The 71,859-nt window shown below is 49.1% G+C and overlaps 1 long non-coding RNA gene across 1 annotated transcript; it reads right to left on the bottom strand.

The window, feature by feature from the left end:
- Positions 1-25,890: 25,890 nt before the first annotated feature.
- On the bottom strand, positions 25,891-45,773 carry LOC311525742. The gene is made up of 3 exons (XR_014712853.1): positions 45,691-45,773; positions 39,919-40,002; positions 25,891-27,171 (listed from the first exon to the last, which is right to left on the bottom strand). It is a non-coding gene; the product is annotated as an uncharacterized lncRNA (long non-coding RNA).
- Positions 45,774-71,859: the final 26,086 nt, after the last annotated feature.

The raw sequence follows: 71,859 nt of genomic DNA, 5'->3' as shown, positions 1-71,859 counted from the left end.
CAAATTCAGTACTTTAAGAGCCGTTGATGGCCTGAGCAGAGATGAAGGAGACTGAAGTCAAGTGTTTTTCTCCCCTCTTTATAATTCAATTTCTTGTGCTAGAAACATCCTTGCTGAGTCTTGGTGACAAACAGTCACTTCTGTGGACTTGAGGTTTGAACCGTTCTTGTGATGTAATGCAAATTTCTTGTTCATGCCTCCCTCCTGCCAGAGAATGGTCGCTCACCTACGTGATAGTTCACTTGACTTTGTTGATACCTGACTCGGGTGCCAGTGTGTCTCTGTCTCTGAAAAACTGCTTTGAGCCTGTTTTTCTAACTTGGAATGTATCACAGCAATGTTATACAGTCAAATTGTATAACTTCACACACGATGTTGGTACGCACTCTGTACCAGGACAATAATGTTAAGCAGATGATGAGTTTTCAAATGATCCCTCACAAGGCATACTTTGTACAAAGTTTGTCATAATTCTGTAAAAGTGGGGAACATATTGGTATAGACTGTCACACTTTGCTTTGCCCAGACGGCTCAGAGACCTCTTGTGTAGTTACCATGGTGCAGTTTACAGTGCTTCACTCCATCACCTTCTGCATACTGACACAATCACAGCTTTTACAATGTCCTCCAGTTGTACTACCCCTTCTCCAAAGGTGGGGGAAGAAAATTGTGTCTCTTCCTGGACAGTGCCCTTTTGTCAGGCCTGACTAGCCATTCTCTCTGTTCCGCTTCTTCCTCTTGCACTTCCTCCCTGTGTTCTTTTAGCCAGTCTCCTTGGGAATGGGCGAATTAGCTCAGTAGCTGCCCAGCCCCAACCCGATTGGCTCATCAGGAATGCTTCTCCTTAATCGGGCTCTTCCTGGGGCCCTAGTTGGTTAAACCGTGACCAGCGAGCTGGGTCAGCTGCTGATTCCCTGCACTTTGTCACACCCTCACTCTCTGCTGGCCTTGAACTGAGTCAGCCTCTCTCGCTAAGATCATTAGTATAGCAGCTGAGTACAGCACAATTTGTTAGTCTCTAAGGTGCCACAAGTCCTCCTTTTCTTTTTACGGATACAGACTAACATGGCTGCTACTCTGAAACTTTAACATAGTTAGCCTCACAACACCCTGTAAGGTAGGGCCGCGCTATTCTCCCCTTTGGGGAACCGAGACACTCAAGCCCAGATCCACAAAGGCACTTTTGGTTGCTAAACCCCAGACGTAGGCCTCTAAGCCCTGGTCTACACTAGGACTTTAGGTCGAATTTAGCAGCGTTAAATCGATGTAAACCTGCACCCGTCCACACAATGAAGCCCTTTATTTCGACTTAAAGGGCTCTTAAAATCGATTTCCTTACTCCACCCCTGACAAGTGGATTAGCGCTTAAATCGACGTTGTCGGCTCGAATTTGGGGTACTGTGGACACAATTCGATGGTATTGGCCTCCGGGAGCTATCCCAGAGTGCTCCATTATGACCGCTCTGGACAGCACTCTCAACTCAGATGCACTGGCCAGGTAGACAGGAAAAGAACCGCGAACTTTTGAATCTCATTTCCTGTTTGGCCAGCATGGCAAGCTGCAGGTGACCATGCAGAGCTCATCAGCACAGGTGACCATGATGGAGTCCCAGAATCGCAAAAGAGCTCCAGCATGGACTGAACGGGAGGTACGGGATCTGATCGCTGTTTGGGGAGAGGAATCCGTGCTATCAGAACTCCGTTCCAGTTTTCGAAATGCCAAAACCTTTGTGAAAATCTCCCAGGGCATGAAGGACAGAGGCCATAACAGGGACCCAAAGCAGTGCCGCGTGAAACTGAAGGAGCTGAGGCAAGCCTACCAGAAAACCAGAGAGGCGAACAGCCGCTCTGGGTCAGAGCCCCAAACATGCCGCTTCTATGATGAGCTGCATGCCATTTTAGGGGGTTCAGCCACCACTACCCCAGCCGTGTTGTTTGACTCCTTCAATGGAGATGGAGGCAATACGGAAGCAGGTTTTGGGGACGAGGAAGATAGCTCACAGCAAGCAAGCGGAGAAACCGGTTTTCCCGACAGCCAGGAACTGTTTCTCACCCTAGACCTGGAGCCAGTACCCCCCGAACCCACCCAAGGCTGCCTCCTGGACCCAGCAGGCGGAGAAGGGACCTCTGGTGAGTGTACCTTTTAAAATACTATACATGGTTTAAAAGCAAGCATGTGAAAGGATTACTTTGCCCTGGCATTTGCGGTTCTCCTAGATGTAGTCCTAAAGCCTTTGCAAAAGGTTTCTGGGGAGGGCAGCCTTATTGCGTCCTTCATGGTAGGACACTTTACCACTCCAGGCCAGTAACACGTACTCGGGAATCATTGTAGAACAAAGCATTGCAGTGTATGTTTGCTGGCATTCAAACAACATCCGTTCTTTATCTCTCTGTGTTATCCTCAGGAGAGTGAGATATAATTCATGGTCACCTGGTTGAAATAGAGTGCTTTTCTTCAGGGACACTCAGAGGAGCCCGTTCCTGCTGGGCTGTTTGCCTGTGGCTAAACAGAAATGTTCCCCGCTGTTAGCCACAGGGAGGGGGGAAGGTTGAGGGGGTAGTCACGCGGTGGGAGGAGGCAAAATGCGACCTTGTAACGAAAGCACATGTGCTATGTATGTAATGTTAACAGCAAGGTTTACCCTGAAAGAGTGTAGCCACTGTTTTATAAAATGTGTCTTTTTAAATACCGCTGTCCCTTTTTTTTTCTCCACCAGCTGCATGTGTTTCAATGATCACAGGATCTTCTCCTTCCCAGAGGCTAGTGAAGCTTAGAAAGAAAAAAAAACGCACTCGCGATGAAATGTTCTCCGAGCTCATGCTGTCCTCCCACACTGACAGAGCACAGACGAATGCGTGGAGGCAAATAATGTCAGAGTGCAGGAAAGCACAAAATGACCGGGAGGAGAGGTGGCGGGCTGAAGAGAGTAAGTGGCGGGCTGAAGACAGGGCTGAAGCTCAAATGTGGCGGCAGCGTGATGAGAGGAGGCAGGATTCAATGCTGAGGCTCCTGCAGGACCAAACCAGTATGCTCCAGTGTATGGTTGAGCTGCAGCAAAGGCAGCTGGAGCACAGACTGCCACTGCTGCCCCTCTGTAACCAACCGCCCTCCTCCCCAAGTTCCATAGCCTCCACACCCAGACGCCCAAGAACGCGGTGGGGGGGCCTCCGGCCAACCAGCCACTCCACCACAGAGGATTGCCCAAAAAAAAGAAGGCTGTCATTCAATAAATTTTAAAGTTGTAAACTTTTAAAGTGCTGTGCTTAAAGTGCTATGTGGCATTTTCCTTCCCTCCTCCACCACCCCTCCTGGGCTACCTTGGTAGTCATCCCCCTATTTGTGTGATGAATGAATAAAGAATGCATGAATGTGAAGCAACAATGACTTTATTGCCTCTGCAAGAGGTGATTGAAGGGAGGAGGGGCGGGTGGTTAGCTTACAGGGAAGTAGAGTGAACCAAGGGGCGGGGGGTTTCATCAAGGAGAAACAAACAGAACTTTCACACTGTAGCCTGGCCAGTCATGAAACTGGTTTTCAAAGCTTCTCTGATGCGTACCGCGCCCTCCTGTGCTCTTCTAACCGCCCTGGTGTCTGGCTGCGCGTAACCAGCAGCTAGGCGATTTGCCTCAACCTCCCACCCCGCCATAAACGTCTCCCCCTTACTCTCACAGATATTGTGGAGCACACAGCAAGTAGTACTAACAGTGGGAATATTGGTTTCGCTGAGGTCTAAGCGAGTCAGTAAACTGCACCAGCGCGCCTTTAAACGTCCAAATGCACATTCTACCACCATTCTGCACTTGCTCAGCCTGTAGTTGAACAGCTCCTGACTACTGTCCAGGCTGCCTGTGTACAGCTTCATGAGCCATGGCATTAAGGGGTAGGCTGGGTCCCCAAGGATACATATAGGCATTTCAACATCCCCAACAGTTATTTTCTGGTCTGGGAATAAAGTCCCTTCCTGCAGCTTTTGAAACAGACCAGAGTTCCTGAAGATGCGAGCGTCATGCACCTTTCCCGGCCATCCCACGTTGATGTTGGTGAAACGTCCCTTGTGATCCACCAGAGCTTGCAGCACTATCGAAAAGTACCCCTTGCGGTTTATGTACTCGGCGGCTTGGTGCTCCGGTGCCAAGATAGGGATATGGGTTCCGTCTATAGCCCCACCACAGTTAGGGAATCCCATTGCAGCAAAGCCATCCACTATGACCTGCACATTTCCCAGGGTCACTACCCTTGATATCAGCAGATCTTTGATTGCGTGAGCTACTTGCATCACAGCAGCCCCCACAGTAGATTTGCCCACTCCAAATTGATTCCCAACTGACCGGTAGCTGTCTGGCGTTGCAAGCTTCCACAGGGCTATCGCCACTCGCTTCTCAACTGTGAGGGCTGCTCTCATCTTGGTATTCATGTGCCTCAGGGCAGGGGAAAGCAAGTCACAAAGTTCCATGAAAGTGCCCTCACGCATGCGAAAGTTTTGCAGCCACTGGGAATCGTCCCAGACCTGCAACACTATGCGGTCCCACCAGTCTGTGCTTGTTTCCCGAGCCCAGAATCGGCGTTCCACAGCATGAACCTGCCCGATTAGCACCATGATGCATGCATTGGCAGGGCCCATGCTTTCAGAGAAATCTGTGTCCATGTCCTGATCACTCACGTGACCGCGCTGACGTCGCCTCCTCGCCCGGTATCGCTTTGCCAGGTTCTGGTGCTGCATATACTGCTGGATAATGCGTGTGGTGTTTAATGTGCTCCTAATTGCCAAAGTGAGCTGAGCAGCCTCCATGCTTGCCTTGGTATGGCGTCCGCACAGAAAAAAGGCGCGGAACGATTGTCTGCCATTGCTCTGACGGAGGGAGGGGCAACTGACGACACGGCTTACAGGGTTGGCTTCAGGGAGCTAAAATCAACAAAGGGGGTGGCTGTACATCAAGGAGTATTTCAGGCAGGACTTCACGGAGGGTTCCAATAAGAAATGGTGCACCTAAGTTATCGTTCTTATTGGAACAAGGAGGTTAGCCTGGCCTCTGATTGATACATGGCTAGATTTACCTCGCTGCACCTTCTCTGTGAGTGACTGCAGTGTGACCTAGAGGAATGAGTCCCCTAGACAGGGGAGGAGGCAAATGAGTACAAAACAAATCTGGTCTATTTCTTGTTTTGACCCACTCCATCTATCTTTTACATCTTTGGCTGGCAGCAGACGGTGCAGACAGACTGCATGCCATCCACATCTCATGGCTGCTCGGCAGAAGATGGTACAGTACGACTGCTAGCAGTCCATATCGCCTGCCTGCTCACCATAAGACGGTTCAATAGGACTGACTGCAGGAGTAAAGAGAATGACCTGGTCAAGTCACTCCAAATTTAGTCCCTGCGCCCATGTCTGCCCAGGCGCTCCCAGCCGACGTGGCCAGGAGCACCTCAGACATGATGATGACGGCTACCAGTCGTACTGTACCGTCTGCTGCCACAAGGCAAGGGGTTGCTGCTACTGTGTAGCAATGCCGTACTGTGTCTGCCAGCACCCAGGAGACATAGGGTGACGGTTACCTGAGCGGGCTCCATGCTTGCCGTGGTATGGCGTCTGCACAGGTAACTCAGGAATAAAGGCGCGAAATGATTGTCTGCCCTTGCTTTCACGGAGGGAGGGAGGGAACGGGGGCCTGACTATATGTACCCAGAACCACCCGCGACAATGTTTTAGCCCCATCAGGCATTGGGATCTCAACCCAGAATTCCAATGGGCAGCGGAGACTGCGGGAACTGTGGGATAGCTACCCACAGTGCAACGCTCTGGAAGTCGACTCTAGCCTTGGTACTGTGGAAGCGCTCCGCTGAGTTAATGCACTTAATGCACTTAGAGCATTTTCTGTGGGGACACACACACTCGAATATATAAAACCGATTTCTAAAAAACCGACTTCTATAAATTCGACCTTATTCTGTAGTGTAGACATACCCTAAGGGCACATCTCCACTGCAAGTAACCCCAGGAGGCAGTGAATTGCTGAACCTGGTCAATTGACTTGGGCTCGTGCAGTGGTGATAAAAATATCAGGGTGGATATTGCATCTCGGGCTCTGAAATCCAGCGGGGGGGGAGGGGCGGAGGGGGAGTCTCAGAGACTGGGCTCCGGCCCAGGTGGGACTGTCTACACTGCTAGTTTTAGTCCCATAGCATGAGCCTCATGAGCCCAGGCCAGTTGACCCAGGCCTTGAGATTTGCTGCTGCAGGTTTTTTTGGTTTGCAGCGTAGAAGCTCCACAAAACTGCTCTCAAACCCTGTAGGCACTTAAGTGCCTGAGTTTTCAGGGTATAAGTTTCCTAGGTGCTTATGTTTCAGGCTTTGAGCATGCTCACTGCTGCTTCCTGGCAAGCCCTGGCTGGGATGATTTAGTTGGTGTTGGTCCTGCATTGAGCAGAGAGTTGGACTAGATGATCTCCTGAGGTCTCTTCCAACCCTAATATTCTATGATTCCCTCCGGATGTCTGGATGCCTATCACCTGCTTAAGCCCCAGAGTGATCCGCAAACTGTGGAAGACAGGCGTTTGGCCACCTAACTCACATGGGGAGCCCAATTCACTAGGCGGCCTCTGAGCATGCTGGCTGGACTGGTTCCCATTCAAAATCCAGCCAGAGGTGGCAATGGTGCCCACTTTATACCCTGGATCCCAGTGGTCAGAGCGCTCACCCAGAACATGGGCAAGCCAGGTTAAATTACCCCTTCTCTACAAGAGGGGGAGAGAGGATTTGAACAGGAATCTCCTATCTCTCAGGTGATTGATCTACAAGCGGGGGCTGCTATGTCTTGCACTGGAGGCTCAGCTGGTGTCCTCTGGTGCCAGGTGGTGTTGACCCTCCCTTAGCTGGACCTGCAGCCAAAACACAGCTCGGCCAGTCTGGGCCAACAAGACAGTGGTAAATACTTGTTAGAATTTTTCTTGCTGTATTTTTAGTTCTCTTCATTAACACTGTAACATCTCCCTAACCCTGGAGGTGCCTGGGATGATGATAGACTATGAAGGTCTATTGGTGGCATAGAATCTTTTAATACTCCCTGAAAATTTCCCCTCCACTGGCAGCTTGATTTAAGAGAATTCAGGTGGCAGTAGATCGGGGCGGGCAAACTTTTTGGCCTGAGGGCCACATCAGCATTCCGAAACTATATGGAGGGCCGGGTAGGGAAGGCTGTGCCTCCCCAGACAGCCTGGCCCCTGCCCCCTATCCACCCCCTCCCATTTCCCACCCCCTGACTGCCCCCCTCAGAACCCCTGACCCATCCAACCCCCACTGCTCCTTGTCCCCTGACCGCCCCTTCCCGGGACCTGGAGCCAGCCACGCTGCTGCGCAGTCTAGAGCACCGGGGCAGGCCGGCAGCTCTCACAGCCGTGCTGCCCGGCAGGAGCTCGCAGCCCCGCCACCCAGACCGCTGGCAGCATGGAGAGCTGAGGCTGCGTGGGAAGGGGGAAAGCAGGGGAGGGGCCAGGGGCTAGCCTCCCCAGCCGGGAGCTCAGGGGCCAGGCAGAAGGGTCCCGCAGGCCGGATGTGGCCCGCGGGCCGCAGTTTGCCCACCTCTTCAGTAGATGGTATTCTGTTTCCAAATGAAAACTGCCAGTGTGCTGAGATCTCCCGAGTAATTGGATAACTATGAGTAAAATGTGATATGTGCCCCAGCAACGTTTATGGACTTTGTCATCTCAACTTTGTTGTTTAATTACAATGTACGGCAGTCTACTGGAAAATAACAGAGTCCACGGGGGTTGCTGTTTCAGACCCGGCCATCTTGGTTTATGTGGGGGCAAGGAACAGGCTTGCTGGCTTCATTTCTTTTGGAGGACAGGGTGGAAGGTCAAAGGATTTTTCTGATGCTCTGCAGTTGTTTGTGAAAAGTGCATTTCTCTGTGTGTTTACCGTCACCTCTAACCAATGGAAACATGTCAAGCTATGGTAAAGAGAACAGATGTCACATCCTTTCCACAACAGCCACAAAAGTCTCGAGCTGAGGACTCTCCAGATGTTGACTTTTCTCATATTCACTCGGCGAGGTTAGGTCTCCAGGTCAAGCTTTCGACACTCAACATTAGAGATCACTAATGACAATGATTGTCGTAGTTACTAGGAGTGAATAAGCTAATGAGAGGATATGCTGGTCTTGCAGCAGAAACTACATTAATGACTCTGGTAAGCCACAGCGATTGCTTAGTGTGACCTAGATGTTTCCAGAAGACTGAGCAGACTCAGTCTGAGCTGAATGCTTCTGAGATTAATAACAATACTAGGGGAGAGTCTTACCCCTGATCTGGCCCCTTTACACTGAGCCGGAGCAGTGTAAAGGGGCTCTAGAGTCGGCTGGGGAAAAGGAATTGGGGAGGACAGCCATGGGCTGCCTTAAAGCACCCCCTCGAAAGACCCGATATGGGGGGTAAGAATAGGAGGGGCCTGTTGGAGCAGCCTGCCGAGGTTGTGGGCAGTGCTGTGGTCCATAGACTGACTAGGGCGGATGCCGTAACTTAAATACAGAGGAGCCCAGGATTGGGAGAGTGCAAAAGTGGCTTAAAGCCACCATAGCTCTCCCTAGACCCTGAGTTCTGTGCAGTACAGACCCTCACCCACGGTGCCTTCACCCCAGCCACACTGGCTCCTGAGTGCTCACTAAACGTTAAAAGGTCACGGAAATCAAGGCTGATAATCTCTTGACTCTAGTGTTGGTGGTGTCAGCGTTCTGCTTCCCAGATGGTGTTAAACAGGAAGATAAACACATGAATCATTTCTACCTTCTGGTTCATTCGGTTCTTGCTCAGGGTTTAGCCGATCGCCATATTTGGGGTTGGAAAGGAATTTTCCTCCAGGGCAGATTGACAGAGGCCTTTGGGGTTTTTCGCCTTCCTCTGCAGCGTGGGGCACGGGTCACTTGCTGGAGGATTCTCTGCACCTTGAAGTCTTTAAACCACAATTTGAGGACTTCAGTAGCTCAGACATAGGTCGGGAATTTGTTACAGGAGTGGGTGGGTGAGATTCTGTGGCCTGCGTTGTGCAGGTCAGACTAGACAATCATAATGGTCCCTTCTGACCTTAAAGTCTATGATTCTATGATTCTTGTAAAGGTCCAGCTTGCCTGAAGCCTGTTCCGTATGGCCTCCTAGTCCAAAGGACAAACCTGAAATCAGTTCCCCGGTGTCTGATCCAAACTGGGAGTATATAAAGAAAAGCCTGACCGTAGTCTGAAAATAAATAAATACACTATAATAGATCCCCATGAAGGAAGCTAACTCACCATTTTACTCCCACTGAAACACTCTTTTGAAGGCTTAAGTAATGACCCCGGGTTTCATCTTTAAATAAGGGTGTGGAGGATTGATTCCTTTTTTTCTAAGCCATCAAGACATGATAACACTGAATCTGGTTCAAAAATTAAAACGGGGACCAGATTCTTTTAGTCCGTGCACACAGCACACATGCTGCCTATTGTCCCTTTATCGTTGATGCCCAGTCTTCCACTCACTGTAGCATTAGTCACAGGCCCTTCCCAGAAGAGGAGGGAACCTGGGGCACCCTTTATCATCAGCAAAACACTCTGAATGAAAAGACTTACGTTCCCAGGATGTCTTAGGGTGAGGGTAGCTACAATAACACAGGAAGCGGGGAGTGCCAATAACGCTCTTAAAAGGTCACTGCCCATCGCTGAGCCCTGGGAACTTGTGGGGTGTGGGTGATATTCAGCATGTGTTTCATTTAAAGTCAGGGCACAAACTCTTGTTCCATGTGATTTCTTCTGCCACCCCGTATGCAGCTCCACACTGCAATCGGCAGCTTGCACAATGTACGTTGCGCTGATTTTTTGTAATGTCGATACACTTATGATTGAAGAAGACCATCAGCTGATTTTGAAATATCCTTATATTTACTGTCCCTCATGCCCCTCCAAATCTTGAGGCTATCGATCAGTGGTCTCCAAACTTTTTTGATCATGCACCTCTATCAGTAAAAAAATGTTGAGCACGCATTCCCAATATATGTATATTTATTTATGTATCAATTATATACATGTACTACTGTACTAATGTATTGTGTACATTATAAAACATACACCAAATATAGAAATTAAAAAACGATGAGATAAAGATGAAACAAACAATATTTTTTAAATAATTTTTTAAATTTATTAACGGTACAAGAAACTTTTTTGCTCTCACTAAAAAAAAATTATTATTAATAATAATATTTTCAATGAGAGCAATGTGATTGAAGATGCTTTATTATTTTTGAAAATCTTGGTTTAACACTTTGTGATACAGCAGGTGCTTGGGGTGGGGGGGCGCGGTCTGGGAGGGAGTTAGGGTGCGGGAGGGCGCTCGGGGTGGGGGGAGTTAGGGTGTGGGAGGGTGCTCGGGGTGGGGGGCGGGGTCTGGGAGGGAGTTAGGGCACTCGGGGTGGGGGGGCGGGGTCTGGGAGGGAGTTAGGGTGCGGGAGGGTGCTCGGGAGGGGGCGGAGTCTGGGAGGGAGTATGGGTGCGGGAGGGCGCTCAGGGTGGGAGGGAGTTAGGGTACGGGAGGGCGCTCGGGGTGGGGGGCGGGGTCTGGGAGGGAGTTAGGGCACTCGGGATGGGGGGGCGGGGTCTGGGAGGGAGTTAGGGTGCGGGAGGGTGCTCGGGGTGGGGGGGTGGGGTCTGGGAGGGAGTTAGGGTGCGGGAGGGTGCTCAGGGGGGGCGGGGTCTGGGAGGGAGTTAGGGCACTCGGGGTGGGGGGGCGGGGTCTGGGAGGGAGTTAGGGTGCGGGAGGGTGCTCGGGGGGGACGGAGTCTGGGAGGGAGTATGGGTGCGGGAGGGCGCTCGGGGTGGGAGGGAGTTAGGGTGCGGGAGGGCGCTCGGGGTGGGGAGGCGGGGTCTGGGAGGGAGTTAGGGCACTCGGGATGGGGGGGCGGGGTCTGGGAGGGAGTTAGGGCACTCGGGGTGGGGGGGCGGGGTCTGGGAGGGAGTTAGGGTGCGGTAGGGCACTCGGGGTGGGGGGACGGAGTCTGGGAGGGAGTATGGGTGCGGGAGGGCGCTCGGGGTGGGGAGGCGGGGTCTGGGAGGGAGTTAGGGCACTCGGGGTGGGGGGGCGGGGTCTGGGAGGGAGTTAGGGTGCGGGAGGGCACTCGGGGTGGGGGGGCGGGGTCTGGGAGGGAGTTAGGGTGCGGGAGGGTGCTCGGGGGGGCGGAGTCTGGGAGGGAGTTAGGGTGCGGGAGGGCGCTCGGGGTGGGGAGGCGGGGTCTGGGAGGGAGTTAGGGCACTCGGGGTGGGGGGGCGGGGTCTGGGAGGGAGTTAGGGTGCGGGAGGGTGCTCAGGGTGGGGGGCGGAGTCTGGGAGGGAGTATGGGTGCGGGAGGGCACTCGGGGCGGGAGGGCGGGGTCTGGGAGGGAGTTAGGGTGCGGGAGGGTGCTCAGGGTGGGGGGCGGAGTCTGGGAGGGAGTTAGGGTGTGGGAGGGTGCTCAGGGTGGGGGGCGGAGTCTGGGAGGGAGTATGGGTGCGGGAGGGCGCTCGGGGTGGGGGGGCGGGGTCTGGGAGGGAGTTAGGGTGCGGGAGGGTGCTCAGGGTGGGGGGCGGAGTCTGGGAGGGAGTATGGGTGCGGGAGGGCACTCGGGGTGGGGGGGCGGGGTCTGGGAGGGAGTTAGGGTGCGGGAGGGCGCTCGGGGTGAGGCGTGGGAGGAGGCTCAGGGCTGGGGCAGGCAGGAGGTGCAGAGCACGTACCTGGGGCAGCTCCTGTTTGGTGCAGGTCGGGTTCAGGTGGCTCCGCGCAGCGCAGTACCACCCCCATGGCCACGATTCTGGGAGCTGACCCCCCCCTCCCCCACCCACAGCAGGCAGGGCCACCCGGAGCGCAGGGGCTTTAGGGGCTTCAGGGCCCTGGGCTAAGGGGGCCCCGGCCTGCAGCTGCGAGCACGGGCCCGAGGACTCAGGAGGAGCAGGGGCAGCCATGCAGCCAACGGCCGGAGAGAAGTGGCGCTTTCCCCTTCAAAGCGCCGCTTCTCTCTGTCCGCTGGCTGCGCGGCTGCCCCTGTTCTTCCACGGGCCGGAGGACTCAGGGCCCCCCCCCCACTTTTTTTCTTTCCTCCGGCGGTGCACCTCCTGCCGCCCCCCCCCAATCGATTGTCTTGGGCGCAACCCACTTTGGAGACCACTGCTACAGATCCCACACTCTTTGGGGCAGGGCCTGTCATTTTATGTATGTGTACACAGCACCCAGCGCAGTGGGGCTCCAGCGAGGCTGGCAGCAAGGTGTGACTGCTATATAGCTCTTAAACAATCATGAGAGTTCATAGATAATACTGTACAATATGCTAGGGTGACACTGAACCAGAAAGGCTTAAGCAACCAGCGGGCTAAATGACCCAAATTCAACTTTTAAAGACATATGAGAAGAGAAAAGTAAAGTATATACATGGGGCGGGGGGAGGGGAGGGATAGCTCAGTGGTTTGAGCACTGGCCTGCTAAACCCAGGGTTGTGAGTTCAATCCTTGAGGGGGCCATTTAGGGATAGGGCCAAAAATTGGGGATTGGTCCTGCTTTGAGCGGGGGGTTGGACTAGATGACCTCCTGAGGTCCCTTCCAACCCTGATATTCTATGAATAGTCCTGTTATTGTGGGGAACTTTCCTGGCTTCTGCACCACCCCGGTGAAGTGGGCTAGCGAAAGGATCTGAGTCCTCACTCCCACTTCCTTTACCCAGTGGCCTCCCTGCCCTTGAGGACTCCCCTTCCACTCTCCTGTCTGGCAGAGCCCTCGTGACCCCAACAAGGCTCGACCCCCAACCCTGCTGTGGTCACCTAGGACAGGGGCTAGGGTGTCCCCACTCCGGGGCACTCTCTGCACTGGGCACTCCTCTGACCCACTGACCATTACATACAAGTTAAAGCAAATGCAAGTTATTTAATCAACAATTAATTTTAAAAAGAATAAGGAAAAATGGGAAAGGTTAAAGGAAACACATCAACCCGCTGTGTTGCGAGGAACATCACAAACAGTGTCTCTGGAATGTCAGGGCAGTTCGCAGTCTGTTCCTTGTAAGTCCCAGGCCCCTTCTCAGGCCCTGGCTGTGCTGTAGGGATGCTGTGGGTTGGACACTGGCTCTGGTGGTGGTCTCACGCTCTCAAGCTCTGAGTGGTAGGACCCTTCTTCCCAGTGTCCCCCCCGCCCTGTCGGGGTTACGATCCAAGCCTGGCCTGCAGAGCCTCTTGACCGAGGCATCTCTCTGTGCTGGGCCCGCTGCCCAGGGTCCCCCTCGGTCTCCCCAGCTGCTCACTGCGCCAGCCCCAACTCCACCACTCTGTCTCTGCACGGCTGCTGCTCTGCCTCCAGCTCCCTGGGCTGCTCCTTTGGCCCCTCTGCCTCTGGTTGCTACAGCTCCGCTCCCAGGACAGGTCTGCTCTGCAGGCTGCTTCTGTGACTCTGTTCCCAGCCCTGACCTGCTTCCCGGGCTGCTTTTCGGGTCCCTCTGGCTCTGGTTGCTGCAACTTTCTTCCCAGGGCAAGTCTGCTCCCTCTGGGCTGTGCCTCTAGCTTTGGGGCTGCAGCTCTGCTTGGGCCCCTACTTTCTCCTTAGCTCAGCCCCACTCTGTCTGACCCAAGCAAATCCAGCTCACACGGAGGACAGGACCTCCCTGGCCTCCTGACTCCCTGATTAGCCTGCCTGCCCACCCTGTCATTCAGGCTGGCCTGGAGCATTGGCCTCTCCCCATTGTTCCTGGGGAGTTTCAGGGTCCTGATTTCCCATAGACCCTTCCCCTTTTAGTACTGGGAGCTAGCCAACCAGAACACCCCCACTGAATGTTAGTAAGGGGGCAACAGTCCCCTTACACATGGTAATTAGGGCCATTCCTTATAAATAGCTAACGAAGCGATGTTAGATAAACTGGATCTTTGAGATGCAAACCTGTATTGCTAGAGACTTAGAGGTAAATAGTAATTGTATTCGTCTGTGTTTACTTATATCTTCTTATACTCTACAAAAGGTTTTCTCCCCCCCTTCCCCTCCCCCCCGCTCTCCTGCTGGTAATAGCTCATCTTAAGTGATCACTCTCCTTACAATGTGTTTGGTAACACCCATTTTTTCATGTTCTGTGTGTATATAAATCTCCTCACTGTATTTTCCACTGAATGCATCCGATGAAGTGGGCTGTAGCTCACGAAAGCTTATGCTCAAATAAATTGGTTAGTCTCTAAGGTGCCACTAGTCCTCCTTTTCTTTTTGCGAATACAGACTAACACGGCTGCTACTCTGAAACCTGGAATCATATCTTGTTAGAGGTTAACAATGTAGCCAGATGGTTCCTGTCAGTTACTATATTCTATTGATTCAGAGATCAATAGGGAATATTAACATTTAGATGAAACTTGGGTGTAATAATATCATTGCCTATCATTTCTCTTTGAAGTCAGTAGTAAACTGTCTATGAACTGCTTAAGGGATAATTACCTTATGCTGATAAATGCAGCTAATTACCTGTGTCTGCATAGACAATAGGAGGTTTTACTGCAAAGCCACAATGCTTCACCCAGGGAATGCCTGATGTCAAGAGGCTATCAAGAGCCTGTGGGAGATCTATAAAAAACTCTAGGGCCCCAATCCTGTTTTCTCAGATCTGCTTAAGCTTGGTCAGGGGAAGCTTGAGTCACAAGACTGAGGTCTCCAGCTCCAGTCTGGATCACCCTGCTGATTCTCCTGGAAGAATTTGAACAGACTCTATATATGGTTTGCCTATTCAGACTATAACCTGCTGAACTTATTCTGGGAAGAAGTTTTTGCAGCTCTGCAGCTCACTTTCTCCTATGAAACTGACCTAGGAACTTCATTCTTATCCGTATGTATAATGATCTTTTAACCACAGTACTCTCTCTGTTTTCATTTTTTAATAAATCTTAGATTAGTTCATACGAATTGACTGTAAGTGTGCATTTGGGCAAAGTCGGAAAGAGTCATTGATCTTGTGAGTAATGTGTCCAATCCCTCGGGATTGGTAGAACATTATATATGATGAACAAGATTTTCAGTAATCCTCATCATATTTGACTTGGCTGTCTGGGTGGGAGCCCAAGGCTGGATTGCTTTAAGGGAACTGTATTTTTGGTTTCTGGGTAATCAGTATAGTGTTATAGAAGCTGTTTTGTTGCTGGCTTGGTGAATCTAATTATTAGAATAATCACTAGTTTTGGGGAATCGTCTGCCCCATTCTTTGCAGTTTGCCCTGATTGAGCAATCTCAGTGTGGTCCTCCCTAGCAAGAATGGCCACAGCCATTGTGAGTGATTATGGGCAAAAACGTAGCTCATCCACCTCCTCTCCAGCATCCATTGCCGTTGTGATCCAAAGACGATCATTTGCCTCAAGGGGCGTGGGACCCCTGCTTTGGTTTTGGAGTTTTCCTTCTCCAAGGTGGCTGCCTGCCCATGCTGAAGGACACCACCTGCCCTGAGCACTCTGGGGTCTCTACAAGGCGCCAGATATTAGAGCCCTGCGCAGGGCTATTTTTTAAAATCCCGCTCCCGTCCTACCCTGCAATGCCCACTCCCGCCTGCTCGCACATTGTTTCTTGCAGTTTTACCCCCTCTCGCCCACAAAAACCTTAGATTCCGCAAGAGGGACAGATACCTCCATGCTCCTAAAACAAAAACAAAAATAGATCAGCTGATATATACAGAAATGGAATTCAAACAATTTTTATCACTAAAAGGATAAAACAAATCTTGAGTAAACCATGTAAAATACTTTAACTCCTGTTATATTAGCCATCAAATCTCTTTCTGCTTCTTGCTTACATTTAGGTATTAAAAACTTTAGTTTAAAAACAACCCCTTGCTTTACATTGCTGAAATTTTCTGTATGACAAACTGACAAGAGATTTAGTGTTTCCTTGCCAATTCCCACAGTCTGGTTTTTGTGCCCAACCAATCCCGCCTGCAACAAAGTACATTTACCCACTCCCGCTATTATGGCAGCAGGTCCTGTGGGACCCACGGGATCCCAGTCCCGCTGCAGAGCTCTTCCAGACATTTTCCTTTCACACCTCCACTTTTGGTAGAAAACCCCCCACCACACAAAGGCAAGTGACGGGGAGCATGACTGTCAGAGGCGCTTGGTATTGTCGGCCATTTGGGGCATTTCATAGGAGGGGGGAGCTCGTCCCCAGTCCCACTCTGGTCATAACAGCCCTTAGAGATCTGGAATTGGAGTTGCGACTGCTGCCCTGTTGACACTCAACCACATTTGGAAGTATTGTTATGAAGTGTAAAATGAAATTGCTGCAGTCTCTTGTCTTCAGCATCTCACTATATTCACGTGAGCCGTGGATGCTCAGGAAATAAGACATTAAGAGGCCTCTGCCTTTGAACTGAAATGCTACAGGTGATTAACTATACCTTGCACATGACTAATGACATCGTCACCACCTACGGTTGCCAATTTAGGTTGGCTGTGTTGCTGGAGGTTTCATCACATGGCATAACCTTAAATTAACTACTATTCTTTAATTCATAGAGACTCCAGGACAATCTTTGGCAAGTCTTTCACCACCTGACTTTATAGCAGGGGTTCTCAAACTGGGGGTCGGGACCTCTCAGGGGGTCGAGAGGTTATTACACGGGCGGGGGGGTCATGAGTTGTCAGCCTCCACCCCTAACCCGGCTTTGCCTGCAGCATTTATAATGGAGTTAAATATATAAAAAAGTGTTTTTAATTTATAAGGGGGGGTTTGCACTCAGAGGCTTGCTGTGTGAAAGGGGTCACCAGTACAAAAGTTTGAGAGCCACTACTTTATAGCATAGCCTGGGTGGTACCTGATATCACCAAGACAATCAGCTGCAGAAAACTTGAGTTCGTATGTGGGTTGGATGAGCAGAGGAAGATCGCTGAAGCAAATTTTGCAGGGACTGGCCCCAGAAGCCAGGTGCCAGGAGCAGTGGGCACCCATGGCAAGTGTGGTCCGACAATGTGGCTGGCTGGCTGGGATATGGTATGGCATGGTTCTCAAGGCTGGGGAAAGCCTATGGATTGTGGAGGAAGATAGCTAGCCAACGAATGCCATGGGTTTTGTGTACTGTGCATTGTAATGTGACTTGATGGCGCTTTGCGCTATGAGAAGAAGAATAATAACTATATTGCATCTCTTCCCCTCGGGGACGATCGCCTTATATTATTCTGCAATGCTTGTAGCATGTTATTTTAAAGAATAATTGTCACTTCAATTCAGACCCAAAATGTAGGTGTTGTAAACTCAAGGAGTCAATCCTCAGCTGGTGTAAATCAGTGGAACTTCATTAACTTCAGTAGAGCTGTGATCATTTACACTGCCCCAGGAACTGGCCCAAGCTCTTAAAAAATCTGAGAGCAATAGAAATGTTTACATGATTTTTTGTTCAATGTCCATGAAAATGAGTTGGGCTTTTTTGGCAACGGGTGGTGGAAAGGTTGCAGGAGAGAGGAAACTGTCTCTGGTAAGCCAGGCAGAACAGTGAGCCTGAGAGGGGACCACAGGGCAGGTAAAGCCCGCAAGCAGAGCCTTCCCGAACCACCACCCCCTTTGAGAACTTGCAGGTCCAGCAGCGCCTTGCTCCTTTGGGCTCTTTTGGTCATAAGGTGATTGACTGTTTGGACTATAGGAACCACTCCCCAAACTGAAGGGATCTATATGTAGGACGAAGACCAGGGAAGCAACTTAGGCTCACTGTGGGGAGGACCCTGCTGGTGTTGCTTTCCACAGGGCCCTGGGCTGGAGCCCAGTGGAGAGGGAGTACCCAGGTGCCACTACCCCACCCCCTTAAGGGCCGAGACTTAGATGTGGGTGGAAAGCTGAAGATCAGGAATGGGTTAAAGGTCAGGTATCTCTACTGCCCTGAATGAGAGCCACGGGGCCAGGAGTCGGGTGCTCTAACCACTTGCTCCATTGCACGGATGTATAGTCTGAGTCCCAACCTAGCCCTGACTCCGGAGGATTTGCCAACACCAGGGACACAGAGAAGTAGCACAAAGGAACCAAGCGAGAGATGGGCAGAAAATGGGATTCGCCTGGGAAAAGCGCAAGTGTACGCATTGAAGGGGAAGCGGATATGAAGACACATACACAATGGGAGGGAGAGACCTGGGAATCAGCAGTGCTGAAACAGACCTCAGGGTGATGTTGCACACATGCGTTGGAGGTTCGCAATGGTTGTAAAGAAAGGCTGATGCAATTTTGGTTTTGCAGTATGTATAAATGCATCATGTTATGAGAGTCTCTTTATACAACTCGGGGCAAAATGTACCTGGACTATTGTGGCGTTTTCAAAAAGATATTGACGAAGTGGAGATTCAGGCTTCCCTTATGATGCTCAGTCATTACGCTGCAACCCTGGCTTTGAAGTATCTCCTTAAGATTGTGAAGATAACTTGGTCAAAATAGCCCTTCATTCCTTGACTTCTCTGTTGAGCATGCTGGCAAGAGTTTATTCACTGTGCTGGTGTATAATACATCTTTCACCCACCCTTTGTCTGTCTTGTCTATTGACAATATAAATTCTCTGTGGCTGAGGCTGTGTGTTCATATACTGCCCAGCACAATGAGGCCCTGATCTTGGTCAGTACTTAGGCACTATGATCTTAATAATTTATAAAAAGCTGCCAACATGTGCCAATTGTGGTGGAGTATGAATAAATTTAATTCATGTGACACACGACAGCGAGCAGTCACATAACTTAATGCACGACTGCAAGGCAGTCAGATACCACAATGATGGGCCCAGGAGAATCACCTGCATAGAACAGGGTGGCATAATTAAAGAGCATAAAGCAAGAATTCCATGATCAAGAAGTTGTAAGAGACTATGGAGCCACTGTATTAATTTTCATGACCACATTGGTTTCAGTTTGAATCCTTCATTACTTAATTTTACGGTAAATGAATATTCCCATGAAAATCCTACTAATGGAGCAGTTCAAGGTACCAAAGGTAAATACAGAAATGAAAGGTATTTCATTTGCAAATGAAAATTCATTTAATTTTGCATAATTAAGTCATCTAATATGAAGACTGGTGATGGACAGTTAATAAGTCAGCTATTTTTCCTGCATAGTTTTTGAGTATCGAGGGACAACCGGAGATGTTTGCATATGCGATTTACTACAAATTGTGCATCCTAATCATTGTCCTTTGCATTAGTAATATTTAGATAGCATGGATAGAAATTCAGTAATGTGATCTCTCTTCTAGCTCTGTATAAATCCTGAAACAGTTTTTGCATATCTAAGGGTACATCTACACAGCAAAAAAAAAAAAAAAAAGACCCATAGAAGTGACTCTCAGAGCCCTGGTCAACTGAGTCAGACTTGTGGGGTTTGCACTGCAGGGCTAAAAATAGCAGTGTAGACAAGACATTCCCGCCTCGCTGGGCCCAGCCCAAGCCCAAATGTCTACACTGCTGTTTTTAGCCCTGTGTCTCGAGCCCAAGTCAGTTGACCTGGGCTTTGAGACTCACAGTGGTGGTTTTTTTCCGCTGGGTAGTTGTACCTTATGGGACAGATCTTCATCTGGTGTAGACCAACATACCTACATTGGCATGAATGGAGCTACACTGATTTGCCTTAAGAGTTATTATTACTATCAGAATGGGGCCTGGGTGCCCCATTAGGGACTGGGACCGCATTGTGCTAGGTTCTGTACAAATGTATAGTGAGACAGTCCCAGCCCTGAAGAGCTTCCAGACAAACTAGGCAAGATAGACAAAGTAGGAGAGGGGAAACAGAGAGCTCAAGTGACTTGCCTGAGGTCACACAGCTGGTCAGTGGCAGATCCAAGACCAGAACCCAGGTCTCCTGACTCCCAGCCCAATGCCCTATCCCAGAGAGGAATCTAAAAGTACGTCTACACTACAGCCCACACAGCTACAATGCTGCAGCCACACTGCTGTAGAGTAGACACTACAGCAACAGAAGAGGTTTTTGCTAGGTCAACCCACCTTCGCCCTACCTGAGTCTACAGTGGGGTTAGGTCGACCTACCTGCGTTGCGCAGGGTATGAAATTTTGAACAGCCCTCAGAGATGTAGCTAGTTTGACCTACATTTCAGGTGTAAACCAGGCCTTAGTAAACGTGGATTCTGGAGCTCAGTTTTGCAGCAAGGAGCAAAACGTATGGTGAATTCCATGGCAAAGGAATAAACCATGGCATGGCACTAAAAACATATGGGTGGATTGTGAGCCAGCCACTCAAACCCAACCTTTCCCCCCTAGAAGTTCATATTTGATATTCCAATCCTCGCCCCGCTCTAGTTTATATAGGCCCCTAATTTCTTGGGCTAGCTAATTATGTATCTTGGTGCCCGAGGGCCTCTCTCGGTCATTTTTTTTCTAACACAAGAAAAACTCGCAAGATTTGGACGCTTCCCAATCTGAACCCCAAATGTCAAACCCGTTTCAGCCTGAAACCTCAATACTGAACACTAGTTCACGGCTCATCCAGATCTGGATCTGAATAATGCATCCTTGGTCTATCCTTCTCTGACGTACCCTGGCTCTTTTTGGTTTGCATGCTACTTTATAACCCTCAGATTACAAAGCTGTACCTAAATGCCCAGTATTGACACCCAAGAGCAAGCAGGACACATTGCATACCAGCACCACTGTAACTTGAATGTGGCACACGGCTGTATAGCCAGCAGCCACAGATCGGAGCACAGATAACCCCATGGAGTTTAGTACAATATAAACATATAGGATTCCATGAGGGTACCTCCCTTTGTCTTTCACACACCGCATGATTCTCGACTCTACCTGGCTTTCTGAATGGGAATGAGGCACTTTGTGTTGCAAAGGCCTCGCAGGTCCCCATAGTAATTGGCTGTAAAACATTAATCACCAGTGACAAAATAAAGGGAACGTTATCACAGCCGAGGATGCTCTCTCCCCGCCAGGCAGCCTGCACATGGGAAAGTCCAGTAGTGCTCATGGCTACTCCTGCAGCAGCCAGTTCCACATGGAGAGCAGCCTTGGAGTGGGGCTGTGCTGGGGAGGTGGGGGCATGCATGAAATTCCCCCCCCTCCCACCCATCTTGCATGGCTTGCACAGGTGCCGCTCACAGTAGCAGTCTCTGCACTGTGGGGAGCATCCAGGGGGCAGGACTGTGAAAAGGGGGTGGGGAGGAGGCAAGGCCATAGCCTGCTTCAGCCTGTGGGGTGGGGACTGTTCTGTGGCAGCCTAAAGGTTGGTCTGAACTGTGCTCCTCCCCAGAGCTGGAGGAGATTGAGCCTGTCTGAAGTACAATGTACCCCAGTGTTTCTCCTGGGTGACGTTGTTCCCTATTCAGGGCTTGTAGTTGACTGCCACAGTCTAGCCCACAGAGATGAGCCTGAGCCATAAAGCATTGGACTTGGGCAGAGTTTTCCCCCACATGCCTTTTATAAATCATTCAGTCATTGGCATTTCATTTTGATTGAGAAAATTATGTTGGCTGATATGAGGATTTGGCAGGGTGGGGCTGGGGGCTCCTGGCTAGTGGTAAATACAGCCCTGGGTGTTTCAGAGTTTGTGCACTAGTTGTCTGCATGCTCTGGTTGCTGCAGCTCTGTTCTGGATACAGTGAGAGGTTTAGCAGGGATTCCTGGACATCTGCTGCTTGTAATATGAGTAAACTACCGTAAGTGTCAGGCTTGGGTATCCTCTTCCAATTAATGAGCTAAAATTAAGCAATGGTTTTGTTGGGGAAGATTTAGTGCGGGATTCTAGCCCAGATTCTTGTTCTGTCCGGTGCAATTTAAAAATAAAGCACCTCTCTCTCTGAGTCCTGAAAGGTTTGTGATTTGTAGTAATTCTCCTTCCTCCCCAGGAGCTGTTTAAAAAGTGCAGTGCAAACACAGACGGCCATCTCTGGGCGAACCATTTCTTCAATATCCATCCAGGTTAAAACCCAGATTCTTGATGACTGTCCAGTGGCTCTTTTCACAGCAATAGGTGTAAGGTGTCTGACTAACCTCGGAAGAATTCAATTTTTATTTGGTTCTCAGTTTGCTGGTTAACATCAATTTTTATTTTTCAGCAGTTTTTTAGGTTTGATTGAGTTTAATGTTTGTGGTTGTGTGGAATTAGGGTTTTTAACGTCTTTAGTTTTTATTTTTATCTATTTAAATGTTTACAATTTCAGGAAATAAAGGGGGGGGTGTCAGCCAGGAATTATTTAGTGACGCTGGAACAGTACAGGAGCAAGTGGAGGGGAAGGCTGCAGTTCCTGGTGGGGCAGAAGAGAGACCCCCAGCCAGGACTCCAAGGAGGAGGATGAGCCCCTGGATGCAGGGGAGGGCATCCGGCTAGTGAACAGCTCCTACCCTGGGATGGCCTCTGCGCTCCTGGCTAATGAGTGAGTGAGCGTGGTCATGACACTGGGGGCCGGGGAGCTGGTGTGGGGGAGACTGCACTTGCTGACTTATCTTGATGTCTATTTTTTCCATCAATTTCTGTGTGTCAAGTGAAACTGACGTCTACCGATGACAACTGATTTCAACTGAAACCTGCCAAGCCTCTGTGTGACACAGTATGGGAGGCTAAGGGCCTTGGCTGTTTTTAAGTAGATATTGGTCCCCCAGATCTTTCTCCTCACAGGCCCTCGAGCCAGGCATCCCAAGCTCGCTTCTCATAATCCTGCAGAACTTAAAGCCTGATTCTGGAAGGACCAAAACTGAGTCTCCACAGCTGAATAATGACCTTTACTGCCTGCTGCTGGCATAACTGAACTCACAGAATCCACACGTTTCACACAGATACATTTATTGTGGCATTGCCTTTTTAGTCAAAAGGAAAAACCTTAACTAATTAGGGCTCTGTTAATGGAAATACATCACATTTCCCAGGCGTACTATTGACATCATAGTCCTATACCGCTTTCTTCTGGAGTTAATGGGATACCGCTGGTTTCAATAGGAACCCCCTGATTGTATGGTTATGCTGTGTCCTGATCCAGCATCTGTTATTATTTATATTACTGTAGCACCTAGGAGCCCTCGTAGTAGACCAGGACCCCATTGTGCTAGGGGCTGTACACATACAGAACAAAAAGACAATCCCTTCCCTGAGGGGCTCACAACCTAAGCATAAGACAAGAGACAACAGATGGATACAGACAAACTGGGAAATACAGGTAAACAATGAGGCAAAGCTTTGGTCAGCATGATAGGCTATGGTCTCAGTGTAGACATTCCCGTTACTATGCAGATGAAGATGAATGCTTAAGAGCTGATTCAAGTGTTTAATTGTGGTTCTTTGATCCATCCCAGTGTCCAGGCCTTGTTGCAAAATCAGAACAGAAAGCCACTTCTCGCACCCCACACCCTCATGTGTCGGCTATACAGTCTGTCCCACATGCTGGGAAAAGTATTGCATTTCCCGTAACAATTAGTCATCCATCCATTGTACCCCCCTTCCACCCCATGGTGGACAAAATAAAAGAAAGACATTGACTTGCTGAGTAATCCTTTGTGTCAATAAAGACTGAACAGACTCTGACTTAAAACAATGTATAGATTCGTGGACTTCTGCTCTACTGCTGTGTGACGGTTTTGACTCTGGGCTTCAGGTTGTTTAATTAGTGACATTAATCCAGTAAATGATGGGAAAATGCTTAGTAATGATGTCTAACCGGTGGGGGCCTTTCGAGGGAACCTTGTTGTTTTAATGAGGAGCTAATTGATGAGAGGGCATGGAGACCAAGGTTATAAAAGGCTTTTGCATGTCAATTGGTCTTGTGCTGAGCTCGATACAATAGCTTTTGAAACGGGCTGTTCAAATACATTGCCATTATTATGGTACATGGGTTTAAGAGTGGGGTCATTATTCACTGTGGTTTCTATTTAGCATTTATCTAGCAGCAGCCAACTAGAGGCGGCCAGGAAAGGAAGGAAGAGAGATCAGGAGTAAACTGGATGACGACTGGCAAGGGAGGAATGCCAGTGACTGTGAATGGAGGCAGGTTCCATTTACTAGTATCCTAAACATATTAGTGGTGCTGAGAACAATTGTGCTTGGGGTGCCGGTGAAGCCACTCAAAGCTCAAATCCTTAGTCAAAGCTCCTATTGAAGCCATTTCAACTGATCACTGAAATCAATGGGAATCTTTCCCTTGACTTCAGTGCACTGGGATCCAGCCTTGAGTAAGGACTGGTGGCCACATTCTCCAGTCCTTACTTGGGCAAAAAGAGGTTCTGAGGGAATCCCCAGAGGAGCAGGAGAAGAACAAAGAGAGGAGAGGACCACAAAAGGCCAAAGGAGGGCAAGAGGATGAGGAGAGTATGCTACTCAGTGACAAAAGCAGCTGAGAAATAAGGAGGATGGATGAGAATGGAGTAGAGGCTGGGATTTGACCAGGAAGGAGTCAGCTGAGATCTATTGTAACTCAGGCAGTAGGCCAGAAGGAGTGGAAGGGTCTGAGCTCTAATCTTGCTAGCCCTGCACAGTTCTTAATGGATCCAGTGTGCGGAGTAGTGACGACCATGAAATCAAAGGTGGCCATGGCTTTGTAGCAATAATAGAATTATGCATGGAAGGGTGATTACCGGCACTTGTTTGTGGCTTCATTACATAGTCTTCAAATGTCTGAGGAGTCTATGAAGACTGGCCTGGTACCAATATGTACATGGTATACAAGTCTTTCATGGAGTATAACTGGAAAAGGAAACGTTTGCAGGCAGGGGTTTGGCGGCTTTTCATAGCATTTCAACAGCTGTTAGATAGAGCCGTGCCATTGTACGCTCGGCAGCTTTGCTCTGCAAGGGCTGACACAAACGTTTCCTTCAGTTTCCCCACAAGTGTGTGTGCACCTCCTGAGTTTCACGTGGAGATTTTGGTTTTGAAATTTCCCCCTAATACAGGGGCGCCCTCTTCTATTACTTCTTACCATGTAAACTGCCTGTCCAGATGAAGTATGTCTGGCAAAGCTTTTAGCTGCTGTGCAGACCAAGAAAGGATAGCCCACTGGATAAGATTGGTTCTGTCACAGACTTCCTGCAAGCCACTTCATCTCTCTGTTTCTCATCTGGGAAAGGAGGCTGCTAATACTTCTACCTGTCTCGTCTGTTTTGACTGCAAGCTCTTCAAGGCAGGAGGTGCCTCTTCCTGTGTGTTTGTACGGAGCCTCAATCTCAGTTGGGATCTCTCAGCGCTCTCCCACTGCGGCCACTCAGAATAACTGTAACTTGTTATAGGGTTTTATTTGGAGATGTGCCTGACTCAAAAAGCCAGGAACTCAACACCTTTGTAAAAGTTCAACTCTAGACCCAGAACTGAACGTTAAGGCTTACGAGTCTATCTAGTTATTTCACAATGGTTTTGCAGTTTATTTTTGCTCCAAAATAATGTGATCCTCTGTAAATTAGCATACCTGAAATGAAGATAATTTACTCCAGGACCTCTTCTAATCATTTCAAGTGCATTGTAATCAGGTATTCAGCAGGTATAGCAGTATAGCCTTCTCATGCTTCTAAAATCCAGTAGTGGGTAGAATGTGGTTATAAGAAGAGAGAGAGAGAGACAGACAGAGAGAGTATGCAAAGGTTAAAAAAAGACAATTGTCATGAGGCATTTTAGTTATTTTAAAAATCTGACCATCTTGATCTCTACAATAATTTGTGTTGGGAGATGTTCTATTTGTAGAAGCCAGGTTTAAGAATAAAAGTTGGTGAAAATATGTTGTTTTGGGTCTGATCCTGACTGGTGCCAAGAATGGAACTTCTGGCTAACTTTTCTCTTAGATGCCATGTTCAGCAATCTTGGGATTAGGCCCTTAACTAAAACTCCACATTCTATGCAGCAAACTGGACAGAGATTCTGTAGCAGAATCTTTAGATTCTCATAGACACAAACTTTAAGTCCAGAAGGGACCACTGTGATCATCTAGTCTGACTTTCTGAACATCATATGTCACAGAACCTCACCCACCCACTCCTGTAATAGACCCCTAACCTCTGGCTGAGTTACTGAAGTCCTCAAATCATGGTCTAAAGACTTCAAGTTACAAAGAATTCACCATTTACACTAGTTTAAACCGGCAAGTGACCCATGCGGCAGAAGAAGGTGAAATCTTGCCCAGGGTTTATGCCAATCTGACTTGGGGGAAAATTCCTTCCCAACCCCAAATATGGCGATCAGTTACACCCTGAACATACTGGCAAGACCCAGCAGGCAGACACCTGGGAAGGAATTTTCAGTAGTAACTCAGAGCCCTTGCCATCCAGTGTCCCATCTCTGGCCAGTGGGGGTATTTGCAACTCGCCGTGCAGATGGGCCACATGCCACTGTAGACAGTCTCACCGTACCATCTCCTCCAGAAACTATCAAGCTCAGTCTTGAAGCCAGTTAGGTGTTTTGCCCTCAACACGGCTTCTTTAAAATACAGCCAGCTCTCCTGGAGATGTCTCCTGTGAGGTAATATCTTTTATTGGACCAACTTCTGTTGGTGAGAGAGACAAGCTTTGGAGCTTACACAGAGCTCTTCTTCAGGTCTAGGAAATGTACTCAGAGTGTCACAGACAAATACAAGGTGGATCCGATTGTTTAGTATAAGTAGTTGATACACATTTCAAGGGACCATTAGGTGAAGTGGCCCACGAACACCTCCCCAGTCATAGTGGGGAAAGGAGAAATAAAAATAATGGAGGGGTAGAGTGTTGTAGATTGTGATAAATCCAGTATCTCTGTTCAGTCCATGATTTTCAGTGTCTAGCAAAGTTATGAATTTAAGCTCCCAGGCTCATCTTTTGAAAGCGTTGTGCAGGTTTCCTTTGAGGATGGGGACTGAGAGGTCAGATATAGAGTGATCACTTTGTGAAAAGTGTTCACCCAGAGGTGAGCAGGTGATTTTGTCTTTTATCCATTTTCCTGTGTGAGCTCAGTCAAGAATATAGTGATTGTCTGGCTTCACCCACATAGTTGTCATAGGGGCATTTAGTGCACTGGATAAGGTACATCACATGTTGTGATAGGCGTGTGTAGGACCCAGGGATCTTGAAAGGTCTGTTGTCGGGACTGTTGATCATCATAGCAGTGGAGCTATGTCTACAGGTTTTACATCTGTTGTTCTTCCAGGGTCTGGTGCCATTTTGGTGTGTCCTGGTCTGTCGGGAGCTTGCTTCTGATGATGAGCTTGGAGATGTTGGGGCTTGGTTGAAGGCCATTTACTCCTCTGAAAAAAGTTAATCACACGTAAATGTAAGCATACAGGCTTTTATTTGAGCTTGCAATGCAGGTATTGATGTAATAAATGAAAATCAGAAACACATAAAAATATATAGGAAACTATTTGGGGATGGAATGAACGGAAGGACTCTTGTGCATTGACACAAAATACAGCAATACATACAAGAGCGAAAGTACAGTGTGATTTCTCCTATTAACAAACATTTCATAGGTAATACTGAAACACCAACTTAGTTTTTATTCTTTATACTGTAATAGTTCTTACTGACTCCAACCAGGGTTGGGCCTACACTGCAGTAGACACTACACAAATACCCGTTATACTGGCCAGTCTGGCTTGTTTGGTAGGCTGGTTTCATTTGAACAACATGCATTTTAGCTTAGCCAAATGCAAGATTGTACATCTAGAAAGAAAGAAGCAGGTTACATTTATAAGATGGGGTATTAGGGGCTTATTCCTTCACCCGCTTACTTCCCTGGTCCTTCTCGCATGAACAGAGAGCAACAATACCCGAAGTCCAAAGGTGCAAACAATTCGATGGTTATTGGGGTGGACTTCCAGCAAGCATGATTCCAGTTTCCTTCCTTAGTGTCCCCTTTCCCAGCTCTGACACCACAGAGCCTTACCTGTGTCCCTGTTCCCGTTCCCCCCCTTAGCAACACATAATTCCAATTTCCCCACCCCCATTCCCTGTTCCCATCCCCCCTTACTTCCTGATTGACTGCAGACTATATAGTAAAACTTGAGTTCTGCTTAGCTATACCTTAACCAATCATTTTACTGAAATTTAACTAACCAATCCTAACATATTGTAACATGATTATGTAACCAATTATATCTCACCACCTTTATTAGTTTACACCCAGCAAAATTAATTACACAGCAGACAGAGACAATCACAGAACCAGACGGAGATTATACAGACAAACAATAGGGAAATGGGGACTACAGTGATAGAACAACAAAGAAATGAGGATTTCACATCCCAGCTATTGATAAGTGAGTTCTTGCCAGACAGGATGCTATCAAACTAAGTTTCCTTTTACATCTTCTAGGCACTTCCCTTTCTCTGGAGGTGATAGGCATTATCAGGACAGGATTGTATTCCTAACAGTCCAATAGCATCTTATTTCAATGTGACTAGTTTGGAATGTGAGGATGTGACCATTCGCTTCCCAGCTTATGGCTGCCTCTACTGCTTAGCCAGAGATTTTAGGCTAAGAACAGGGCTTCAGACTGTCACAGTAAGAGAAGGCCCTTACACCAGCAGACAGTGATTTTGATTCTTTCTTTTATACCTCTATAACTAGCTAAGTGATAAGAATACACCTAAATTAGAGTATAGGCCTTTACAGACAGGCCTAAATATCTATATCCTAACATGGGGGAATGTATCCTGGCAAGCAGTGACTGTGAAAAGTACTCGCGATCATGGCAGATAACTAATTAAACATGAGCTCCCAATGGGGTGCTGTGGCTAAGAGAAGAGGGTGAAAGTGACCCTTGGATGTATAAGTGGGGAAATATCAGGGCTGCGGTGTTAGCTCAGCATGCTGCATTAGTGACTATTATGTCCACTTTGGATGTCAAGAGGTTGACAAACTCTAAAGTGTTCAGAAAAGTCTGATTTGAGGTCTGGAAAACATGCCTTATAATGAGAGATTAAAAAAGCTTAATCTGTTTAGTTTATCCAAGAGAAGGTTAGCAGGTGGCTTGATCCTGGACTACAGGTACCTACGTGGGGAAGAGAGTTCTGGTAGCAGACAGCTCTTTAACCACCAGAAAAAGACAGCCATTGACAACTTCCCTAGGGAACCGTGGCAGAGGCTTGGTCACTTGCGGTCTTTAAATCAAGACTGGACAGCTTTCTACAAGAGATGCTCTAGCTGAAACGGAAAGTTATGGATGTGATGCGGAAATTATTGGATGAGATTCTTCAGCCTGTGCTCTAGAGGAGGTCAGGCTAGAGGATTCTACTGGTCCCTTCTGGTCTTAAAATATATGAACATGTGAACGTAAAATAAAAGACAGCCTCTGCCCTAAAGAGATTACAGTCTAAATTAAGGTGGACAGGATCGCAGCCCCTGACTGTTGGGATGAGTAGGGGCTAGCACTGAACTACTGCACCTAGGAGCAACTTGCCAGAAAGAGGGCAGGGATGGTGGGAAGTAGATGGAGCCATGACTCCATGCCTACACCCAGTGTGTAAGCCAGTGGTCACCTTGCAGGGGTTATGGTGGTGAAGGGTGTCACCTACAGTGCTCCCCAGCAGCAGAGCTGGGGCACTGTGACCATGCACTTTCCCTTAATATAGCTCCATACTAGTAGCATGATCTATCTCTATCAAAATAAAGCAAACGAATGAATATCTGGTATACGAGTACTTGGGGCCTGAGTCTGCTCTCACTTACACTGGGGTAACTCAGTTGAAACCATGGCAGTAACTGCAGATAGACAAGGGGATAAGTCAAAGCTAAATCTGCCTGATAGATTCCCAGTTGGAGGTTGGTGCTGATTTTTTTAAAAGCAGATATCAACTCTCCACACAGAGGTGATCTTTTCTTTTTTTAACTTTTTTTCCTCATCCCTCTGTCTCATCTTAGACTTTGAAGAATGACCCCCAGAGAGCGCATCCATCATCATCACCCAAAGAAGAGAACTTAATAATTGACTTTGTAATAGAAACACAGTCCCACAGTCATCTCCATGACAGTGTATTAAACTAAGTTCCCTTGATCTACAATACCAAACTACACAGAGAATGTTAGTCACAAACTATCTATAATTGCCCGGCGTCAAGTCAGCAGCTGAAGGGAATGATTGTAATTTAGCCCATTGGTGTCTGAACTCAGCAACTTCAGCACAAGCATTTACCACTTGAGCTAAAAGACTAAGCCTCAAAGAGGAGAGTATTAGCAGACTCATACACCTTCTGACGACTAGAGGAGGACAAAGACCCATGTTTTCCCAGCATGGGTTACACCCACACAGGACTTATCACTGTATTGATTCAGAGATAGGCAGATGCTATGCAAGCATTCCTTCAAATCGTAAAGCAAATTCATCTCTGCTGTGTTATGGTCCATGAATATTCTGTTGGGATTCCCTCTGAGACCTTTTTCCTTTCGGTTTCCCAAGAACTCAGTTCAACTCCAGCCTTAATCACTCAGGTATCTTTATTTGGCATACAGCAATGCCATGCTGTGTTGATCAGACTCAAACACAGGAGGGATGGATGTAGGGCATATCACAGCTCCAAAGTTACAAAGAAACCCTCTCCCTTTATATATATGACACATCTCATTGAATTTACTATACATGGCATCACATCTTTTTGGCTTGGCTTGGTTACTATGCAGGAACCAATCTCTGTGCAGCATGTGTTGTCCACGCACTGTCCATGATTGGACTTCCTCTTTACCTCATCTTTACACATTTTCGTGTCCCTTGTTAGATAGTACACAGTAAATAGTTCCCTGGGTGTTCTCCCTCTTATCTTAGTTGGCTCATACAGTCTGTCTTCTTAGCCAACTACCTATTTACTTATCGTATTTAAAACAAACATTCTGTTTTCAACCTATTAATTTATTTCCTTCCCTAATCCTATCTTCCAAAAATGAGGCCTCAGCTAAATATTCTAGTGAAAGAGTTTACCGACAGGAATGTTCACCAAAGGGGCACGTTTTAAGATAATATTGCAGAATAGTCATGGAAAGCAAATTTCAAATGAATAATGATAAATATTTGTGCTGCAAATCCAATTCCAAGAGTTACACACACCCAGACAGGGGCCAGAGAGGTACCATGTGCCCTGTTTATCCAGTCAAAACAATTCCAGTTTGGACTACGGAACGCCTGCAACCTCTTGCCCAGAATCAGATGATGAGGAATTATTCACAGAAACTATCTGGCAAATATTTTTGAGAAATCACAATCCACCTGTGAGCAACGTGCAAACAGGAAGAGAGGAGAAAATTGGCCAGTAGTTTATTTGGTATGAATTTGTGATGGGGGGCCTGTCCCGCACTGGCCATGAGAGCCCGGGTGTGTACTTGGTGCGGTTTACCCCTGTCCCTGACGCCTGCCCCTTTTGCGGCGTGAGGGAGACCCTGGTGCACGTATACCTGGAGTGCGCCTGATTGCAGCCACTGTTCTGGCTGCTCCTGACCATCCTTTTACTTTTCTGGTTGCACTTTTCCCCTCACCTTTTCATATACTCACACCCTATCCGTGGCCCCACAAAGTTGTAGGACCTCCTTGTCATCCTCCTCCTAGCACTGGCCAAAGTAGCCATCTATAAGACTAGGGAGAGGAGGTTGGCTGAGGGGGTTTCCCTGTGACTGTGGGGCCTATTTCCAGTCCTGCCTTCGCTCACATATCCGGTCAGAGTTCCTCTGGACAGCGTCCGCTGGCTCCCTTGACACCTTTGAGGAGCAGTGGGTGCTGTCCGGGGTTCTCTGCTCGGTGTCCCCTTCAGGTTCCCTTTGTTTGACCCTTTGACCTTCACCCTTTGACCTGTTACATTTTTGGTTGTCCCCCATAATTAATTGAGTTCCTGGACCTTGTGGATCCTCCCCTAAGGCTGGAGGAGGGTGCTTTAGTACTTCCCAGAACCCAATAGGACTGGCTCTCAGAGAGTTAAAACCAGCCTAAGGAGGCTGAGCGCAGGCAGCCAAAGGAATGGCTGCAGGGGAAACAGCTAATTAGGGCTGCAGCTGCAGACAATTAGGGCGGCAACTGGACCAGCCAATCAGGGCCCAGCTGGCCCATATAAAAGGAAGCTGCAGACCAGCGCAAGGGAGTCTGCTACAGGGAGCCCTAGGGAGAAGACTGGCTTCCTAGAGGGTTACAGAGAGACCAGCACCTGGGGAAGGGCAGGTGCTAGCAGGAGCTGGGGGAGAAGGGAGAGCTCCTGCCCAGTTGCCAGGATTTACAGGCTCGAGGCCCTGGGAAGAGGGCAAAGGAGCTGGAGCCAGAGGCAGGAGCAGAAGGAACGGAGGCTGCGGGGAAGTGGCCCAGGGAATAGAGACAGTGAGCTGGAAGGAAGAGGCAACAGGAAGATGCTGTTTGCAGGGTCCCTGGGCTGAGGCCCCGAGTAGTGGGTAGACCTGCTCTCCCTCCCAACCTGCTCTCCCCGCTGAAGGAGTGGCCCATCTGCCAAGCCACTGCCAGGAGAGGCTGGACTCTTGTTGGAAGGGTCCCCGGGGAGTGAAGAAACCAGATGGTGACCCGGCTGGAGGGTTGTGCCACAAAGCAGAAGCTGAGAGAAAGGAGCAGTAACGGGTCTACAGGCCCAAGCAAGGATGGGAGAGCCACCACCACCTGAGGGTGCACCTGCTGGGACTGAGCTAATTCCCAAAATGCCCAACAGGAGGTGCAAGTGTGGTGAGTGACCCCCTGACAAAATTATTCACCCAGCTCTAATGATGAAATGGACTGCAACTGGCAAAGAAAAAGTTAACTAAGGGGGGAAAAAAGTTATACAGCCCAAACCTTAGGATCTGACCCACTGCCTATAGACTCAGTGGAAAAACTCCCCTTTGACTTCAATTGGAAGCAGACATTTTTCACAAACAAATTCAGTTGGAAGCCCAATTCTCTCACTCCACGAGCTGCTGCTACTTCTTTGTGACTTAGCCCTCAAGCCAGGTCACCAAATGATTTCCCCGTCCTGGGTTGGAAAGTCTCTTACGACAAACAGGTTCAGGCAGTCTTCCTATTCACTGCCTCATAGTGCCACCCTGTCAGTGGCTGGCAGGGGAACCTGGGCCTGCCCTCTGCTCCAGGTTCTGGCTCAGGGACTCTCCTGCCAACAGTCAAGGTCTGTTCCCCCTTAGACCTTATTGCCTTTCCCTGAGCCTTGTCCTACCTTCCCCCAGCTCTGGGTTTTCCAGCCTGAAAAATCCTCCCTTCTCCCCGGGAGTGACTACAGACTTTCCTTTCTGTTACCAATTTCCTGCCTTTATCAGCCCAGCCCAGCTTGTTCCTCCTCAGCAGGGCTTCCTCATTCCATCAGGGGATTGATTAGCCACCTGATTCCTCTGAGCTGTGGCCTGTTGTGTTAATTAGCCCCCTTCTCCGTCTGCATTAACCCTTTCAGGGCAAGTGTGGAGGTGAACACCCCAGACCTACTAAACAACGAGTAAAGGGGGAAGATGTCCACATACATTTGAAAAGTGTTAACATTCAGGACAGAGGGGGAATTATTTTGGGTGGGTCAAAGAGAATGTAGGGCTTGATGCAAAGCTCATGGAAGACAATAGACATGTGCTTTGGATAAGACCCTTACTGTCATTACTTATTGATCATGTGTATGCTGGTAGTGCCTAAGGACCAACCAAGAATGTGCTAGCAGTAGACAGTCCCATTCCCAAGGAGTTTACAATCTAAATAGACTAGAGAGACACAGGGTTGGGGAAGGGGTAGAACACACAGGTAGAGTGAACAAGGTGATGGCAGCAAACCTCATAGTAATGCAACAGTTATTTTCTTAGGTGGATTTAGTTAGGAGGGAATCAGCTAAATGGAAAGAAAAGGGAAAGGTAGGGGAGGAGGAGGAGGACAGGATGGGGAAGAGAAGGTCAGGGGGCAGGTGTGGAGTAAAGCTAAGATGAAGGTGGGATTCTCTATAACTTGACGTCATTAAATCATGATTTGAGGACTTCAGTAGCTCAGCCAGAGGCTAGGGGTCTATTACAGGAGTGGGTGGCTGAGGTTCTGTGGCCTGCCATGTGCAAGAGGTCAGACCAGGTGATCATGATGGTCCCTTCTGGCCTTAAAGTCTGAGTCTGTGACTGTGTAAGAGAGGGAGGGAGATGGTTGGAGCAAGCAGCCAATCGGCACAGGGCAGAGAAAGTCACAACATTCTAGAGGTTTGACTAGAACATTCAAGAGCGGAAAAGGTCCTTGGTTCTGCCCCAACCAACTGGGGTCTTTCCCTGGCTCTTCTCGGCAGTTCTCCCCCACGGCCATATGGTGAGGGGGTGGACAGGCACCAGATAGGTCCTGCTGCCCCCAGATTGTGACTGTGTGTGTGTGTGTGGGGGGGTCTCTCCTGCATAGGGTGACCAGACGTCCCGGTTTTAAAGGGACAGTCCCGTATTTAAGCCCCCCTGCAGGTGTACCGACTCTTTCTTTAAAAACGGACAAATTGTCCTATATTTTCTGTCTCCCTCCCACCACCCCCCCCATCAATACTGGCGGGTCCTGCTGCTAGCTGGATCCCTGCTCGCCAGCCGCTTGCCCACCAGTGGTGAGTGGGGGGGGTCCAGTGGCTGACGATGAGGTTGGTGTGCAAGGGCAAAGTTGCAGTATGTGGGGCTGGCCACTCCCCCTGCCAGTTCGTCAGCGCAGCCCCCACCATCCCGTTTCCGGCCGGCACTGGCTGCGCGCTGCAGTGGCTGGTGAATGTAGGCAGGTGCCAGGCAGCGGCCACTTACGTGTCACCTCTGCTGCCCACCCATTGGCCCTTTATGTGCTCCCCCTCTCGATGTCCTCTCTCTGCTTTGTCCCTTGGCCTCTCTCAGCCCCGCTGCTCCTTCATATCCCCCCAGCAGGGTGCATCCCGCTCCCAGCGCTGTGTGGCGAACCAGCCCCTGGTTGGAGCGCTCAGCTCACCAGCATTCTGGCAGACAGGCTCCCTCCCTCCCTCCCTCCTTTCTTCCTTCCCCCATTGCTTCTGGCTGGGCCGGTGCCCTGGGAAACCCCAAGAGCCTCCGGCCCGGGGCGCTGGCCAGGAGGAGCCGAGCCCTGCATATGCCAAAGCCCTGCACAGCGCTGGCAAGGGGCAGCCTCTCCGCCCCTCAGCTAAACTCTGGAGTGTCGGGTGGGGGAAGCAATTTCCAGCCTGTTCACGCCCTGAACCTGCAGGCTCCACAGCAGGCCCCAGGGCAGGGGTTTAGCACCCTCTTCACCCATGCCTCTCCCCTGCCCCGGGTCCTGCTCCCAGGGAGCATGGGGATGCTCCATCCCCTAGGCACACTCCTCTGCTGAGCCACCTCTCTGGCCAGGTTTCCTGAAGCCCCTGAAGTCAGGTTCCCTGGGCCCTGGTGCACAATGCATTCTTAGGGCTTAACCCCTTCCTGCCTGCTCTGTAGCCGGGGATAGGAGGCGGCTGGGTTATGTCGGTGGCCATCCTGGAGGTGTTAGCTGCCTTTCAACACTGTGTGGGCAGGAAGTGACAAGCTGCTTCCAGCCACACAGCGGTGTGTGTGGGGGGAAGAGATGAGCTCTGCAAGGACACAGGGCAGGTCATCCCTTCCCCTCCTCTTCCTCCCCTGCAGCTGGAAGCAGCTCCCTTCCCTCCTGCACAGTGCTGAAAGGCTGCTGCTGGGCACATTCTGGTGTGAACCCTGCAGAAATCTGGGGAGGGTGGGCATGTGACTCTGCATGCCCCCAGCCCATGTGTTGCCCATGTGTTGTCTCCCGTGGTACCAGGAGAGGCGGGTCTATTCCAGGGGGCCCAGCCAGGCATGGAGGGCAGAGAGCACTGGGCAGGGAGGGTCAGGTTGGTTGGTCATGGTGAGAGAGGTGTACGGGAGTGTATGTGTGTCAACCCTCCCCATGTGAACCTTAAAGATAAGAAGGTAAATAAAAAGAAACCAACTACACAGTATTTCTTTTTAGCAGGGGCTTGATCAACTTGATGTTACTTTGAACGTCTACACAATTGATTGCCATTGAACTCGCCTGAATATGAGTAATTTTACCAGGTGTCCCCTATTCAGTATAGAGAAATATGGTCACCCTACATAAGAGCACTGCCCTATCTCAAAAAGAAAAGGAGTACTTGTGGCACCTTAGAGGCTAACAAATTTATTTGAGCATAAGCTTTTGTGAGCTACAGCTCACTTTATTGGATGCGTGCAGTGGATGTGGATTTTCCACTGCATGCATCTGATGAAGTGAGCTGTAGCTCACGAAAGCTTATGCTCAAATAAATTTGCTAGTCTCTAAGGTGCCACAAGTACTCCTTTTCTTTTTGCAGATACAGACTAACACGGCTGCGACTCTGAAACCTGTCCTATCTCAGTGGAGTATTGGGAGGATAAACATGTTAAAGACATGAGAGGCACTCAGCTACTGTGGTAACGGGGACCAGATAAATACGTTCGAATGATTGGGCGGGCAAACATTTGCAACAACTAAAACCCTTAAATTTACTTCCGTTTTGTACCTTTAATGAAAAGACTGTGCCATTTTGCCTAACGTCCACCCTCACACAATGTACAGTTAAGCAGCTCCTCCTCAAATGAGTCGTTCTTTCTTGAGGAATAAATTTGAAGCAAGGCAGTAAAGAACAAGGATGCCCCGAACCATAGAGAAGCAAGGCACACATTGTTTCTGTATGAAGTTGACTAGGAAAAGGCTTCCACTGCAAAAAGCAGTAAACAAATGCAGCCATGAAGTAAACCCACTGATCGCAACCTTTTCTCACACTGATGTCATCTTGGTGTAACTCTCTAGACTCACTCGTGTCGCTCCTGGTTTCCCCCAGCATCGGGGGACTGGCGATTGAGGCACAATGTTTGTTTGTGACTGACTCATCTTTTCCACTCTGGAGGGAAATCAAACAGATCATCTTTATTACTGTATCTGGGTGGTTTTTTTGTTTTTTTTTAAAAATTAAATACTCCCTTAGCTTCACCGACACATATTAAACCCTGGTTTTTCACCCCAAATCACAAGCTCACAGTTATTTTGTATTAGAAATAGACTAAAAATATTCAGCTTTGAAAGACTACTTTGGGGTCTGGGGGAAGTGGGGAAGGGCAATATGAACCGTTGGTAGTGGTACAGACCTTGAATTTACCAGACAACGGCACATTTCGGTAACCTATTAGTCATGTGAATTTTTTGGCTGAATAAAAATGATGTGTTTTCCTACAGTATTGTTTTGTGCTAGACTGTTTCTTGGTGTATTCTGGAGCAACTGATGGCCCCAGCAGTTTAGGCACGTTCATCAGGATTGGCTCACACACAACCCTGGATAGAAAGTGCCATCAACTTTAATAAAGAGGGAAAAATGATTCTGTGAAGAAAGCCCCCAATCCTACAACACTGAAGCATCAACAGAGCTTTACTCATGTGAGCATGCTGAAGGGTGAGGGTGGAATTCAGACGCAGACTGATCTAGTGGATAGGGTTCTGGGTTGGGAGTGGGCTTCTATTCCCTTGACCTGTTGCATGATCTTGTTTCTCAAGTTGCCTTATTTCTCTGCGCTTCTGCTTCTCCTCACACTAGATTGTAAGTGCCTCTTCCTATGTGTTTTCCCAGTGCCTGGAACAAATGGGCCTCAGTCTCAGTTGAGGCATGTTGGAATTACTGTAGTAATAAATGGCACAACACCCTTGGTTTTATTATAGCTTTGCTAAGCACAGAGCAACCAGCATGGCTTTGCCAAGGTCACATATCATTCAGCAGCAGAACTAGGACTAGCTGTCTCCTATTCTTCTTAGATTCTAATGCCAGAAGGAACCATTGTGAGCATCTAGTCTGACCTCCTCTATAACACAGGCCAGAGAACTCCCCCAAAATAATTCCTCCAGCAGATCTTTTTTTTAAAAAAAATCCAGCATTGATTTAAAAATGGTCAGTGATGGAGAATCCACCACAGTGCTTGGTAAATTGTTCCAATAGTTATTTTCCCTCACTGTGAAAAAATGTTACACCTTATTGCCAGTCTGAGTTTGTCTAGTTCCAACTTCCAGCCATTGTACCATGTTCTACCTTCCTGCTAGATTGAAGAGCCCATTGTTAAATATTTGCTCCCCATGTAGATGCTTATAGACTGTGATCAAGCCACCCCTTAACCATCTCTTTGTTAAGCCAAATAGACCATGCACTTTGAGTCTCTCTATAAGGCATGTTTTCTTGGATCTTCTGCTCTTGTCACTAGATAACACTGCTATTCTTGTACACAAGACATATTGGATAGAAAAAGAACAGTGTGTTCATTACAGTACATTGGGTTGCAATTAATACTCAGGGTATTCGTTTTAATTATTTTATACGTATAAGCCATTTTCACTATATTTGAAATATAATACATGTTGGTGATTTAAAGGAAATTGCACAAGCTCAGCAATCATTTTCCACAGTTAGGGTGTTGGTTTTGGTTTTTAAATCTGAAAATTCCTGTTGACTTCAATAGGTTTTGGATCAGACCTCAAGCAATTTGAATCCGATCTACCCAGAGCTAGCCTCTCTCTCCATATGTATGATGATGACACTAGCATCAGAGGTCCGCTGAATTGCTCAAGTGAAGGTCCCTGGCTTTGAAATTTGCTTCCCCCTTAGTTCTCAAGAGCCTGTATTTTAGGATCTAAAAGATCTACTGCAGGTCCTGCCTGTTATTCTAGGCTTTCGCTAGAGTGGGAAGGGGATGTCTAGGGGCAGGTTGTAGTGGTTGGAAATGTGGTTGATAGAGCTGGTCAAAAAATGTTGCCCATTTTTCACAAAAACTTTTCAAAACTTCTTATCAACATCATGGAATTTTTGAAAAATTTCAACCATCCCTTCTATAAAGTGATATTAAAATAGTAAAAGGTTTTCACAAACAGTGTGCAATAGTTTTGCAAAAGCATTGAAATTTCAGAAATGTAGCCAGCGCCTGCGGTTGAGAGTTTCGATCTCACAAATGAGAATACCTTGTTCTTATTCAGCATTTTTTGTCAGTAGACCTCAAAGTGCATCACAAAGGAGGTCAGTAGTATCATACCTATTTCACAGATGGGGAAACTGTGGCACATAACTAAGAAGTTCATTGGCAGCAGGCCAGGCATGGAATCTACGTCTCCAGAACCTTAGGCTAGTAGCTGAGCCACTAAACTATACTACTTCCTCCCAGAAGGGTACCTTTTTTCCTGTAATTATATAAAGCTGTGCAAGTTGTTTGTTGTGTGGGGCCTGAGCAGAGAGCAGGGATATATATCTATGATCTCTCGGCCTATTGAAATGTACAGGTTTGAGGTCCGAATCTCAGCTGCTGTAAATCAGCGTTGCTCCATTGAAGTTAGAGTGACTCCAATTTGGACCAGCTGAGAATCTGGCCTAGTGTTTTTTATTTTTGTACAGTAGCCAGAGCAGTGGCTGGTCATTTTATAAATAAAGAACAATGAACATAAATTAAATACACAATACACCTCAATGGGTAGTGTGGTGTTTCAGCCTACATTAATGTCAATGGAAATTATGCGTATGAGTAAGTAGGTGACCACGGTGGAGAAAATCCAGAGTGTTAAAAGCCATCTAAAAATTCAGACATACAAGACAATAAAGTGTTAAATAAAAGCTGGCATTTGAAAGAGCTGGAGTGTTAATTTTACAATGGGAAGAACTTTTAAGATGCGATTTTCAAAAGGCTTGACTTCAAGAGGAGCAGAGTTAGGCCAGTGCTGAACTATATAAACTGTGTTTCGATACTGGCCACTAAAGTTCTTCCCCTGGTGGTATAAGAAAGGCTCTTCTTTTGATCTAAATAGCACAGGGGTGTGTCTGGTTTCAGAGTAGCAGCCGTGTTAGTCTGTATTCGCAAAAAGAAAAGGAGGACTTGTGGCACCTTAGAGACTAACAAATGTATTTGAGCATAAGCTTTTGTGAGCTACAGCTCACTTCATTGGGTGCATTTAGTGGAAAATACAGTGGGCAGATTTATATACACAGAGAACATGAAACAATGGGTTTTACCATACACATTGTAAGGAGAGTGATCACTTAAGGTGAGCTATTACCTGTTTCATAAAGGTGGGCAACGGAGAGGAAACAGCAAAATGAAATAGACATTCTTGCCATCCCTGAGGTCATATTGAAGTTATCTGCATAAATGAGACATTGAAATCTTAAGGCAATATTCAGCTGATCTCAAAGCAGCCAAGGTTGAATATGTCTGCACACATTGTCATTATTCTTCTGAGAATCACAAAGTTCAAAAACTGGAAAGAAACAGCAGTGGAAAGAAACCGGAGTAATACTCTTAGGTAGGGTGACCAGATGTCCCAATTTTATAGGGACACTCCTGATTTTGGGGGCTTTTTCTTATATAGGCACTTATTACCCTCCACCCTCGTCCCGATTTTTTATACTTGCTATCTGGTCACCCTACTCTTAGGCCCAGATTGCCAAAAGTAACTTGCAATTTGGAGTTTGCCTCCATTTGGTCACTGCCCACCTGGAGACACCTTAAAGGGGACAAGATTTGTACAAAAGGCCGAGCCCTCACACTCTGAAAATCAAGCTCCTTCAAGGAGCTTTTGGCACCCAAAAATAAGGCCCCAGAATCACTAGTAACTTTGAAATTCTTGGCCTTAGGGCTTGTCTGCATGGGGAAATTGACCTCCATAGCTATTCCAGACTTTCACATGTAGACAAGACCTTAATGCTAGAGTGACATCCTTTTTAAGGAGGCAGGGTTGGAGCAGTGGCCTGTGACTCAAGAGCTATAGGTTCTAGTCCCAGTTTAGCCACTTGCCTGCTGGATGACCTTAGGCAAGTCATTTTCCCCTCTCTGTGCCTCAGTTTCCCAATTTTAAAAGGGGGCTGACCTCCTTTGTAAAATGCTTTGAGATCTACTGATGAAAAATGCTATTTGAAAGTGAAGCATTATTATCTGTAGAGAATTGAGTGATTGTAAGGTGCCAGGCTGACAAACTTAGAGCGTAAGTCCTTTTTTTTCACAGAAGATCCATTGGCCTTGTGAGCTTTCCTTATATACTGTCTTTCAAACTCCACCTGCACAGAGAGGAATCCAGTATCCATGGCCCATTCAGTCCTGGGCCTCTCTGCTGACATTGGCACTTAGTGTAAATCCTGGTGGTGAATTTTTGCTGTGGACACGCCTACTGTAGAAACTGATCATGCAGTCTGATCATGCAGATCATTTCACAGAAGATACCAAACAGTCTGCAGATGCCAGTGGGTCATTATTTTGCCAGCATTGAGCCAATAACCTGGAGGCAAAAGGGTTTTAATCCCACTACCACCTCCTTGAAACATCCTGTCCCAGATCTCTCCCCCATTCCCACGGACACTTTGGTCTAAAGCCTAAATGCCTGATTTGCAAAGTCATCATTTTGCCTTTACCGAACCGTTATTGGCTGTCACCTTAATTCTCTACAGCGGCGAGGAATCACATAGCCCATAATGACATTATACTGTAGAAGGGAGTATGATTCTGTACTATATCAGGTCAAACTGGTCAGGGAGAAGCCATGCTTTGTGTTCAGGTACAGCAGAGAGAATGCAAAGATCGTGAGCGTGGCTTTGATCTGTCCAGGCACAGTCTTTCATCCAACTATCTAAGCAGGATGTGAAGCCATTTGCAGTGAGTTACAAAGGTGTCGGCAGGCCTCGATTTCTTCCCCCCCCCCACCCCATGCTACTGAGGGTGACGTGTTGGAGTCACTGTTGAAAAGGCTAGAATAATGACTGTGGATTTTTTTAGAGGCAAGGGAAGGAGCTGGTCTGAACTTTGGTGTGAGATCCCATGTGAGTCTATCTATATATCGATATGGCTCTCATCACTAGAGTGTCTGAAGTGCTTCACAGTCATTAGTGGACTTATCCTCTTTAATATCCCTGTGAAATAGAGACGTATTATGCCCATTTTACAGAGGGGGCACTAAGGTGTAGGGTAGGTTAAGTGACTTATCCTAGGTCCCACAGTAGGTCAGTGGCAAAGCCAGAAAAAAACCCACGCAGGTCTCCCAAGTCACAGGCCTGTGCCCTACCCACTGGACCATCCTTCCTACTAAATGATCTTCAAAGGATTTTAAAAGAGAGAGCCCAAAGGTGGCTGCAGATGGGAAAAAGATCTAGAAAGCTGGAAGCCTGGAGCAGAGAGCTTGATTGTGCCTTGTAGATAAAGCCCAGCGTGAGGGCGGTGTGACTCTACCTGCCCACTGCTACACCCCTTTACGGAGTGCAGCTTGCTGGGCCCCGGGAGCCAGCCAGTTCAGCAGGTTGGGGCTGACACAGGGGGCCCACCTCTGCCTCTTGTCTGCAGAATCGTGCACCCCCCAGGAAATAGCAATGGGACAGCCCTTGCACTCCTTCAAGTGCAATGACTGCAAATCCACTTGGCCCTTGTTCAGGCCACTCAAGCGAAGTCTCCGGACGCCCTCCCCCTGTCCTGTGCACCTGCACCAGAGCTCACCAGAATCTAGCAATGAGTCAGCACGGGCTTGATAGCCAGATGTGGAGCTGATAACACAGATGGTGAGGCAAACAGAATGGGGGAGAAGAAGAAGGCAGAGACAGAACTCTGTAGACTGAGCTAGAAAGAGGTGCCGATCTGGGCTCAGAACAAAGGTGCCCTTCAGAAGAGAGCCTGGTACTGAGGGCCCAATTTTGATCTCACGTACGTGAGAGACAATCAGTGCCACCCATGGAGTGACACCAGTGTGAAACCAGAGCGAGAGCAGAATCCGGCTCTTAGGTAGAAGATCCCAGGGCATTCTGGGTAATCTTCCTTGGCAAAAACAATGTCTGAGGTAAAACTTGGAAACTTTCTAAACATCAAATATTTTGATTATGATCAATCTTGTTGGGGGAGATCAAACTACTTCAGAGTGGGGAGAGCAGGGGGAATCTGGGGACATCGTCCTTCAGGTACTTGCCAATTGGTGTGGCCTTGTACACTGCACAATGGGAAAGCATTTGTCCTCAGGGTGTCAGCTGTGGCAGTGACAATGGATCAGTGGCCGGGGAAGTGAATGAATTTCCTTGTAGGGGCAAGGGAAGATTTGGTGGCACTGCCCGTAGTGCCAGGGAGTGGGACGAATATGTCCCCATCTCCCTTTCGGCCTGACACTAATAACCAAGGGCACATTGCCTAGAAAAACGATGAGCCTGGCGTTTGAAAACTGGGGAGTTCCATTAAATTGCAGGGGTACGGAGAGGGATTTGGTAGAGGGATGTACTCTGGGTCACCTTAAACTGCTGCCCTGGGGATGAATTCTTCAGTCACGTCCAGGGCTCCTAGAGCACAAGGACAGGGGCTCTTGTTGAGCATTTTTATCCATCTGAAAAAATAAGGGCAATCGTATTGTCTTTTCCTTCTAGGAACAACACAGATCATGAAGCACAAAGGGCAGCTGACACAAGAGCTGCAAGGTTTACACCCTGCAGTTACTGTGGGTGCTTTGATGCCTGTTTCCTGTGTCGAGTGAAAAAAAAAAAAGACTGTATCCGTACATTTTTTTGATTTCCTTTTAAACTGCGTTTGATGTTCCGCTTGCCCTTGAGGCAGAAGGTGGGCCCCTTTGCTCCTCCTGGCCCCCTTCTACCCTGAACGATGGGGAAGGCCCCAAAAGGAGGCCACTGGAGCCGCTGTGCAGAGCTCATTTAGGCCCCGATGCTTCAAGGAACAACATGCAGGTGTCTCTGTGAGCGCAAGATACCCAACTGGAGACTCCGGGGGGGGGGGGGCTCTGCACCCTAACCCTCCCTCTTTGCAGGATCAGGGCCCTACGGCAAAGCCTGACTGGCTGCAAGATCACAACCTGGATTGGAGGGAGACCTTTGCTCTAGTTTATTTACTCATGGCTTTGTGTGTAAATTTTGGAGAGGTAGGGGGAGAGGCTGAAGCCCCCTCCCCCTCTGGTAAGCAGAGGAAGAAGATGTTGTCTCTTGTGGTTAGAAAACCAGACACGTGTCAAACATTTGTACTCAAGTCCTTAAGAAAAATATCACGTGAGCTTCAATATAGCTTGTGGCAAAGCCCCAGTCAGCTGGGCCTGCCAGCGAGTTATTTGGAGTGGAAAGAAATGGAGTCAAAGGCAGCTACATGGCTTATAAGTGGCAGCAGACGGGATGGTGCAGTAGTTCTCAACGGTTTTGCATTGTGGGACTCTCTTCCCAGCCAGCAATATGGGATGGATGTAGTATTTACCTCCCCTGATCCCTACTCATGACCCCCCTGGTGCAGAACAGCAAGCTGTGGCCCGTGTGCAGAGTAACCCCCTGAAAAACAAGTTTTTGCGAATTTTCTGCCATAAACGGTTGCTGTTTCTTTATAAAAGCAGATCACATCCTACTTCTCTGATCATCACTCCAGGGGGGTTAAATTCACCCTCACTGAGAACCAAGAGCGGGCAAACGGGCTTTGTGCAGATAGTCAGCAGATTGTGAGGCAATCTCTCTGCAGACATTAGTCCAGCCTCGGGGCTGGAAGAGCAACCGGAGCCTTGCCCCAGATCACAACACTGGCATCTATGTAAGTGGACAGCTAGGGCCGTGCCCCTGGTCTGCCTTCGGTACATCAGTTTAATCCAAACCAGCACACAGCCCTCGCCTTGCAGCAGACGGGGGATGCCGTGGCCTCTGTTTGGCTGCTCAGCCCACATCCTACCAAGGTTGGGCTAGCATAAGCCTTAAATGGCAAAGAGGCTCTTACTTGTATTACAGCAGCACCTATCGGCTCCATCATCAGGGCCCTGTTGTGTTAGGCACACCTAGGGCATGGCTACCTGGCACATTCAGCCCGGGTCTGTGGGATCTGGGGTTATGGACCCAGTGTTTCCAAGCCTGTGCTTGAGTGTCCTCCCTGCACGGTAAACTTGGGTTTAGAATTGCTGGATCTGGATCTCACAGCCACACTAATATGTCCATTCTGCACTATGCAGACCTTGGGATCTGTGGCTTGAGCTGCGTCCACACAGCAAAATGACAGGGCTAGGACCCAAATCACAGCATGACCTGAGTCTTGAGTGCTTGCTGACCTGAGTCAGACTTTGGCCTGGTCTACACTGGGGGGGGGGGGGGTGAGCTAAGTCAGTCTAAGTTACGCGACTTCAGCTACAAAAATAGAGTTGCTGAAGTCGACGTACTTAGAGCTACTTACTGCGGTGTCTTCACTGCGGTAAGTCAACTGCTGACGTTCCCCGATCGACTCCACCTGTGCCTCTCTCTCCGGTAGAGAACTGGAGTCGACAGGAGAGCGCTCGATTTATCGCATCTTCACTAGACGCGATAAATCGACCTGTGCTGGATCAATCGCTCTGGAGGTAAGTGTAGACATGCCCTTTGTGTGTGGACAGAAAGACGCTCATACCTAAGTCGGAGCCTGGGCTTAGTGTGCTAGACATACCCTTAGTGAGAGACAGTCCTTGCCCAAAGGAATGTATAACTAGACAAAACAGACAAGAAGTGGGAGGGCAAGAAAGGAAGACAAAGAGCTGAAGTGACTCACCTGAAGTCACATAACAGGTCAGCAGCAGAGCAGGGAACAGAACGTGGGCCTACAGAAGCCCAGGCTAATGGAGTAGCCACTAGACCATACAGCCTACCTCTTGTCCCCTGCTGATGAATTTCACTGTATGTGTATTTGATCGTATTTCTCACAGCTGCTCAAAATGTTCACTACTTTCCTTCCCCTTGCCTCCATGTTTTGAACAGCTACGATACCCCTTGCAACGTCTAATTCACCACCATTTTAACAAAGCTTTTCATAAAGATTTCAATAGAAATTAAAAAAAAAAAAGAACAACGGATGTTTTTTCACTTACCTTTACTAGTACCATTTGGGCCAGAATGTGAAAACACAGTATGCTCTGTTTAAATGGGCGTAAGCTATGCCGTTTAATCCTCAGACCAAAAAAAAAAAAAAAAAGCTCAACGTATTTTTATAGCACATCACTATTCATCAAAACACTCCCTTTCCCGATCTCTACTAATTCGTTTTAGTGGAAGGTTACCCTGGATAGGATTTCCACACACCACACCCCCCCCCGCATGCCTTGCTGGGGCTGATCATTAAACAGGGTGGAGCCAAATGACTTTAACCCTAGAGTAGCCCAGTATTACTGGCAGTTGCAGCTCTTCCTTTTCGTGCTGGTAAATACTGGTCGTGTGTGGACAGAATACTTTCTCTCTCTGATTGGTAAGGCGATGGCAAATCAACTTCTATTAAGAATATTTCTCAAGTCTGAGGATGCTTCTTTCTGCTCCACATGTACTAAGTAGCACATGTTTTAAGACCATCACTGAGTGAAATGTTGACCTTTTTTGCATTTGGACAGTTATGGACTCTTCAAAAATGACGAGTTGAGTCACTTTGCAACTGCCTCACCCCACCCCACCCCACCCTCCCTGTGGAAACAATTTAAAGAACGAATTAGGCTTTGAAGTCATCTGACTGGCTCTGTATCAGCTTCACTCTGAGCTGTGATTGTTAGCAGGATGGCGTGATGCAAGACCTTTGCTGTAAATTAGGTTGGAAAACTTGAGAAGGTAGAATAGGAAGCTTCTGTGTTTGACCAGCATAGGGTGGTACGGTGTGCTTTTCTGAAGTGTGGCCAGTTCCCAATGCTTCTTGTGCAGCTGCTCACTTGTAAAATGTCATATAAAATTGCATGCCCTCTGGATGACACAGGTCAGAGAATTTCACCTAGTAATTGCCACACTAAGCTCAATAACTTATGGGTGAACCGGAGCATTTCCAGTTAAGAAAGCTTGAATCTCCCATGACTATTATTCCTTTGGAATCATATTAGATTATACTAGGTTTGCTTGGTATATATTTTTTGTTTTGCTTATCAGAAGCTAGTAAATGAAGTACAGGTATGGCCCAATTCTTTCCTATTACAGCTTGGAAGAATTTCTAGTAACACTTGAAGGAAGTAGTGTAGGTAGGATATGCATCTTAACTAAACTAATGGGATCAGGAAGAGACAGAGAGAGGTCATGGTCTCTTTAAGGGTCTAGCATTGAGGTTAGGGGGAGTGGATTAAACGTTGTCAGTGTAAAGCAAGTGAAATCTGTCCCTCCCAGATATTTAAAGCCTTTAGAAACCAGTTAATTTGACTCTGCTTTCCTAATTTTCTGCCAAAAGCGTTTCTTCAGTTTTGGACATGTTTACCTAGAAACGCCGTATTCCTCTAATACCATCTAGTGCTGTCACTTTTACTCAGACATACCAGATTATCATCTGCAAAAACTGGGATCTGGTATTCCTTCGTATTTCTCACAATGCCATGCACCTCTTTTGCTGCAAGGATTGCAACTGCTAGTGTGCCTATAGATAAGGCCAACAGGAATGGGAACAATGGGCTTCATCTCCTAATGTAAAGGTTCTGTTTGCCATTCACGCTGTCATGGTGAATTCTTAAACTAGTATTTGTCTGTATAATCAGAGAGTAGAGGAGCCCTAGTCATGGAGCAGCACCCCACTGTGCTAGGTGCTGTACAAACTCAGAAGGTGATTGTGAGTTCTTTGGGGCCAGGAGTCTTAGTGGTGGTTGTTTAACACCTTTAACACAATGGGGGCACTAACCCCTTTCTGGGAATTTAGAAACTACAGTAATAGGAAAAATAAATAATACCAGAATAGTTTGATAGATGTCAGTCAAAGTGAAATTTCCCAACTGTTGCAACAAAGCAATTCCTTGACATGCCATCTTTGGGTCTGTAATCCATCTATAATATATCTTTGGGTCTGTAGTCCAAGGGTGGTGGACATTTGAGTGCTGGAGCAAGTGCCTTAAAATGAGTCTTCCCAGAGCTGATCTGCAGTGTGGTGTGCCCCGGTCTGTGTGTGTGTTAGAGGAGGTTTTAAGAGCCTGGTTCAACAAGGCAGGTTAAAGGGGGCCCATGCTGGCAGAATAAGTAGACTCAGTGGTACCTCAGCACATCAGGTGACTTCCCAAGGGGTCCAACCCGTCACACTCCTATTAAACTAAAGAGAAACCTCTGCTAGCTATGGCAATATTAGGATTATTTCTTGCTTTAAAAATCTATGAACACAGAGGGGGTAAACTGAGGCACAGCGACTGATGTGACTTCCACAAGGTCACACAGTGTGCCACTGCCTGAACTGGGAATAGATCCCAGAAGCCTGAAAGAATCAATTATTTCTAAACAGCTGTTTTGTTAAGATGACTCACAACCCCTTCTGGTTAAGCATCAGGACTCAAAGGAGTTAGTCATTTACAGAAGATAATAGCAAACTTAAGAAAAAGCCCTAAAGGCCACAGAGGCTGTTTAGAGATGATCAAGAAGAAAATTGACTTTGAATAAAAAAACATAGGAAACTCATTAACCAAGAGAAATCCAGCTATCGTCTCTGCTCATTTCTTGAGGCCCTGTGCTCTGATTCAGTCATGAATGTTAAATATTTGGATTGTAACTACAGATGTGTCAAAAAAAATTAGCACTGGGAACTGATTGGTCTCCATCAGTCAACTGGCAGGCAGCAAATTACTGTGAATTTGAAAAGAGGCGTCTGTGTGTTCAACAGAATAGAACAGGTTTGTGTGGAAAGTGCATCCATTCCTTAAGAGATACAGTGAGTGGTGAAAAACTGCTTAGGCAGTGTGATTGAGTAGATAGCACACTATCGTGGGACTCAGGAGACTTGGCTTCTATTCACAGCTCTATCACTGGCTGCTTGGGTGACCTTGGGCAAGCCCATTTCTCTCTCTGTGTCTGGAAAAAGGCTAATGTAGTGCCCATCTTTAAAAAAGGGAAGAAGGAGGATCCGGGGAACTATAGGCCAGTCAGCCTCACCTCAGTCCCCGGAAAAACCATGGAGCAGGTGCTCAAGGAATCAATTCTGAAGCACTTAGAGGAGAGGAAAGTGATCAGGAACAGTCAGCATGGATTCACCAAGGGCAAGTCATGCCTGACTAATCTAATTGCCTTCTATGATGAGATAACTGGCTCTGTGGATGAGGGGAAAGCAGTGGACGTGTTGTTCCTTGACTTTAGCAAAGCTTTTGCCACGGTCTCCCACAGTATTCTTGCCAGCAAGTTAAAGAAGTATGGGCTGGATGAATGGACTATAAGGTGAATAGAAAGTTGGCTAGATTGTCGGGCTCAACAGGTAGTGATCAATGGCTCCATGTCTACTTGGTAGCCAGTATCAAGTATAGTGCCCCAAGGGTCGGTCCTCGGGCCGGTTTTGTTCAATATCTTCATTAATGATCCGGAGGATGGTGTGGATTGCACCCTCAGCAAGTTTGCAGATGGCACTAAACTGGGAGGAGAGGTAGATACACTGGAGGGTAGTGATAGGATACAGAGGGCCCTAGACAAATGAGAGGATTGGGCCAAAAGAAATCTGAGGTTCAACAAGGACAAGTGCAGAGTTCTGCACTTAGGATGGAAGAATCCCATGCGCCGCTACAGACTAGGGGCTGAATGGCTCGGCAGCAGTTCTGCAGAAAAGGACCTACGGGTTACAGTGGACGAGAAGCTGGATATGAGTCAACAGTGTTCCGTTGTTGCCAAGAAGGCCAATGGCATTTTGGGCTGTATAAGTAGGGGCATTGCAACCAGATCGAGGGACGTGATCATTCCCCTCTGTTCGACATTGGTGAGGCCTCATCTGGAGTACTGTGTCCAGTTTTGGGCCCCACACTACAAGAAGGATGTGGAAAAATTGGAAAGAGTCCAGCAGAGGGCAACAAAAATTATTAGGGGCCTGGAACACATGACTTATGAGAAAAGGCTGAGGGAACTGGGATTGTTTAGTCTGTGGAAGAGAAGAATGAGGGGGGATTTGATAGCTGCTTTCAACTACCTGAAAGGGGGTTCCAAAGAGGATGGATCTAGATTGTTCTCAGTGGTAGCAGATGATAGAACAAGGAGTAATGGTCTCAATGGGGGAGGTTTAGGTTGGATATTAGGAAAAACTTTTTCACTAGGAGGGTGGTGAAACACTGGAATGCGTTACGTAGGGAGGTGGTGGAATCTGCTTCCTTAGAAGTTTTTAAGGCCAGGCTGGACAAAGCCCTGGCTGGGATGATTTAGTTGGGGACTGGTCCTGCTTTGAGCAGGGGGTTGGACTAGATGACCTCCTGAGGTCCCTTCCAACCCTGATATTCTATGATTATATGAATTTCCCTATTTGTAAAATGGGGATAATGCTACCGATCTTCTTTGCAATGTACTTTCAGATTTACTGATGAAAAGTGCTATATAAGAACAAGGTTTTATTATTAAAATGCGTCCGACACCATAATGCTAATCATACAACACACAAATGATAGTAAAAAGAAAAGGGGTACTTGTGGCACCTTAGAGACTAACCAATTTATTTGAGCAATTTAAGTGAGCTGTAGCTCACGAAAGCTTATGCTCAAATAAATTGGTTAGTCTCTTAGGTGCCACAAGTACCCCTTTTCTTTTTGCGAATACAGACTAACACGGCTGCTACTCTGAAACAAATGATAGTGTTAGTGGTAGATATGGGAGTGAAATGTGAATACACCATATAACAAGGAAATGGTTTAACTCTGAATGATCCTAAGTATGGACAATGGAACTGAACCCCTCAGGGGAGAAGAATAAGAGACAGTGACTCCAACAATTTACCTTGCACATGGTCATGGAGGTTGTGCTGGTTCAGCTCTTCTGAAGCCTTAACCTGATTTGAGAGTTAATTACTCAGGACCGTCTTGGGAACTTGTACTCCATCCCCAACTAGTGTGTCTCAAGAATGACCACTTAACGAGGGATGTGGTGGATTCTGCATCACTTGTGGACTTTAGGTCAAGAATGGATGTCTTTCTAAGAGACATGCTGTAGTTCAAGCAGAAGTTATGGGCGTGATGCAGAAATGACTTGGTGAGGTTCTCTGGCTGGGTTATGCTGGATGTCAGATTGGATGACAGTGGTCTCTTCTAGCCTTAAAATCTGTACATCTCTGAGCTACCCACCCATTCAGTAAATGCAAGGTGATCCACACAGATTAAGGGTTGATGAGATCATACCTTTGGGTCTCCAGTGTATATTGGCAACAGCCTCTTATAACATCATTTAGCAAAAGTGTTCCCTCTGACATCACACCTTAGACTGAGCTGTTTAGAAACCCCTTACTTTCTACATATGAGGTTCATATCATGCCCTTTAATAATGACTAATGTGGAGATGAAGTTTGGTGCTATTCCCTGACATTGGCTCTGGCTAGCTATACATTTTTTGTATCTGTCTGTGGCTTCTTGGATTACTGCAATACAACAGTCTTGAAGAGCCAAGTGGAATCATTCCTAGATCACTGAAGATGGGAACGGCATCCCAACCACAGGAATAATGCTGAGGCACGCACCAAGCACTGGTTAACTTCTTGGGCGGAATGGACAAGGATGAGTTTCTCAGTGGCCACCAGTGATATGGGGCACAACCTATTAATAACAGCTGAAGCTCTGGCCCATGGGGTCACATTTATTGGTGAATCTGAGGCTAAGCAGGCCAAACTCTGCTATGGCGTTATTCCAGGTTTATGCTGGTGCAAATAAAAGTGTCAAGACCTGCAGATCTTAAAACCTGGGTCCACGGGGGTCCTGGGGATAGATTATCATCATGCGCCAACCCTCCACCTTCTGGTTTACTGCTATCTACTAGAACAGGGAGTCCTTAAAGCCCAGCTCAGATAGACGGCTCCATCAGCTGGGCCCCAACTGGTGGAACTCTGGAGCACCTGATTGGCCCACTCCCCCTTCTTAAGCCAGAAGGAGAAATGGAAAGCTGTTTGTACAAGTGAGCTCTATCTGGCTTTGGGCTGCTCTGATCTCCTGGTTTCCTGACTTCGCCTGATTCCCAGTATCTGACTTGTGATTCCTTGTTCTGGTTCCTGACCTTCTGGTTCTGACACTGCCTGGTGTAGGGACCTGACCCTCTGCCTTAGGCAAACGACTGCCCATGTCCCAGCCCTGACAGAAAGCAGAATTTCGTCCAATGAGTCTAAGTCAGTTTAGAGTAAATTGGTTGCTTTTTTTTCCAGCTCCCTCAGTGTAGCCTGAATTCAAATTTACATTAAGATACATTTACTTCACTCTAGCAGTGTAATGTGGCCTCAGAGTGGGTATTTTCTCACCCGCTCACCAATATATCACTTACACCCAATGCCATTACATGATATTACTTCTGAATGTGGCCCCTCCATCAAGGCTTTTTAGATTGTGGATTCATTTTAAAATCCCCATTTGCATGGGTGCTCTATATAGTACATCCAACACTCTTGCTGTCTGACGGTCTAAAAAATGAGGAAGAGACTCAGTTACATAGCAAATCCCACTCTAGGCTGTCTTTCCAGTTCTTGCAATGTTTGTTCTGAATGCTTCCAGGGATGCTTAATTTCCAGCTGTTGCATTTGAGAAGTGCTTGCTACCATCAAGTAACAAATGTTTTCTCTTGTCTGGCCATGCTATACAGTCATTAACAGATTAGTCCCATTAACAATGTTCTATACAGATGCCTCTTTGCTGGTTGCCATATGGTTTAATTTATTGTGATTGGCAAAAGAGCTGCAAAAGGCAGAACTAACTTCACATCCTAGTCCTGTAGTTCTCATTAGTGTGTAAATGGTATCAGGCAAGAATTTTACTGCTTGACACAGAACAAAGGGCTTGTCTACATTTACCAGATCGCGATCGATGCATCAGCAGTCGATTTAGCGGGTCTTAGACCAGCTAAATTGAATGCCGATCACTCTCCCGTCAACTCCTGTACTCCACCTGATCAAGAAGAGTAAGGGGAGTCGATGGGAGAGCGTCTCCCATCGATGTTGCAGTGTGGACTGCCTGGTAAGTAGATCTAAGCTTCTTCAATTTGAGTTATGCTATTCACGTAACTCAAATTGCGTAGCTTAGATCAACTTTTTCCTTTAGCGTAGTCAAATATTGGCTGAGTTGTGGAAGTGGGATATAGTTGTGCTGGGTGGTGGCTGGGAAAATATGCAGTGAGCGGGGGGGGGGGGGTGTGCGGGGGAGGTGTGAAGAATTGTTTTCCCAAGCAGAAAACTTGACAAAAAGTTATCAGACTGCTTGGACTTGAAAAGCAGACAAGTATAATAAAACAAATAGCCATGCAACAAAGGCAAGTGTTTGCTTCAGACACAAAGAGGTAAATAACAGCCTTCCAGCCACAGGTCACAGTTCTGTTAGCAAGTAGGCATTCAAGATTATCATCACTAAGCGTAACTTAAAGCTGCCTACAATGTATCTGGGAACAACCCTGCTGAATGGACTAAGTTAATCTCTAATGTAACTCCCCCAGGGATGGCTTTCTCCCACTAAGGAGTGTACAGAGAATCCTAGAAGCATGTAGCTATGGAAACGTGCAGCTTTTGGTTCAAAGGAGTTTGTAAGGACCCCCTTCTTTCCTGTTTCAGTTCATATGAATTTATGCTCCTAAAAGTTGGGGTTTGAACAGCCCTCCCCAATTTAATATGCTATATTGCACATGATCGGGGCTTGAAACCACCCTCCTCCTCCAGCCAGATTTTAAATGGGACCCAGTCTAGTAGCAACTGCTGAGTACACTTACTAGATTGGGCCCCATGCGAAATGGAGGCATCCAAAAGTCTGTCTTCCCTGGGTTTGTGAATTGCTCTGGGGCTGAGGCCGGAGATAAACATCTAGACACACAGAGTGAGGCTGCAGTGTGTGTGCTCAGAGGCAGAAACGTAACCTCCTAGGGAACTTCCACCCTGAAAACTTAAGCACCAGGTAAGTTTAGGCAACTATAGGGTTTGGTGGGAGTTTTGTGCATCGCCGGGGAGCCAAAACTGGGACTTAGGTGCCTACATCTGGGGTTTAGATGTCTAAGTGCCTTTGTGGGTTCCTACCCTCACTGGTTCTGAAAATCAGGCCTTATTACAAGGTGGGACATGTGGTCAGACTACAGCCCAACCACAAAGAGCCCTAGAATTAAAATAAATCCATGAAAAATGTTAGGCCATTTGAAGTTCACAAGTCAAGGGGGTTGCAGTGTTACTGAACTACCCGCACACAGAGGTTTTCCATAGAAATGTACTGTATATTTTCAGAATACAGGTGACAGAACATGGAAAAGGTGCACATATAATGCATGTGTAGATGGTGAGAGCCAAGTATTTAGGCATGAATTTCTACACGGTGCCCTTCAAATTTGTGTGTCCATCACACACAAAAAGCCCCTCGTTTAGAATGTTAGAATGGATAACCGCACACACAGATGACACTCGCACATGAATTTGCCTGTTGTGTGTGTGCAAATGCTCATTTCTCTGGGCAATAGGTATGCACACAAAATGCAATGTGGTGGTCACTCGCAGTGAGTGATATCCACAAGAGCAAGAATCCTCCGTTAAAGAGGGAGGTTGTGATCACTGCTCCTGTTGGGCTAAGAATTGTGTACAGCCTACTAGATTTGTTACCTTGTTATTCTTTCCCCGCATCTCAGCCCACTTGTTCGTCTTGTCCACCTGTTCTGCCTTGTCTCTTAGATCATCAGCCTTTTGAGGCAAGGACTGTCATTTATTATGTTTGTGGCACGGAAGAACGGCCATACTGGGTCCGATCAATGGTCCACCTAGCCCAATATCCTGTCTTCTGACAGCATCCAGTGCTGGATGCTTCGGAGCAGTGGCTTTCAACCTTTCCAGACTCCTGTACCCCTTTCAGGAGTCTGATTTATCTTGCATACCCCCAAGTTTCACCTCACTTAAAAATTACTTGCTTCCAAAATCAGACATAAAAATATAAAAGTGTCAGAGCACACTATTGCTGACCAATTGCTGACTCATTCTTACAATATAATTATAAAATAAATCAATTGGAATATAAATATTGTACTTAAATTTCAGCATATAGTATATAGAGCAGGACAAACAAGTCATTGTCTGTATGAAATTTTAATTTGTACTGACTTCACTAGTGCTTTTTATATAGCCTGTTGTACAACTAGGCAAATATCTAGATGAATTCATGTACCCCCTGGAAGATCTCTGTACGCACAGCCCTGGTTGAGAAAAACTAGTTCAGAGGGAATGAACAGAACAGGACAATTACTGAGCAATCCATTCCATCTTCCAGTCCCAGCATCTATCAGTCAGATGCTTAGGGACACCCAGAGCATGGGGTTGCATCCCTGACCATCTTGGCTAATAGCCATTGGTGGACCTAGCCTCCATGAACTTATATAATTCTTTTTTGAAACCCAGTTATACTTTTGGCCTTCACAACATCCACTGGCAATGAGTTCCACAGGTTGCCTGCGTGTTGTGTGAAGAAGTACTTCCTTTTGTTTTAAACCAGATGGCTATTAATTTAATTGGGTGATGTCTGGTTCTTGTGTTATGTAAAGGTGAAATAACACTTCCTTATTCACTTTCTCCACCCCATTCATGATTTTATAGACCACTGACATTTGCTGTTAGGAGATGTTGTGAAAGCCAAAGTGTAACTGGAATCAAAAAGGAATTTGATAACTTCTTGGAGGATAGCCAAGACGGTTAGGGAAGCAACCCCATGCTCTCAGTGTCCCTAAACCTGTGACTGCCAGAAGCTGGGCTTGATTGACAGGGGATAGATCACTCACTAATTGCCCTGTTCTGTTCATTCCTTCTGAAGCATCTGGCAACTGGCCACTCTCGGAAGACAGGATACTGGGTAGATAGACCATTGGTCTGACTCAGTATGGCCATTTTTATGTTATTAGATGTCTGTTTCATTTTCTTTGCTTTCTGTTTATCTTCCCTGGAAAGGGAAAATGATTTTGTGACCTGGCCAGAGGGCTAAATATTAAGAAAGATTTGCCAACCAGAATGGGGAAACTGAGGCAGAGGCAAGCTGTGGCACTGCATACGGTAAGATCCTGTTACAGGAAGGTTCTGTGACAAAAATGTAGTTCATTCTCAGGAATTTCCTAACCCAGCTTCAGATAATAATCAAATAATAATCCAAGTCAGCCTTTACATCTCTTGTGGCTTGCCCAGCACCTATATATTTTGTAGAGATGGCTGAACATTCTTTGCTGAAAAGTTTGTTTGTTGTTTTCAATTGGGTGTTCATCGACCAACGGAAAATGTTCCAGGTTTCCACACCTCCAAATTTTTCATGAAGTTTTTATGGAAACACCAAGCTTTCACTTCCTTATTTTTACTGGAAAATAAAATACATTTCCTGACCAGCTCTAGTGTTTAGTATTTAAATATATTCCCACTGCAGCTGGAGCAAGGAAGCCGAAATCTGATTTCCCCCCCGCCTTCCAAAACTGAACATAGGGGTATTATAGGCTCAGGTTTCAATTTTTGTCCTATGTGCTGAAGTTCAGGTAGATCTGGATATAACACTTGGAGCTTTGGGAGATTATGATTCTTATGAACAGAGAAGTGGAAGAATCTTTTATACTGTCCATGTTCATGTTATATGTCATATATGCAGCAGATGTTTGTGCTATGCACAGTCTATATACACAGCGTCTATGTGTAACTACATTGGAGCTAAAACACTGGGCAGGCCGACAGGAAATAAGCGTTTAATGCCTGGTTCTGCCACAGATATTTTGTATGGCCGGGGGCAAGTAACTGAGGGTCTGCTTTAGCAAAACTCTTAACCATATAATGAATTCTAGGCACATAAGTAGTTCATCGATTTCAATGGGACTTAAGCATGCATTTAAAGTTAAGCGTGTGCTTAATGCGCTTTACTGAACAGTGATGAGATTACTCACATGTTTAAAGTTCCATATAAGTTCAGCGTCTTGTTGAATTGTGGCATTGATCTCTCTAACTTAGTTTCCTAGCTGTAAAATGGGGATAATACATCCTTCCTTCACAGGGTATTGAGGATAAATCCTCTGTGTGCGCAAAGTGCTCATAGGCTTCAGTGGAGGGGGGTCATATAACTATCTACGTGGATAAGGAAGAAGCCTCATTGACTCAGAACTTTTTATCTCATCACGCTGCCTTAGTTCAGTTGATACAACCAGTTGTCTGGCCCTGAAATATTCCACATAATGAAATCACTGCCACCTAGTGTTGTTCTCAACTAACAAAACTAGAGGAGCTAGGCCTTCCCGACACATGCTGAAGGCAGCCGTTTTCGCCTTTGCCAAAGAAAGACCGTGTTTCTCTGGACACCTGCTCATGTCTGCGTGGCGGTAACTGCTGCCTGTGGAGAGAGTCTGGTGTAATTTTTCTGTCTGTTCTAAATGACTTCAAGGTTGGGTGGTGTTGCAGGAGAGCGTCTCTCAGTGCCACGGGACACCATTGTGCTGGCAAACGCTGTTAAATTAATTGTCTCGTTAGACTCACACTTGGTAAGGCAACTCCCATCTTTTCATGTATTTATACCTGCTCCTGTATTTTCCACTCCATGCATCTGATGAAGTGGGTCCTAGCCCACTAAAGTTTATGCCCAAATAAATTTATTAGCCTTTAAGGTGCCACAGGAACTCCTCGTTGTTTTTGCAGAAATAAGAGCTGACTCTCAGGAATGGTTTTACTTTCAAAATGAAAAATGGTCCAGGAAAGATTTAGAACATTTTTGGTTAACACTCTGACCTTTTCTCCCCCGCTCTCCCATCTGATGAGCTGGCTAAAGGCTTCTCCTGCGCAAAGAAAGCATCTGACAGAGAAACTCTTCTGATTAGGCAGCTTGCATCTGTGTCTCGGGGACTTTAAGAACAAAACATGACCCAGGAGTAGATCTGTTCATTGTGAATAAATGGTTAGAGGAATTTTTAGCCCCTTTTTCCTGTTTCTGGAATCACCCACAATCCTGACTTCAAATTAATTAATCATAAGTATTCACCAAAGAAATGGGGTGTTCACCACATATTTGCTTCAGCTGTTTACAGTTCATTTGCAGGTTTCAGAGTAGCAGCCGTGTTAGTCTGTAGCCGCAAAAAGAACAGGAGGACTTGTGGCACCTTAGAGGCTAACACATTTATTTGAGCAGAAGCTTTCGTGAGCTACAGCTCACTTCATCGGATGCATGCAGTGGAAAATACAGAGAACATGAAACAATGGGTGTTACCATACACACTGTAACGAGAGTGATCAGGTAAGGTGAGCTATTACCAGCAGTGTTTGTTCGGTCAAATGGATGTTGGCAACGAAACGGAAAGGGGCAGAAATGCTTTAACTTGCACAGCCATTCAAAGGAATGAATGTGAACAATGGTTTGTACCATTGGATTGTGTTTCTCGCTCGGAGGATGTACTGAGTCTGAGTTTTATAGTTCTGACTCTGCCTGCTCTCATGTAGCCATGCAGCGCAACCTCAACCAAAGGGGAGTGGGTGGACCCAGAGAGAGGGAGTACGGCCAGGCTGTTGGAAGAGTGGGGAAGGGTAGTAGTGGATGGGAGTGGCTATTCTGGAAGTGAAGGGGAACCACACTGTGTAGAAGAAGAGCAGATGGATTGTGGTGGTGGTGGGGAATTGATATACCATGGGGAGTGAAGGAGAGGGCATGGACTTTTGGGCAGGAGGACAACTGGTTGAGTGTTAAAGCGTGAGGAGCATTCTGCCCTGAGCACCTTGGCCCAGATCCATAAAGGTATTAGGCTCCTAACTTCCACTAAATTCTCTGGAAGTTAGGAGCCTTGTTGATCTGGGCCCTGGAGAAGAACCTACTCAGTGATGGTCTTGTGGTGAAGGCATGGGAATAGCATCTGGGAGTTTTGGGTTCTATGCCCAACTCTGCCACTGATTGCGTAGATAACCTTAGACAAGTTACTTACTCTGTCTTCCCACCCACCGTTTAAAGCTGGGTATAATAGTATCTCCCTACGCCACAAGATCTTTGAGGTGCTCAGATGTGTGCCATAGACAAGCCAATAAACAAATACTTACATCTGTAAGTAAAGAAGGTGCAATGAAACTGATGGGTACCTAACATAAACCTGAGCTGGATAGAAGTCTTTCTGGTGAAGGTCCCCTGGCTGTGGCATTCCAAAGGGGATCAGTTCATATCTTGCATACTGCAAAGCTCTTGGCAAAGGCCTTCGACAAAAGCAACATCTTTGAGTTCTATGGCCTCCCAAAGACCAATGTAACACAATCTCCTCAGAGACAGGGCCAGAGAAAGATAGCTCTGCCTGGATGACAGAGACCTGTTGGCTTCTAGGAGCCAGATACAAAAGTTATGATGTTCAGTGTACTAGAAATAGATGGTGCTTCATCTCTGACCAGTGCCAGAAAGGAGTTGTCCTGGTGGGCGAAATCCAAGACCCTGCTCTCTACTGTGCACCAGCAGAGCTATGCGGAGACCATAGCTACCTCTCATCCAAAGACTAACAACCCTCTCTGCCCAGCATGCTCCACCCATCCCCAGTGGCGGGCATTCAGCTTTTGAAAACCGTAATGTCTCTGGACACTTCTGCTTTGGCAACGAACTTTCTCCTCCTCCCCAGCGTGGCTAAGGGAAGTTGAACCAGTTTCACTTTACTAAGCTGGTTCAAAACCAGATTGCTAAACTGGTAGAAAACAGTCTGTAGACACATATGGTTTAAGAGTGCAATTTAGCTTAAGCTAGTAAGGAATCAATTTAACCTAACTCTGAAAGCAAAGGGCATCTACTTGCAAACATAACCTGCTTTAAATTGGTTTAAAAAATACACTTTAGTTACACTGGTGGAAGTATCTGTGTGGGCAAACCCCAGGGGTCTTAGGAGTTATAACTTAGCTCTCAATGTCTGTGAAGCATTTAAGATTGCTTGGATACCAGGTGCTATCCTGCTTTGCACAGCTAGTGTTTTATCGTGGTGTTAGAACGCACGCCTCAGGTTTCCTTTTTCAACCAGTTCTGTTGTGATGACCTCACTAGGCTAGTGCTCACCAGCAGGAGGAGCGTGGTTAGAACACGGCACGTCTTGATCCTGGGCCAGACGCTCAGCTGGCATGACTCAATGCAGCTCCATTGGAGTCAACTGAGCCTTGCTGATTTCCACCAGCTGAGGTGCTGGCTTGCGTGCCCATTCCTGTTTTGTTTGTTTGGTTTTCCATGTGTTGTGGCCCAAGGGCAAAGATCCCCCAGAATATGGGGATGACAACCAGACCATGTACCTAGCTTTCCAGGGCCTCTTTTGGGGAATCCTGTTCAGTAGATGATGAAGCTTTAACCTCCAGGCCTGTGCAGAGCAGTGTGAATAATTCACTTGTCTTATTCAGCCTCTCTTCCTGATCATAGACTCATAGGACTGGAAGGAACCTTGAGACCCTATGGCTTTTAGCTCATGCAGTAGACTCATGCACTAAGCTCCAGAGGCCCCAGGTTCAATTCCGCCCAACAACAACCAGGGTCTGTCGCTGTTACACCAGGCCCAAAGATGGGTGCCTCTGTCCCCCTCAGAAGAGAGTCACCAGCCACCACTACCCTACATTTCCTCCTCAGAGTGGTGGCTGCGATCCTCCCAGCTTTCGGGCTACATGGCATCTCCTTCTCCACTTTTGGAGGCGATTTTTCGTTGCCAGAGCAGTATAACAGTTCTTCAACACAATGATGGGTGGTGTGACAAAGTTCCTGCTCTACCTTGGTGGGTCTTGCACTTATTGGCAGATTTGCTCGCCTTGGAGCTTCACGGCAGCCCTCAGCTTGGCCATTTTTCTGAATTCACAGTCCAGGTCGACCCCTCCTGTGTCTCACCAGGAGTTGGGAGGATTTGGGGGGAACCCAGGCCCGCCTTCTACTCCGGGTTCCAGCCCAGGGCCCTGTGGAATGCAGCTGTCTAGAGTGCCTCCTGGAACAGCTGTGTGACAGCTACAACTCCCTGGGCTACTTCCCCAGGGCCCCTCCCAATGCCTTCTTTATCCTCACCATAGGACCTTCCTTCTGGTGTCTGATAATGCTTGTACACCTCAGTCCTCCAACAGTCCACGTTCTCACTCTCAGCTCCTAGTGCCTCTTGCTCCCAGCTCCTCACACGCGCATCACAAAATGAAGTGAGCTCCTTTTTAAAACCCAGGTGCCCCGATTAGCCCACCTTAATTGATTCCAGCAGCTTCTTGATTGGCTGCAGGTATTCTAATCAGCCTGTCTTAATTGTCTCCAGAAGGTTCCTGATTGTTCTGGACCCTTCCCTGTTAGGAAACGGAACGTCTTTTGCTTGCTCCTCAGCTATCTGCTTTCTATTCTTTCCTAAAGCCCCCTGGCCCGGATTTTTCTTACTTTTTGCATCTGCCTTAGTCCCCCCCCGACCGGGCCAGACGCTTTTTTTTATTTTTCTTTTCATTTTTTGTGTTTTTTTCCCATCTACGTCCTTCGCCGGCCATCCCCCCCCACGCCTGCTTTCGGGCGCAGCTATTTGCCTCAGCTGAGCCCCCGGAGGAGGGGGGGGAAGATTGCCGATTTTGCTGTCCGGAGGGGGGAGTGGAAACCCCCAGACCCAGCCGTTTCGCCAGTAGCTCAGACCTTATAGCATTCTTAACATACCGGAGGACTTGGAGCACAGCCAACACAGCCGGAGACGGAGATTCCATCGGACAGAAGAAATAATATAAATCATCGTGACGGAGGCCGTAAGACTGAGTAACTTTTTGAATTATGCTCTCGTGGGGGGGAGTTTGACTGTGATTACTTGCGTTTGTGGCGGCACAGGGGGTGTGGCGTGGAGACCCCCACCCCCGATCCATCGGTGCCCCTACCCCCCCCATCGTTATTACAACTGTCACGGCCCCCCCGCAGTCTGTCCCTGCTGGCAATCTGCCATCTCCCTTCGGATCCAGCTGTTTGCTTTGAACTTTGCCTTCCGGACCGGACCTAACAACCGACCAACCGAGACTCTTTGGACAAACGTGTGTGGGTCTGCACCCCCCCCCCCCCGGATTGCTTATCCCACAGTTTGCCCCTTTTACTGGACCCCGATTTTGTTCCCCCCCTCCTCCCAGACCCCCTCCCTCGGCATTTTTTTCCCTTCCCGTCCGCAGCCAGCGGAGGGAGGGGCTATTCTGCCTCCCCCCCCCCTCCTTCCGGTGTCTCCCTGTCTCTCCCTGCTCACAATGGCGGGGAACGAGAGGGGTGAGACTGCTTCAATAAAATTAGTTGTCCCTTCCCCACCACCACCCCAGCCCAACCCCCAAGGTCCCCCCCCTACTACTATTGTTAAGGTACTTGCCACCCCCCCTGCTGGGGCACCGGTAGCAGGAGGCACCAGGGTGATTGCTGCTGCTGCTGCTGCACCCATCACCCCCCCAGATTCTAGGAAACCCCCCCCGGTTCGCAAGAAGGGCCAGGGCGGGTGGAAGGGAAAGGGCCCCGCTAAAACCACTGAGCCCTCCATGGCGGGAGCTGCCCCCACCGCTGCGGCCTCGTCATCAACCGTGGCGCCCCTCCCAGCGTTTCCCTCCACCAGCTCTGCGATTGTCCCTCCCCCGGCCCCCAGGACGTATGCCCGGGCGGCAGCGGACTCCCCGCTGCCTGCCGCCTTGTCATCTCGCCCCCCCCCTGCCTCTGCCACCATCACCAGCGGCCGAGGCCCTTTCCCCGCCTTGACCAGGAAGCACGGCGTCCGTTGCCTCCTGGTGCCCGCCTCGCCCCGCGTGGAGACATACGTGCAGGCGTTGGCGAGGGTGGTGGGACCCACGGCTATTTTGGCGGCCTCCAAGATGTATGGGAAGGTCGTTTTCTTCTTAGCCTCGGAGGATGCCGCCCAGGAGGCGGTGGAGAGGGGCCTGACGGTAGGGGGGGTGTTTGTCCCCCTAGAACCGTTAGAAGACCTGGGCGTTCGCCTCGTCCTTACCTCCGTTCCTCCCTTCTTACCCAATGCTGCCCTGTTACCTGCCCTTTCCACCCTGGGGAAATTTGTTTCTGTCATCAGCCCTCTCCCGTTGGGCTGCAAGGACCCCACCCTCCGTCACATTTTTTCGTTCCGCCGGCAAGTGCAGCTCCTACCACCGGCAGGGGCGCGTGACGGAGAGGCGCTTGAGGGGTCCTTTCTAGTCCCCTACGAGGGAGCCCGCTATCGGGTCTTTTATTCTACCGGAGAGGCCCGGTGCTACCTCTGCCGCTCAGCGGGGCATGTCCGCAGAGACTGCCCTTTGGCTCGGGGGGGAGGGGCACCCGAAACCCCCGAGACCCGGGAGGACATCGGCCCCGTTGCTGCCGACGCCCCTGGCTGCCCAGTACCTGAAACCAACCCTCCTCCTACTCGACCCATCGCTGCTCCCGTCCGGGCCCAAGAGATATCTTCCCTACAATGCCCGGGCGAGCAAGGGGTTTCCACCCTTGCTAATACCAACCCAATAGAGCCCATGGAGGAGGGTGTGGCGAGGATATTATCGGGTATAAGAGAGGGCCCTCCCCAAGGAGAAGCCCCCGCCCCTTATGTTGCCCCACCGCTACCTCCCCGAACCCCTAAACCATCGCCTCCGCCCCCCGACACGACCCCTGCTAACCAACCCCCAGATGATGCTATGGAGGGCTGGACCCTAGTCCAGGGGAAGCGAGGCAAGCGGAAGGCTCGAGCTCCGCTGCATCCACCCGACGTGGAAGCCCCCCGGAAGACCAGGAAAGGAGGCACTGCTATCGAGCCTCCCGCCACGGCCGCGAGCGAGATCCATCCGCCGGTGTCGGGAGGGGAAGACGGACTGGCATTGGAGGGCAGAATCCCCCCTCCACGGGAAACCCTCCCCTCCGAGACTCCTGAGGACACCCCTTCTGCCTGGATGCTACCCGAACCCCCCGCGGACCCCGAGGCGGCCGTTGAGGCTGGCCCTAGAGGAGAGGCCCCCGGGGTGGCAGGAGTTGGCCTCTCCTCCGTGTATGCGGAGATTGAGGCCCTAGATTTGACCCCGGTCACCCAGGGAGGGGATGATTTGCTGCCGGCCGGCCTCGAGCTGGGCAGCCTTACCCCAGCCTCCCTTTCCCCATGCTCCCTCCCCCTTTTTGCCTTCCCGGGTGAGCACCCTGCAGAAGGCGGTCCACCACCTGATGCCGTGACCGCTAAAATCACCATGGAGCCAGCACCTAGCATTATTGGGAGTCCCTCCCCTTCCCCCTTAACCCTTGATTCTGCTCAGGAGGCACTTTCGTTTAGCTGCTCGCCTCCTGCACCCCAGAGCCTTACCCCTGCCCCTGCCCCCACCCCTGCCCAAGGTCCCTCCTCCTGCAATGTTAATGCCGCCCCTGGGGTTATTTCCTTTCCGCCTTTTGCAGACTCCCCCCAGGGAGCAGTCTTTGCACTTTCTAGTCGCGACCCGTTAGGAGTGGCAATTTTTCCCCTGCCATCCCCCTCCACCCCAAGGCGTGAAATGAATTTAATAACCCCAGCCTGTCAGACGCCCCGTCGGTGGTCCGCACCCTGTCTACCTGCCTTAGCGGACCACGAGGCTGTATTAAGAGGCCCATTAGGGAATACCTCGGGAATTGTAACCCCACCCCCCCATGAGCTGCGGCATGCGCTACGGAAGTTCCTAGAGCACTCCCGTGGCGCCCGCAATAGGGCACAGCTGGCTCTTCGGCTATGGGGGGACTTTGATCAACTCCTCCAGGCCACAAAGGCCCTTATGAAGGAGGGCAGGGGGCAAGGAAAGCGCGGTGCTGCGGCCTACGAGCGAGCCCGCAGCTTCCGAAGCGATCTACTCACCCACGGGATGGGTCATGGGTTGCTGCGCAACCCGCCGGGGGCCCTGAACCCCCCCGCCAATACGAGACCCCCACCCCCCCAGCCCTCCGTATGACGCCTCTTATTATTGCGACCCTGAATACCAGGGGCTGTAGGATGGCTCTCCGCAGGTCCCAGGTGCTCTCTTACCTTCGGGAGGGGAGGTACTCTGTAGTTTTCCTGCAGGAGACCCATACAGACCCGGCCGCCGAGGACAGGTGGCGGCTGGAGTGGGGGGACGGGGTATACTTTAGCCACTTTGCGACCTGGCAGGCTGGAGTGGCAACCCTATTCTCCCCCAACCTACGGCCTGAGGTGCTAGGGGTCAATGAGGCCGTGCCGGGTCACGTGCTGCACCTTCGAGTCCGTATGGAGGGGCTCGTGGTTAATTTTGTTAACATCTATGCCCCGCAAATGAGCTCCAGGCGGCCACAATTTTATCAGCAGGTGTCCGACTTTCTCGGCACCCTGGATTCGCACGAGTGCCTGGTCCTGGGAGGGGACTTTAACACCACCCTCGAGGAACGGGACCGCTCAGGGGCCGAACCGAGTCCGGCCGCTGCGTATATTCTCCAAGGGATAGTTGACCATCATTCCCTAGTGGACGTCTGGCGTGACCATCACCCAGATGACACCTCCACGTTTACCTTTGTCCGGGTGGAGGCCCATCGGTCACACCACTCTCGGTTGGACCGTATTTACTTATCCCGTTTCCATCTTTCACAGGCCCACTCCTCCGCCATTCGGCCGGCCCCATTCTCCGATCATCATTTAGTCACTGTAACGGTTTCCCTCCGTGCAGAGAGACCGGGGCCGGCCTATTGGCACTTTAATAACAGCCTGTTGGAGGACGAGAGCTTTGTGATGTCCTTCCGGGAGTTTTGGTTGGCCTGGCGAGAGCAGTGGCGTGCCTTTCCCTCGGTGCGGCGATGGTGGGATCTCGGGAAGGTGCGCGCCAAGCTCTTCTGCCGTGACTACACTCGGGGCACCAGCCGACGGCGAAATGCGGCGATAGAGCAGCTGGAACGGGAGGTCTTAGAGATGGAGAGGCGCCTGGCCGCCGATCCCGAGGACCCGTCCCTCTGCGGAGCGTGCCGGGAGAAGCGGGAGGAGCTCCGGGCCCTTGAGGACCACCGGGCCCGAGGTGCCTTCGTTCGATCCCGCATCCGCCTCCTTCGGGAGATGGACCGCGGCTCCCGCTTCTTCTATGCCCTGGAGAAAACGAGGGGGGCCAAGAAACACGTCACCTGCCTTCTTGCGGAAGACGGCACCCCCCTCACGGGTCTGGAGGAGATGTGTGGGAGGGCCCGTGACTTCTACACAAGCCTTTTCTCCCCGGACCCGACCGATCCTGACGCTTGCGAGGTGCTCTGGGAGGAACTCCCCACGGTCAGCGTGGGCGACCGAGACCGACTAGAGCTGCCTCTCACCCTGGCCGAGTTCTCGGAAGCCCTCCGTCGCATGCCCACCAATAAATCTCCGGGCATGGACGGGCTGACCGTGGAGTTTTACCGCGCGTTCTGGGACATTCTCGGCCCAGACCTAGTCACCGTCTGGGCTGAGTCCTTGCAGAGCGGGGTCCTCCCTCTGTCATGCAGGCGAGCAGTGCTCGCTTTGCTGCCAAAGAAGGGGGACCTCCGCGATCTACGAAACTGGCGTCCCGTCTCACTCCTTAGCACGGATTACAAAATCGTAGCGAAAGCAATCTCGCTGCGGCTGGGGTCCGTGATGGCGGACGTGGTCCACCCAGACCAGACCTATACTGTCCCGGGTCGCAGCATTTTCGACAACCTCTTTCTCGTCCGAGACCTTTTGGAACTCGGGCGGAGAGATGGTCTATCGTTCGCCCTCCTGTCTCTTGATCAGGAGAAGGTGTTTGATAGAGTAGACCATGGGTACCTCCTGAGCACTCTGCAGGCGTTTGGATTTGGACCTCGGTTTGTGAGTTTTCTCCGGGTGCTGTATGCCTCCGCGGAGTGTTTGGTTAGGCTCAACTGGACCCTGACTGAACCGGTCAGCTTCGGGCGAGGAGTGCGGCAGGGGTGCCCCCTCTCGGGCCAGTTGTATGCTCTGGCGATCGAGCCTTTCCTCTGTCTCCTCCGCAGGAGGATGACAGGGTTGGTGCTGCGGGAGCCGGAGCTGCGGCTGGTCCTGTCGGCGTACGCCGATGACGTACTTCTCGTGGTCCAGGACCCGGGCGACTTGGCGCGAGTGGAGGCATGCCAAGCCATCTATTCGGCAGCCTCCTCCGCCCGAGTCAACTGGGTCAAGAGCTCTGGCTTGGCGGTGGGGGACTGGCGGCAGGTGAGCTCCCTCCCACCCGCACTTCAGACCATCCGGTGGAGTGCGGGTCCACTGCTCTATCTCGGCGTTTACCTTTCCGCCACGCATCCTTCCCCGCCGGAGAACTGGCAAAATTTAGAGGGCGGGGTGATAGAGCGGATCCGGAGATGGACGAGGCTTCTTCGATGTCTCTCCCTCCGAGGGAGAGCACTGGTGCTTAACCAACTAGTCCTGTCCACGCTCTGGTACCGGCTCAACACCCTGGCCCCGGCCCCGGGTTTCCTGACCCATCTCCGGAGATTGATTCTAGAGTTCTTTTGGTCAGGAATGCACTGGGCCCCTGTTGGAGTTCTTCATCTACCCCTGAAGGAAGGAGGGCAGGGCCTGAAGTGTCTGTACACTCAGGTCCGCGTCTTCCGCCTCCAGGCCCTGCAGAGGCTCTTTTATAGTGCAAGTAGTTCGGCGTGGAGCATACTGGCGCACGCCTTCCTGCGCCGTTTCCAAGGGTTTCGATATGACCGGCAGCTCTTTTATCTTTCTCCGAGGGGTTTTCCGCGAGACCTCTCCGGGCTGCCGGTCTTCTACCAGGACCTCCTCCGGACCTGGAAATTGTTTCTAACAACCAGGTCCGTGGCGGCCACCGTGGGGGCAGATCTCCTCACGGAGCCCCTGCTACACAACCCCCAGCTCCGTGTGCAGGTGGCGGAGTCCCGCTCGGTGCGCCAGAGGTTGGTCCTGGCGGAAGTTACGAGGGTCGGAGACCTCCTGGACTACGACCGGAGAGACTGGCTGGATCCCCTGATGCTCGCTCGGCGCATGGGGCTCTCCAGCCTCCGTACCCCCCGGCGCGTACTTCAGGAGGTGAAGGCCGCCTTGACCCCCGCTGCTCGGGCTTATGTTAGCCGAGCCTTGTGCGAGGGCACACCCCGCCCATCCCTTACCCCAGGCCCGCCGGACCTTTCCATCGGGCCCCCACCCCATAGATCCCAACACACCCCTCACCCTTTCACTGCAAGCCGGCTGCACGAACTGCAGCCGGTTAGCTTTCAAATTGCTTCACGGAAATATTTATATACACTTACGCTTCACACCCTTCACGCCCACACCCTGGTGTCCCGCCCCGATACAAAGTGGCGGGATCTCCTGCCACCTTTGGAGGGTGAGCAACCTCGGTGGGCCAGCCTGTATTCCACCCTGGTCCCAAGGCCCGTCGGGGACATCAGTTGGCGGCTCCTTCACGGAGCTGTGAGCACGGGCGTGTTTTTGACACGGTTTACCCCCATTTCGGACACTTGTCCTTTTTGTAATGTGAGGGAAACCCTGGTGCACGTGTATTTAGAGTGCGCCAGATTGCAGCCCCTTTTCCGGCTCCTCACAAATATTTTATTACGCTTCTGGCTTCATTTTTCCCCCCACCTTTTTATCTATACACTTCCCATTCGTGGCCCCACAAAGTCGCGGGATCTTCTGGTCAACCTCCTCCTAGCTTTGGCTAAAACAGCCATTTACAAAACCAGAGAGAGGAGGTTGGCCCATGAAACGTCCTGCGATTGTGGGGCCGTTTTCCGATCCTCAGTACACTCACGTATCCGAGCGGAGTTCCTCTGGGCGGCGTCCACCGACTCCCTTGAAGCCTTCGAGGAGCGGTGGGCGCTGTCTGGGGTTCTCTGCTCGGTGACCCCGTCCGGTTCCCTCCGTCTGACCCTTTGATTGAGGGGAAGAGCGAGAGACGCCAGCCCCAGCCATTGCCGCTGTGGATACCATCATTCCTGTCATCTAGGAGGGGTCCTATAATACATGGGTGTCTACCCCCCCCTCCCTAAACCGCCCACCCCGCAGCCGTGCCCATCTTACCGGGCACTCTCAGGAGAGGGAGGATCGGTGACACTGGGCGCGGCACTGGGTAACTCGAGGGGGTGGAAGACCACGAGTGTCGAGGAAGCCCCCCCGCTCTAGGCCACCAGGTAACTCAGGAGGGTGGAAGACCACGAGTGTCGAGGAAGCCCCCCCGCTCTGGGCCCAGGCTAGCCTGAACACTTCTCCCTCCTGAAAGTTGCTGTGTTATACCTTCTGATTGCGTTGTTTTGTTGCATAGTTGTTTTGTTTCCTTTGGTAATTCTGTAAGCGTTACCAATAAACTTTCTTTTTGTTTTAAAAAAAAAAAAAAAAAAAAAAAAACCTTCCCTGTTACCTTACCCAGGGAAAAGGGACCTACTTAGCCTGGGGCTTATATATCTGCCTTCTATTACTCTCCTATAGCCATCTGGCCCAACCCTGTCACAGTGGGTTGGAAGTAAGGGTGGAGTACTGCCTGCTGCCATAAGTAACCAGCAGCCAGTGTCCTCCCTGTGACAGAACCATATCCTCCTTCCTCTTCCTCTCTAGCTGGATAGCTTCCTCAGCCTTGGATGTCCCCATGTGAATTCCTCATGGGCTTGGATGCTCAGCCTAGCCACCTCCTCCTGTAGATCTCCCACCTGCTTCCTGAGAGATTCCACCAGCAGGCACTTTTCACACTGGATGGCTCCCCAGCCTGGCTTTCTGGGAGTGGCAAATGCAGGCTACAGTCTCTGCAAATCCACACCAGGATCTGGGTAGAGGCATCCATGGTCAGCTTCTCTGTCTGGATACAGGCGCAGGTGGAGGAGACAGGAGCAACATTGGCACTGGCAATGTGGCCCATCTTAACCATAACGATTATATTACGACTGCCTCTTACAAACACCCTCGTTTCCGGTCCCCCGCTCGCTAGATCATGGAGGATCTCAGAGCAGATCACTGTCCGTAGCCACTGTTTCTGACACCTCCTTTGGGAATTCTCCTTTCCCTCCAACTGTCTTTACCCACCTCCCTCTCCCCTGCTTTGAGGCTCCCTCCCCACCTCCACCTGGGGATTTTCCTGTTCTCTGGAGGTGGCAGGCACAGCCAGAGCAGGGTTTGCTTCCCCAGACCTGTGGCCAGAAAGGAGAGGAGGCCTCTCTCTGAGTCTAGAATGGCAGGGGCTCAGCAGTGATGGGGAAAGGGGAAGCAGCCGCTCTCCTGAGCCCAGGCTGTGGGGAGTGGTACCATTAATGGCTGGTTCAAAGGCTAGTAGTTGGCAGGAGGGGAGAAAGGGTGACAGTTCAGTTGCTTCTGTCCAATCTGATCAGAGCTCCCTCCTTAACGCCTTCCACCTTCCAGCTCCACTCCTCCCAGCTCCTTGCAGCTGCAGGCCAGGTGGTTTAGCTCTTGTCAGGAGGGAGATGGAGGGGAGAACCCCTGTTTTCCACCCCGGAGCGAGATGGAACACTCACAAAGTAACACCTGATCCTCCGAAAGGGAGGTGGACGGGGCTGAAAGAAACTCATTTCTAGATTCCAGGAAGTACATGCCCCCAGTAGAATGTGCCTCATCTAGTTTGGGTCTCAGACCAGGGCCTAGTCTTGACTGGACAGAGCCAGTTTCTGCTTTCCAAACACACAGCACCTTAGATGCTAACGGAGTTCGCATGAGTGCAGATTATTTGTATTATGGTAGAACCGAGCAGCCCCAGCTGAGATTGGGGGATGCTTTGTGTTAGGTGCTGAACAGTCACAGAGTAGAAAGGCTCTGTCCCCAATGAGCTTCTGACCTAGACAAGACAGGCACCGGGTGGGAGGTGAAACAGAGCTAAAGCGACTTGAAGATACCCAGCTGACCAGTGGGAGAGCCTAGCATAGAAACTGGGTCACTTGAGCCCCAGTCTAGTGACCTATTTGCCGACTTCCTGTGGAGGTGGGATTTACTGTTATTTGCACCACATCCTGTAATTACACCTTCCTCTAGACCCATTAAAAAGCCATTAACGTACATGGTGCGGCACACTTGGAAAGCAGAAAGTGGCTGATTTGTTTTCATTCATAACCTTCTTCCCTCACAGCGATGGCTGGATCAGTTCCAATACATAAGGTTAGTACAAGGATGCGTACTTAGGTTGAAGTGCACCCAGGAGTGCTGATCCTGCCAATGACCTGTATGCCACTTCAGCCTCTCTGTGCGGGGCCGGGGTGATTGGTGGGTGAGGGCACCATAGAGTGCTGGCTCCAAAGAGGCTGGCATGGAGGGGACCAGAAAGAACAGGATGAGGGCGAGTTCAGAGAGGGGAAATGGAATCCATGTTTACAGAGCTCAAGCAGAAGAGGTGTGGAGGGATAGTGAATTTCACAGCTGTCTGCCCGCAAGTTCCTGACACAAACCCAGCTCACATAGGTTTGGGGAGAATTTCACCCTGAGAAAGTCATTTTTAGAGACACGCATGCAGGTCATTTCCACCTGGTAGTGTTCTTACCTTGGGGGTGTTTGTTGGGGCAAGGATATCAAATTGTGCTTGAAATGATGGCATGGGCAGTGGGTGAACATGCTGTTGGGGGAGGCTGGCCCCTGGCCCCTCCCCCTCTTCCCAAGGCCCCTCCCTTCCACTTCTGCCCCCCCCCGCCTGCCGCCGCCCCCCCTTTACCATGCACCTCACAGCCCTGGAGTGCTGGGCGGGCAGCACGGTCGTGGATGGATGGGTGTCACGGCATGGCCTCAGCCCCAGTGTCCACAGCCCCGCGCCTTGTGTGCACGGGCCCCAGCCTGCCTGCCCCAGCCTCTCAGCGGGAAGGGATTGGGAAGTGGAAGCAGGCAGGAGGGGGCTTTGGGGCGGAACATGGGTGGGACTATGCAAGGCTGTCTAGGGAGGCACAGCCTTCCCCTGCCTATGCTACCAGACAGCCCATGAATGATGGGAAACAACACAGGATCTGAAATTGAAAAATGGGGGAATATTTTATTTATAAGCACCGTGTCATCAGTAGTCCATGTTGCTGCTGATGCAGAGAGATCCAAACTGAATGGGGCTGCCATGTTCATCTGAGCCTGGCTTTTGCACCATTGTACACCGCAAGTAACATAATTTAGTGCTGGCTAATGCACAATTAGAATGAAGTGTTGCTGGAATGATGCATGGCTGGATTTAGAAAGGCTAAGTGTGGCGTTTGATACCAGTTTCCTAGTGACTGGTGGAGAAATCTGACTTACAGAGACAGTTAATCTTGTCTGAATGCAGGTTGGAAAAGGAAATGGAATTT

The sequence above is a fragment of the Lepidochelys olivacea genome (genome assembly GCF_965140295.1).
Source record: "Lepidochelys olivacea isolate rLepOli2 genome assembly, chromosome: 1".
NCBI lineage: Eukaryota > Metazoa > Chordata > Testudines > Cheloniidae > Lepidochelys > Lepidochelys olivacea.
The sequence above is the reverse complement of the archived record's forward strand: the minus strand, read 5'-3'. Positions and strand labels throughout refer to the sequence as shown.